Source organism: Onychostruthus taczanowskii, unplaced genomic scaffold, assembly GCF_017590055.1.
Source record: "Onychostruthus taczanowskii isolate IOZ18803 unplaced genomic scaffold, ASM1759005v1 scaffold132, whole genome shotgun sequence".
Taxonomy (NCBI): Eukaryota; Metazoa; Chordata; class Aves; order Passeriformes; family Passeridae; genus Onychostruthus; species Onychostruthus taczanowskii.
Window position 1 is genome coordinate 463,845 of NW_024498485.1, and position 72,089 is coordinate 535,933.

Here is a 72,089-nt window from a genome sequence, read left to right on the forward strand (position 1 = left end):
TACTTTTCCCACGTGAAATTCCTAGACCTTAACACTGTTTGAACTGTTCATATCTGATGAGCAGACCACAGCACAGGACCAAAGTCACAGGACTGCCTTTCCCACCCCTGCTCCAGCTCTCTCCGGTGTTTCTTGTGCTCGGATTTACATATTCAGATTTGGGATAGCAGGCTCCATCGAGATTCTGGCACACTCAAAGTCCTGCCTGACAGAAGTGACACAGCTTTGAGGTGAAATTACTTAAGCCCAACCCTAATGTTGCCAGCTACACATATTTTTGTGTATCTGTAAATCCCTCAGGGGTTTCTTCAGGCATCTCCCTTCTCCAAACATCTCACAGGTGTTTTGCTAAGACTCTCAAACCTGGGATTTCAGCACTACTTCCCCCACAGAGCTCCCCAGACTGGCAAGCATTTCTCTTTCTCTTTCCCCAAGTGCAGAATGAATCACTTTTCCCCCTTTTCCCCCTCCTTTTTTCCCAGTTACCTTGCCAGCCCTGGTCAGCTCTGTGTGACCTCTGCCTACGCTTCTCCAAATGCTAATTTAATTTGACAACGGAGCTGCTCATTCTCCATCTCCCCAGTGTGGCTCAGTTCCTGATTACAAAATCCAAGTGTTAAACAGGAGGACAACCAACACTGTGGCTGGGGTCAGAGGTGAAGGGAGAGCAGGGTTAAAACTAAACAACCTGTATTTCCACCTGAGTAAGGCCAGTGTAAAATGATGACCCTGCTTCTGTTCCCAGCAAAGAAAAAAATTGCAGAGCACAGGAGTGTCCACAAACACACAGAGCTGGGTATTAGCAGCATCCAGGAAAAGGTGAGTATACAGAAAACTCAAATTTGTCTCAGTGTTCCAACTGGCTTCTTCTCCTCTCCTCAACTCCAGTCAGCAACTTGTCCCCACACAGCCACTTGCTCACTCCCCTGAGCAGGGGAACAGGGGACAGAATCAGAAGGGTAAAAATCTGCAAAATTCACGGCTTGGGATAAAGACAGCCTCATAGGGACAGCAAAATCCATGCACACAGACAAAATAAATCCCATGGGCAGGCAGGTGTTCAGGCATCCCCAGGAAAGCTGGGCTCCATCACTTGGGAAGACAAAACCCCTGAATGTGTGTGTCCCTTGCCCCTCCTTTGTGTCCTCACCACTCCCTAAGCTGGCCATGATATCCCACAGTCTGGAATGCCCCTTGGGTCAGTTGGGATCAGCTGTCCTGGCTTCATCCCCTCCCAAATCCTTGAGCACTCTCAGCCCGTCACTGCCAGGGTGGTGAGAGGAACAGAGAAAGGCCTCTTTGTGCAAACACTGCTCAGCAGTAAATAAAACATCCCTGTATTATCAACACTGTTTACAGCACAAATCCAAACTGCATCCTCCTGTGGCCATCTCTGTCCCAGGCAAAACCAGCACACTCACCATAAAGCAAAACAGGGAGAAGAAAAGGGACAAAATTCCGGTCCCTTGCAAAATAACACTAATTGTTCCATGCAAGCTGTGATGATGGTGATGTGACAGCCACACACAGCGAGTTTATTTCAGCTGGAACAAGTAATTTGATGACAGGCTTGCAGCTTCTCCACCTACAAACCACAATCATGCAAATAACATCTTACCACTGAGACACCTAGTTATGTAAGCACAGGCCTAATCACTCACATCCAAGGCATTCAGAAGGTATTATTAGGACATGATAAGTCTTATTAGGGAATAACACAGCGTTCTAAAGACACCACAACCTTCAGCTGTGCAGTGAGGAAACAAAGCTGCAGCATCAGTGGCTTCACTTTCAAAATCCAAAATAAATATGGCAGAATTCTGCACTAGAAGCAACCCCATTAGGCACACCTATTTTTCTCACCACCCTACCTTGCAACAGGGTGTTTGTCTCCTCTAAAAACACCAGTTTGTATCTGCCACCTGACAGCATGAACACCATGTGAATCAATGCATGGCTTCAACTCCCAGCCTCATTTTGCATCAGAATGGTTAAATAACAGGTGCTGATTATCCAGCACTCCATGTTCTATCTGGTGTTGGGTGAATTTTGTGATAAGGGTGCTTAGATAAAGTGCAGTCCAATATTTAAACATTTACAAATAAAATTAATAGATTAGCAACCAGTTTTAACAAGTTTTTTAGTATGGAAAGATTATCAACCCTACTTTTTCTTTATGCTCTGGAATTTTATAGTGTCAGTGTTCTTAGTAAAGACACTTTACACATTCCTATCCTCTTGGGAGGAAAGATACATGCTTAGAAGGAACGCAATATTTAGTCTGTGAATTTTTGGTTTATGTGGACACCATTTTCTTAGTTCCACTTCTTGGATGGAAATAAATGTCTTAACCACAAACTTCTTTCCTTTTTTTTTTTTTAATTTTTTTTAATGCACCAAGTGCAATGTGACTTTTGATATAATAAAGACGTTTGGTAAATATCTAAATCATGCCAGGGGTTTAGAAAATACTTGGCCTCTTGATTCTTCCTTGACAAAAGGAAGAATCCGAGACACAATGATGTCCCAAGAGTGACGGCCAGAACTTATTTTTTAGTTTTTGTGATTCTTCCCAAGAACTGTCTTACCCCTTTCATCAGGGATCCTCCCTGTTCTCCCCACCTGCACTCTTAGCTCCCAGCTACCCTCCCCTTTAAGCAGGGCAGGACTCACGAGTGACAAAGGCCACACTTTGGTAAATCTGGAAAGCAACCAGTCCTTTCCAAACAACCCTGGAGCAAAGGAGATTCTGAACTGGGATCACAAGGCTCCCTCTTGCCAAGAGCAGTGGATCAATTTACAAGCCTCTGGCACAGCAAAGAGTTAATTTCAGCTCTCCATCCTGCTGCCCCTGCCTGGGAGCAAAATCACCCTTGTTCATGTCAAACTGAGTGCTTCAGGAATGACCATTTGCCACAGGTTTTAAGGCAACACAGGCACCCTTCAACTAGATAAAGAAAATGGCTTTTTGTGTATTCTGCCTCCTTTGTTTGTGTACCAGAGAGCCACTTACTGCAAATTCTGTGAAATGTGAAAAATACAGCTACGTACACATTTAGCAACAATTTCTTACTGCAGCTGAAAAAAAAAAATACAGCTTTCTTGACTTACAGTTGTATTTAATATATTCCAGTAGCTTCTCATCTTAACCCTGCTGCTCTTCCAAGATTGAATGTTACCAGTTTTTTTCAGCTTTCCACAGGTCGCAGCTAAGATTTTAGGACACTCATGGATCCCAAATTACATTCATGCTCAAAAGGCACAATCCCATCAGGAACAGTTGCCCAAATGGACTGCAGCATTGCTCCAACAGTGCCCTGCACTATCCTGCCCTTTGCCAAAGGGAAATTTGATATTTTAACATGGAGACAGGGGAGGCAAGAAGCATGTTTGTTAATACGAAATGCTGGCTGTTAGGCAGATAATTTCTCTCACTTCAAGCAACACAGAGATTCATAGAAATAAAAATCAAATAATTTTCCTCTCTACCTTTAAGCAGGAGGATCTCAGTGCAGTCAGACTACCCAAGAGTACTGTATCATGTCTGTGAGGTAAATGCCAAGGTACAAACTGATTTCTTTTTACTGCCCTTGTTGTTTTGTAACCTCTTCATCATCTCCCTCCTGGTTTTAGAACCAAAGCACTACACTAAAAGGTACTGGATAAGCTAAAAGAAACAAGTAATTTCTTTGCCTTTAAAGAGTCCTTATAGATAAATATTAATTTTGTTCCCAAATGCTCCATCCATCTCTTATTTATACATCCAGAGACCCACCAAAGGTTTGCTCAGTCTGACTCCCCATTTGGCCCTGTCACATCACACCATTCTTTTATCACTCTTGTAACTCTCCCAGGCATTTCCTTTCACACACACTGCCAAATTCCAGGTCCAGAGTCCTCACCTCAACCTCCCTATGGAGATCTCTATCCCAGATGTTCAGCACTTTTATTGTCCTGTTTCATATCCCACTCTGAAGGCTATTTCCTGCCCCTTCTCCTATTCTGAAATCCTGTTCTTCCAACCTCCAACAGAAGCTGGTAGTGCTGCCTTTGCAGGACGCATGCTTTCTTCAATAATGAAAAGAAATGGAAAAAAAAAAAAAAAAAAAAAAAAAGGAGATTTAGAGTAAAGACAAGGGAGTGGGGGTGGGAAGAAACAAGCTTAATTCAAAGATATAATTAAAAATTCGTGTCTGACTTTGACTAGACTTTGAACAATTCTACAGATACAGCCACACAGACATGTGGGAGACATTGCCCTTTTTTTTATCTTTGGCTGCTGCACATTTAAAGTCAAAAGCTTCACATTACAAGGACAGCAACCAACCCTTCCCCTGGGATGGCAAACAGCTGCCTGCTGGTGTATCTGGTTACTCCTGGTCTATCACATCTAAAATCTCTTATCTCAGGCAATAAGAATTCCAAGGATGTTGCTCCTTGGCCTCAGCACCACAGAGTACTCACATTTATGTGTGGAGCCATATAAAAATAGAGAGACACCTATTTTAAAAGACACTTTGCACTCCAGGTCTCTCAGGCATAACTGCATGGAGCACACACAACACAAAACCTCTCAAGGATTGTTTTTAGTGCCAGACCTTCAGCAAGTGGAGGCACACAGCAGATAATGCTTTATATCAGCTCACCAAGGAAAATGCCAAAGCAAAGGGATGACGTGGAGGGAAGACCTTCAGACTCTACCACTATTAGTTATTCCAGACTACTAACATTATTGAAGAGCATGTATTGGTCTTTATTAGTTTCACTGCAGTTTGGACAGGAAATGCCAGAGATGCTGGTGTCTTCATGAAAATGTGCTTTGATCAGAACTGGAGTGAAATTGTGTGTGCGTAACATTTATTTCTCTTGCACAGAAGGAAAGACATTGAGTCCTGACAAAAACCAAGAAGTTTCATGACTTTTTTTCTCCCCCTCACAGATCCTATATTCTATGAAGAAATACATCAATACAGAACTGGCACTTGACAATCAGAAGTCAGCAACATCAGTTGCAGTCTGCAGATACATGCATCAGCAGCAGCAGTCATGTATTCAGTGCTAACTGAAGACTTAAATTTTTCCCATACATCACTTAATCACAGGTGGAATAAGCCTGCTTTTCTGGATGGTTTAATGAAGACACTAAATTTTGTATATTGTTGCTTCAAAACCACATAGTGGTGTTTGTAGCGGTGTCAAAACAATGTTTTCAAAGGATGGTGTGTTGAACACTGTTGGCATCCCAAAACCAGGCAGGGAAGAAGAAATAAAAAGGTTACTGGCAAAGCTGTTCTCCCCACTCCCACCTTATTGTTTCCATTGAACATAGAGAGAGTATTTTCAAGTGCAGAAATTCTAGGTTAGTTTTGGGCACAGAGCTGGATTTAAGAGAAATAAGAAAAAAAGAAAAAAAAAAAGAAAAAAAAAAGAAAGATGCGGCTGCCTCCAAAACTCTATAAAACCAAATGAAACAGCCAATGAAAGCACGGGTGACAGATCTGCATGCGTTATTTGAGAACTGCACTTTGTGTCTCTGTTTGATTCATTCATGCATGTTCTTGAAGTGAAGCTCAACCCAGCACTCCAAAATCAGTCACAATCTGGCTTCAGGAGTGATTATCTCACATTCCTGCAAAGTTCTGTTAGTGTGGGGTAAGAACAGGGCATTTAATCAGTAAAATTGCTTGGGTTTTAGCTGGATTCATCAGGCAGCTCTGGACGAGGTAAATGAACCACAGCACCAAGATGCAGCTGTAGAGAGGACTTAAGAACAGACAACTACAGAATTAATATGACTTCAGAGTAACTTTTTAATCCCAATTAAAAGTGCATCATAAATAGCTTTTGTCTAAGCAGATATTCAGAAGTTTTACAACAAAGGTAAGGACTACAGTACCAAAACTTAGGAAGAAATACTTTATTTTCTCAGCTACTGTTCAGAAAGCCCTGAGGAAACTGATCCCCATATCCCTAAGAGATCTGCAGCAGAGAAGCTGAGAAGCACTCTGTGCAGACAACTCCTGGTAGTACTTGGTAGAAAACGAGGCACAACATACCTAGGCAGCTTGCTCAGGTCACACCTCCTCAACACCACATGAATTCCATGTATTCTTCCCTTTTGGCAGCTACTACAAAGAGAGACATGATTCTCCCTGGCAAGTATCCCGCTATTGGACAGGTAACAGTTTTTGCTAGCATGTAAGGTCAGACACCTGTTGTTCATCAGAAGTCACAAAAACACTGTTTCACTGCTGGAAAAAACGGGAACAGCATGACTAGTAAGGCTTCAAACACAGCAGCCATAAATCCCTCAGTCACTCAGCATACAAAGTTACAAATGAACAAAGCTACTAGCTTTTTTTTTTTCCTTTTTTTTGTTTTTTTTTGGTTTTTTTTTTTTTTACAAAGAACAAGCTCAACAGACTTTAATTCAAATACATTTATAATAGGTAAACATTTCAAAATCAAAATTGGAGGGAGTGGACTGAAACACCCAGACATTCTTGCTTTACTCTCCACCCTCCTAGAGAAGGAATGGTTATTTCTTATAGCAGTTTGATCAGTACAGAAGACTCCCACAAACTAAAAGCTTTTGTCTTAGTTAGGTATCAGCTATGTAGTAAAAGTACATTCAAGAAGTCCTTGTATCAATTTGGTGTTTTTCAAGTACCTGACAGCTGGTCCTTTTACAGATAACAAACAGCCTCTCTTGGCGTGCAGTCTTAAACCAAAATTCATCTCTCCCAGTTCACAGACAAACTGAGAATACTATTTAGATGAAGTTTACTAGCTGACTCAGGTATTAATGTTAACTTCTCTAAAATGAAAACATTATGAAATACTTATTTCCTATTTAGCAGTATCACATCTCCTATTGATAGATTTGGGTTGTGCTACTGATCACTTAGACGACATTCACCTAAGAAATTTTAAAGAATAAAATCTGAATAATTAAAATACACACTATCTGGAAAAATATCACAGATGTATAAGAATAGGAAAAAAAAAAGTAAAAGGCTTTAATACATTTCATTGTTTTGTGCAGATATTTTTACAGACTATGGCCAATCAATGAAGAAATGAAATACAAATGTTTCAGTCCTTTTAGCTCGTTTTTCAAGACACTTGACTTGTACTTTGAGCTTAAGTAGTAGCTAAGTAGTTAATCCACTGATAAACACACTCAGCAGAAAATAATTTTTTAGTTTACTTGTACCACTAAATCATTAAAATCATTAATATCATTAGTAGTACAGGAATTCAGTGCTGTACCACTAATAATATTTTTTCCTGGTTACTGTAGAGGTAAAATTGTAATCCAGGTAATTGGACTACAACAGTAGAAAAATCAAACTATCCCCATGTTGTGTTCAGGTAACGTTGCACAGAACAGCTTTAGATTAAATTTACATTTGTTTTTATTCATAGTATTGCAATGATGGGCAAAATTACCTCTAAAAGTAAACATGTATAAAAAAAAAAGATTGTTAACATTTTATGATGACTAAACAAAATAAATGATAAGTAGGTATGAAGAAATAAGATTCTCTAAAACTCTGTAACCAGAGTTTATTTTCAATAGAAAGTTTCGAGTGTCAATTTTTTTTTACATTGGAATAAATTCATAGTTTGCTTGATATCTCAAGTTTTGAACTTCTCATCCTTATAAAGTGAATAAATCCCCAAAAGTCCTTACTTAACAGAAATAGCTTGAACACTACAATCTACTCAAGAGCAACAGAACACTTACAGCTGTACTATAAAAGCTGGTTCAACAAAGTTGGGAAGGTGAAATTTGATTTGATAAAGTCTCATTACAGCAGACAAAAATGAAGCTTGCATTTTGTTTGCTGGCAGAAAAAGAATATTCAACTCACTAGAGTGCATATAACAAAACCAAACATGCAATCTATTGCTTTTAAAACTTTTACTGCAAGATAACATTAGAAGAACAGTAATTAGGTATCTATAATTTTTTTTTTTCCCAAAGAGAAAATATGTAAACAGGATAATAATTTTTTTCTGTATGTATATAGTTTCTCAGATCACTTCAGGGGGACAAAGGAGGGGGTGGTGTTTCTCAATAATCAGGACACTTTTAACTGTAATGGGTTTTCATTGGAAAAAAACAAAAAAGCCAACACTGTTCTAATTCAGCATTAGACAAAAATACTGTGTTTCTTGCACTACTTTAACACAGCTGAAGAAAAAACCCCGAATACCACCATTTTGGCATTCAGGATTACATTTGCTCAGATCTTTTAGATTTCACAAAGCTGCTATCCAGTGTTGCCATGAAATACAGACTGTAAATTCTACGTAGCACAGGCTACTTCCAATGTCAATACTAAGTGGAAAGGAACATGAAGCAGTGCATTACACTACATTTCTGGAACCAGTACAGTAAGAGTGAAAACCTAGAAAAAGTTTACCTACAGTTTACAGAAGGAACTAATTATCTGCAGAAGCTGATTTTTTGGTTGTATATATATATATATTTTTTTTTTTACACTGTGCGAATTTCTGCATCTGCTAATTTAAAACAGACATTTAAAACTTGTTGCTTTCTTTGCTTTGTTTCCTGTGTTCTCCCTTACACCCACCCCCTATAATCCATACACCAAGCATTATGAATATAAGCCCAAATATCCTAGACAATCCAGTGAACAGTTAGTGTAATGCACTGGTGTGAGGTGTGAAATAGAAAAAAAATTCTCTCAGTCTTCGTCGAAGTTCTGCTGTAGAAGAAAGTTGGCAGCCAGGTTTTCATTCTTCTCGCAAGCGAAATACGCCTGTATCACAAGTCCTTCAGGAAATCCTAGTGCCTTTAACTGAAGAAAAGAAACATATTTAGGAAGTGCATTTTGCATGTTAGGCTTCTTTGTATGTCTAGTGTCTTGAGATGTCACTTAAGCAATTACTGCCTTCTTGAAAATAACACTGATGCCTAGCTCAATGCAGATTTTAGCAAGTGAAAAATAAGGTGCTGCCTCTGCCTCTAGTAAAGAGGACCCTCACTTGAAAAAGTGATTGGATTAAGTCTAATGAACTACCATAAAAAGTTGTCACTTCTTCAGTGACACAGTAAGTCTAAAACAGACCTGGGTCACAGTATTGTCATGAAGTAATGGCACATTGCACTGCTGCAGGAAAAAAAAACCCAACTTCAAACAATGCTCATTTTAAACAATTATACAAAGCTCCAAAGCACTTTTAACAAAAAATTGCCTGGAACAAAAGCTCCCAGCCTGTGATCTTTAGTAGGCTGTCCAGCACATCACATTAAGCCATGTTTTCAATTGTTTATCTTAAAAAATTAACTACACACTGCAGCCAAGACAAGTAAGCTGAGAGCAATCTGGTTTTCAGAAGTCAAGGAATTAATTAGTGTCTGGAACACAGTGACAACAGAGCATGAGAACATCAGAGAAGAACTTATTACGGTGCCAAGGGTTTAGCCAGCACTTAGGGGCACTCAGCAAATGAATTCTTGTTTTAGGCAAAGGCAAGTACACTCCACTGTTTGGAGATTTTCTCAAAATCCTCACAGCACCTGCAAGGCATTTCATGTATGGGGTAGATCAAATAACTGTGAGAAAAACTGTGTCCTATTATCCCACACCAGCCATTCTTAGATTTTATTTCTAGCCCAAAGACAGCATGAAGGCATCAGCTGCAATACTAAGACACTTAAATTTTGAGGTTTGTCTTTCATGGAAGGAGAAAGAAGTGTATGGATCTCTGCTGGGTTTCAGAACAGGCTGTAGAGGTAATAGAGCTCTACTGCATAAAATGGCTTTAAAAGGAAATGCAACAGACTAGAGAAGATGAGAACCTGTGAAGAAATACATGGACAAATAATTTTATTAGACTTATTTTATTAATTGCCAATTTCCTCAAGATCTAGAGAACTGACACCCATATTCAAATAGGTATCTTCTAATAAGCCTTACTTAAACTTTGTTTTGCCACATGAAAAAACATTGTTTTTGCAGTACCAAAGCACTACCACAGTATGACAAAAGTCTTGCAATTTGTGCCAAGAAAAATCTCAGAGGCATTGCCATCTATGCAAAACCATTTTCAGTCAGTTATGCAGTATTTATGAATGCAATATACCATCTCAGAGTATATTTTCATGCTTACCAGTAATTTTAGAAAACTATAATTAACTAATTGTCATTGCACAGTCAAATAACTGGGTAAAGTTTTGACTTCAACTAATCCACCTGTGAGTGTTCTTACTTTCCAAGCACTTTGGAAACATTGCTCAAGCAGCCAGGTCTTTGTACCTGGAGACCTGTCATGGCATGATCTAGAACAGTACTGGCTGAGGCTTCTGCAAGAGGATTTACTTCCTGAATAACTCCTGAGGGAAACCCATTCCATCATCAATTATCACAGGATGGTCTCTGATCACTTAAAATGCTCTGCCTCTTCTCAGTAAGACAGATTTAAGATATTTCAGACCAAACTTGCTGTAATGAATTGCTATATTTAGACCCTTCTTGCTATAATGCAAGAAGAGATATTATTTGAAACAAGGTTACAACAAGCTGTGAAATGCCAAGCATGACAATACCAAATATGATGCAAGAACTACTGAGCTAAATAAAGCTGAAGTTAGGTAAGTCTTAAGCATGCACTGGAGTCAACACCCAACAGCAACAAGAATTTAAAAGAAGAAAGGCTCACCCTTTCTATAGCTTCTTTTTCCTGAGGTGTTACTTGAATGTAGTTCATATGAGCATTCCCAGCATCTCCTATTCCTCCAGTGCTGGCACCATCATCACTGCCACTTAAACCTTGGCGAGACTCTAGAACTGGCTCGTTCAACATATGAATAAAATGTTCCTGGTGCTGGCTTATTTGCTGTGATGCACAGAACAGTAAAAGAAACATGTATACTTAAGTAGCTGAAGTTTAAGCATGCCAAGAGACAAGTAAAAATATTTATTTTTCAGAGAATTAAGAAGTCAAAGGGATGCGCAAAAAGTGCACAGGAAAAAAAAGTTATTCTGACTATAACAAAATGCAATTTTTATGTTTCAATTCAACTGATCCTTCCCACTTCCTCACCCTCTCCGCATCTCTTATGAAGTCTCAAATTTGTATCCAATGTCATGGAAAATACATTCTGTACAGCAACAATTGCTGGAAAGCCAGCAATAGAATGTTCTAACTGCTAGTAACATATTATCCCAGGCAACATCAACATATGACTCTCTTGCAAAAGCTAAATCAGAATTAGTAAGCATTATTTTCTTGTTTTAAAAAGGTCCACCTGCAGTAGTTGGGGGTTTTCCCGTCCAATTTGCTGTAGCAATGCTGGCAACAGGGAAGGATTTTGCTGAATAATTTGTCTCATCTGCTGGAACTGAGGCTGATTTCGTAAAAACTCAAGTGGATGTCCTGAAAAAAAGATCAGTGAAATAACATGTTTTTTAAAAAGTTATTGAGAATCTTAATAAAATGCCTACCTACACTGCAATTGTAGATAGCAACAGGACATGAAAATGGATAATACACCACCCAATGAAGAATAAAAGAATTTGCTTTCTCACTCTAGCTTTAAGCAAACCTTCTTTATTCTAAGATTAAACAATGCATTTCCTTCTCACCTAATTTTCTGTTAAGATCCAACAGCCTTATCCTTATCTCCAACACTTTCCTCTGGATGTCTCATCTCTGGTTAATCTCAATCAGACACATCTATCTACCCATCCACTCTCTCCGCTCTTGTATCCTGAGCACCATTTCTAGACAGACCTTTCCTACCCCTTCATTAGGCTCCTTTCATGTATTTATCTATCTCCCTTTAAGGGGGAGATAAATACATGATAAATACCCTTCTCTTCAGCAGGCACCAACCAGTGTCAAAGTGCTGCACTGCTGAGTGAGGAGTCATTTATAGGTCTCTCCAGTGCAACACTTCATGGCTTAATTTCAGGTTTCTCCCTTGATATCCCAGCTTCTGTGTGGGAAATATATTAATAGAGTCATGGTGGACAGTCCCCAGTCAGTCACAGAGTAGAAAATCAGAGTTTAAGTGAGAGAAAACACCCCCCCCACCCAATCCATAGTCTTGCACTTCAGAATCCAGAACACTGAATTAAACAAATCACTGCATTTTTTGAAAACTTTGCATATGACATACAACAAGCCACTTGTCCCAAGAAAGCATCACACCTGGAATAATTTCCATGTTAACAGCTCTTACCCAATTCCCTCGGAACAGCTCACAAGCACCTGGAACTTAAAACTGACTGAAAAATAGACGGATTAAGTGCACATTGTATATCACATCTTCTCCAGTACAGCCTTTCTTACCTCCTAGTGAACTAGTAGTCGTGGATATAGTTGCTACTGCTGCTGCCACTGCTGAAGACTGAGATGCACCAGTACTTGGTGGTTGAGGGGGGTCAGCCACAGCCTGATTATCTCCAGGTATCCCCTAAAGCCACAGTTCACATCATTACCCACAGAATGCTGACAGACATGTTTCAACTGCATGCAGTATTTGGGTTTCAGAATGAAGGGGGAAAATAGAAAACTTAAATGCTTTCACTGCAAATACAAGGCAAGATCCTGTGAGTTATGCATTTATAACTGACAGAGAACAGCGTGAAAAGATTAGTTTTATTTTTTGGCAGGAAAAATGTGTGGTTTGTATAAAAAGGCAGTAAAGCATGCCCTGCATCACTTTAAAACACACTTGCTTTGAATCCTGTTTAAAGGTATTTGATATGAGTGAAAAAGTTAAACTAAATATACTGTTACACTATGTTACACTGTTGTGCAAAAGTGACATTACAGCAACAAATTGCAGTACAAAATGCTAACTAAGATTAACTTCCATACAACTGCCAAGGAACTGAGAAGAGATATGAGAACACAGCTCTGGGGACTTCTTCCCTAAATGAAAAGCTGTTATTCATTGTATCTTAAAGGTGAAAAGGTCTGTATGTCACCCAGCTTTAGCAAGTTTTAAAAAAAAAGTTAACTTGCCTTTTATTTTTTATGCGCAAGCAACTTTATATAAGAACTGACTGCTCAGAGGGCTGAAATGGACAAAGCTAAAACACAGTATTATAATAAACTAGAATGCTGGTTATACAACGATACCTCACTCTACTACTTTTCTCCTGCATGGAAATGCTTCAAGCCTCCTACCCTAAAACCTGCTTTCCTCACTGTCACTGGACTCCTGCACCAAGTCTGTCCTTTTAATCTATCTTTCTGAAGCCTGAAAACGTACTCATGGGAGAGACACAAAGAATATTACAACAAACCCTGTTGGAACAGCCCAGAGAAGTTACCCAAATGAGGGTCACCCTTTTGTTGGGGAACCACAAAACGTAAGGAACTGGGTGGGTGAAAATATTACAGAACTACAGGGTAACCAGACAATGAAGAGGTTTGTCAAGCCTACCATAAAAATCACTGGTAGGTAATGTAGATTAAAAGTCCTGCTGTAACATGATCTTCACATGGTATGTTCATCATTACACCTGAACAAAAAGGACAAATATACAGCTAATACAGAGGGCACATCCAGAAAGGGAGAATTGGACAGTGCTCCAAGCAATGCTCTTTGCCTTATCTGTTAATTAAGAAGCACATCGAAGTATAAATCACCTGATCATCAAGTGCACATTTAAGCCACTCAGGGGAATAGTTGCAAGATTTCTCTGTCACACACTTCATTACCTTCATATGGCTCAGTAAGCTCAGTACACATCCCTCCTTCTGCTGAGGGGGAGGAAGATTCCATTCATGGTATAATTCTGATGTAACTCTCCCTTATCAGTGGCTTACAGAGCACTGATTAAATACGTTTTCCATCAACTCAGTAATTTCTGGCAATCCAAGTATAATGTAACAATTTGGGGTAATCTTATGAAATTACTAGTTGATTTCACCTATTCACAGGCATACGTCATCACTGCAATCTGTGCCCAGATCAAACAACACGTGCTTGTTTAAACTTCTAAGTTTGCTCTTGAATGGAAGGACTGTGTAAACTAGTTCAAACAAATTTACTCAGAAATTATTTGTCATCTTGAACATCATCTTAACTCTTGAACACAAGCTTGAAGTACCACTCTCCAAATAACAGACTGTGTATAGCTGTAATTCAGACAATGCCAGTGAGGCGGATGGACCTTGCTCACACAGCCACACAACAGAATAAAGCATGGTATTAAACCACACACAAGCCACTCTGAATGCAAACACTGCTTGGACAGCAAAAAAGGCCACTGTTGCCTTATGGTGGATGAAACAATTGTTTACTGTTTAACGGAGCAGTACAGCGGTTTTCAGCTGACATTGCTCTCTGCAGGGCAATAATCACAACGGGTCCAGCTTCTGCACAGATTAGAGAACAAAATAGTTCCAGCTGGGAGGTACTTCCAGTGATCATCTAGTCCCACTGACTGACCAATTCATGGGTGACCAAAAATTAATGTCTGTAAAGGGCACTGTCCAAATGCCTCTGAAACACTGACAGGCACAGGACTTTGACCACCTCTCTAGGAGTTATGTTCAGTATTTGACTATACTCACACTAAAGAAATGTTCCCTAAAAATATCCAAAGAGGCTGGTTACTGAAGAGATGACAAAACTCATTCTTTACTAGAGGGCAGGAAATCCTTGGCTGAGAGAGAGATCTGAATGTAAATGCTTCCAAAGATGAGTGTGGGGCATAGAAAAATAAAGATAATCTTTTGCAACTCCTTCCACAACCACAGGATTACATCTATAATTCTCAATGATCATGCCACGAAAACTGAAGAACTTGCCATCTGAACCATGGAAAACAAGTAGACTCTTCAGGGCTCATCAGAGGAATAGCTGTGCTTTAATTACAGTTTAAGTCCTTCCCAACACCTTACCCTTGCTGTACCTTGGTTTTTGAACCTGGACAGTTACACTTATAGATCTCGATGTCTTAATCCTAATCTGAAGATTTATACAAAAGATAGTGCTGATGATAGTTTGGATGCAAGTAATGTAGAGAGGGTCAAAGAACAGTGTCCTCAACATATCAGATCAATAACAACTAAAAAGAACCTTTTTGTGATGCAGTAGGAGAGTAAGGAACATCTTCAGACCCCAGGAGATCCAGAACAGTTACTAAGATCATTTACAGCAAAAGGATTCTTCTAGAAGGACAGCAAAACGTCTGCCATGTAATATGCTCTCCAAGAGCAAGACCATTCTTCCCTACTCTGTTTCCCAGCAGGAGGAAGAGGAAGATAAAAGAAAAGGTCATTTCCAGGGAAGGATAACACTACACATAAAGGGACATCTTATACAACAGAAGGACCCACTTTATACACAAGACCTACTGAAGGACTTAGAAATTAACTGCTCAGAGCAGTCAAGGTATTTGGCAGATATGCCATGTAGCTCCATCATGGGGATACTCCATCTCTATTCTGGAGTTCCTGAACAGAAATAAGCTAGAGGAAGGGAATGCCAGAAACTGAGTGCACAAGAATTGCACACTGTGTAGGAGTGCCACACACACAGCAAGCCAAACACTTACGGGAGGCACTGAATTAATGGTGTATTTACAGAGCAGATGAACAGTAAACCCAACATTTTTACAACATGAAAAACAAATGTTTGAACTTGAGGACTTATGACAGAGAGTTGGGAGCTATTGCATTCACCCTTGCTTGGCCTAATGCTAGTTGGGAATTAAACTTTTCATATTCTTGTGCTCAAAACATTTGTTGGCAATTTAAAATCTGAAGATTACAGTCTTGGGAACATTAATGTAAATAGGAAGCATGCCAGGGAATTGAAGTTTTAACGAAGGAAAACTACTGAAGGAAAACTTCATTAACAAAATTGAAGTTTTATAACTGGAGGGTAAGGATGCCAGGTTTCTTATCAATCAATCAGAAATTCAATCCACATGTATTTTGCAAGGATTAGGTCAAGATATCTGGTTGCCAGATTTTAATAAAGTTCAGATCTGCTAAAAGGAAAAACCTCATCAGGGGAAAAATGGTGTGCCAGAGCAAAAATTAAATGTACTGGACTGATTAAGCAACAAAATCAGACAGATTCTATGTGGTTCCAATTCACCTGTCAGATTAAGGTACACAATAAGAAAAAATCCAAAAAGCCCAGGGTTTTCAGTGAAGTGAAACTACACTTCCATCTCCTCTCATGCCAATGAAGTTTGTTTAACCCTTCAAGCTTTATTTATCAAATGAAAATTGTTTCTTTTCTAAAACACTGCTGAAATGAAAACATCAGTTAAATTAGGCACAGTTCAAAAAAATCCCCTCTCAAACCTTTCTTTCTGTTTGTGAGGTATATCAAGAGCACTGTATTATCAGCAAAAACAGTGAACTGGAACCTAAGGAATGGTGATGATATAGATACAAAAGTACAACTAATCAAATAATGCTGTCACTAAGAGGTGACATTGGCAGTAAAACTATGACTGTAACTGGACATAGTTTACAGATACATCCACATTAACCAACAAAAAATGAAAGCAAAGAAGTGGTAGAGGTAGTTAGGGATTACTTCAGTGTTTTCTGTAACACACCATGTCTGTCAAAATTTTGATCTCATCTTCCCAGATGGCAAATGTCACTCTCAGAGACTGAATAATGTTCAAAATAACACCAAAATCAAAGTGAAAGGTATTAAGTGGAAAACGAAGGTGCAGGTAAGGTAAGTGCTCACCATCAGAAGGTATTCCACTGCTCTGTCAGGATTGTTGAAGCTGGCCCTCAGTGCTGCAATCACCTGCTCCCGCTCGTAGCCCATGGACATGATCTCAGTCACCATGTTCTCATAGGACTGACCGGTCACTAGAAGTCACAGGACCACCATTTTAAGAGAATAAGATAAAAATAATCACACACACACAAAAAAGTTTTAATGGGTAAATGTAATTTCCACCTGAATTGCAGTTCATTGAAAAGAGTACTTCATATTAAACATGCCATGGTTCTGTGGCTTTAATTCCAAATATATTCAGTGGTTTCACTATGAATTTGATTGGAAATAGTGATGGGTAATGAAGAAAATGTAAACTTCTACTGACAAAAGCAGTACTTGTGATACTTCTGTACTTGTAATTGAAATAATGTTCTCTCTTCAAGTTTTCATTTAAGGTCAAGGGCATCCTCACAGCTAATATTCAATTCCTGATGTAATCAAGAGAAGTCTCCTGCAGCTTACATTTGGAAATGTATTAATTTGAAATCTGCCTGTCAAATTATTAGCCATTGAGGATTTTCCAAATAAAGACTTTCTGCTATGCTGCTGTTAGACGACAATTAGTGATTAGATATTGCTATATATTGCTACATGCTGGTGATGATGATCAAAGTAATTTAATCAACTTAATATGGACCAACTCAAATCATGCACAAGACTTAGAAGTTGTATCTAGGAAAGTCACTCAAGACTTCAGTGGCAGTTCAGGAAACCAAGTTATCTCATTTAATTTTTAATCTTTATTTCACTCAATGTAACATTTGACTAGACATCCATCACATCAAATCTACCACCTCTTACAGCAAAAACAGATGAAAACTGTCCCACACCTGCAACAATCAAGATAAAAGGTACACACACTATATGTGGAACTATTTAAGGGCAACTGTTCACTAATGTCACTGTAAGGACAATTATTAGCTCTTTTCATAATCCATTTAATTTTCCTGCCTCAAATGCAGACAGTAAGTACTATAATTACAAAAAAAGTAAATTTCTATTATACATTGTAATTGGGCAAATCTTCAAGGCTATCTTCCTTGAGGGAGAAAAAGCCACAGACAAACCCAGGCATTAAAATACCATCTCCTTCCTTGGATAAAGGTATTCCTGATCTCAGTGAAATCCTACTACTGAATGACTCTGCAAGTTAGTGACAGGAAAGTTAAAACAATTAACAGTCATCATAAAAAACAACTAATTAATGATAATTTTTAAAACCCAGAGGAAACAAATACAAGAGCTACTCTGTTAAGGCAAGTAAGTTGTAATTAGAAGAAGCAAAGAAAACATGATGTTTTATTCCCTTAGGGAGAAGGTGTTTAACTCAAGCCAACATTAAAACAGACCCACTGCCTGTTTCTTAATGTCTGCTTCTAAACAATCAGTGGGTGTATGGCTTCAGGCAGTATGCTCAACAACAAACAACAAAACAGCCCTAGTCCAAGGGTACTTGTGCATTATCCATAAATAAAGGATTTAAAAGCCTTGACTAATTTGAGTATTTTTTATTTGGGCTTCAAAGTAATAGTGCAAACCTGAGTTTAAGAAATGGTAAGTTCTTCATGTCTTCATGCAGAACTACAAGATCATTCATTTCACATCTACCTGCATTTTTTGAAACATGAAATAAAAAGAAATCACCTAAACTTTGCTCTAAGGATACATACTTCTATACATATCTTCAGGGAAGCAAAAAAGCCAAGCCAATAATCATCCCAACACAATTATTTTGCTACTTCTTTTGCTCACATTCTTCCTTACACAGCATTAGTTCACTCTTACTACTCCTAAGAAACTAAGCAAGCAGACAGAACACCTATTGATGTAATTAGTTACTACTTGAACACTTCTGTATTGCTTTTTCAATATATGAAAGGTAGAGACTAGAAGATTTGATACAGGAAAAAGATGGAAGAAGACTGGCTAGCTCCACACAGGCTGCTACATAAGGCATAATTAAAAGCTAAAGGAGAAAAAACAGAATTACTGAAAATATAGGTGCATGTACTCCAGACAGTCTACTTCATAAGTTGTGCAAGAGCAAGATCAAGAATAATAATTCAGAAGTTGCACACCAGCAATGTCATGATACAGAGTCAGGCCTATCTGTCCCTAGTGCTAGTGGAAATGTTTGAGGTCAATGCTGAATTGATTCTGCTCTTTGCTTTTATCTTTCAAGCAACATTTCAAAGCTGGATTAACTCTCAAATCCAGTTCATCACACTCCCCACAATAATTTTCGTCCTATGCCCTAAAGAAATCTTAGGCTGCTCCTGTGAAAGATGTGGTTGCACAAGGATTGCAAGATGTGCAGATGTTCACGTAGCACACAAAGCCACATCACTTTTCAGCATTTAACTGAAAACAACAGCAAATCATAGAAAACAATCCCTGTTTTTAAAGTGAAGTCAATTAATTTCAGAAAATGTAATTGAGAAGCCACAGTAAGAATACACGTTGGATTCAACTTATGAAGTGAAAACATACTCCATGAATTTGTGCAAGAAAATTCCCTTCAGGACAGTTTTTAAAGAAAATGAACCACAGAGTTCATGGCTATTGCCCTTGAAAATGTATTGGCTGACAACACTCACAGTATGCTTACCCAGAAAATCACACTCAATATCTCTTATTTCCAAACATGTTAGGGACACATGGGCTTACTCTATCAGACACCAACCAAAGAACTCCCACACAAAATGGATCGTGAGATGATGATCTTGAAATATTTTGGGATTTTTTTCCCCAATTTTGAAGAGATTTGAATCAAGAACACCAGCTTCATTTAACTTGCTGATCAACACTGTTAACACAAGTGTTGGTGATGACATCATCTTGGCCATTAAGATATTATGAATGGTTAAGGAAGCACCTTTGATAACAACAATCACTTCAGCCAGTTTAGTTTTAGTGTTACTTTTTTTTTTTCTCCTGCTATCAGTCTCTATCAGCTATTTTGGATCATACAATTTAAAACAGTATGTGTACACCTAAGATCTAAACTGCATCTGGACAGACTAAACCTAGCAGCTACCACTAAGTCTTGTAAAATATTACTGCTGCTTCTAAATCACCCTGAGCCGCTTAATTACAGCACCTGCCTCCAATATATCCACATGAAAATGTAAGTGAAACTCTTTACTTGGTTTCACTCTTTGTACCAAATTGCAGCTTCATATTTAAGGACAAATGACAGAATAAAAACCCTACCTCCTCCTTATTTCTGTACCTGAATTTGTTACACTCCAAAACAACCCAAAAATTTCAGTAGGAGTAAGGAGTTGTGGGTTTGCCTAATAATTTCCCAGCTACCCAAATCAGCATAAATGATGGGCAGAGCTTCCTGTTGTCTTTATTCTGTCTATTCCACTGAGAAACAAAGATTATTTAAACTGTCAAAATAAGAGTAAGTTGACTGTAAATACATGGAGGCATTCATTTCTCAGCCCAGACAGCAGCAGATCTGGTGAATTTATCTCATCTCAATGTGTCAAAAAGCAAAGTACTTTGAAAGCTGGAACAAGTGAATAATAAAGGCAGCCATTTCACCAGCCCTGCACTCTGGCATGCAAAAGTGAAAAGCACACACATATTTACATCTAGTATTCTATTCAAGCTACTTCAAAGTGAATAGTTAGAAGAGAAATTAAAGCAAATGGGGAAAAAAAGCAGGAGTGCAAGGATCTTCCTTTTACACAATAAAAATATCTAAAGGGAAATATTCTTCAGTAAAGTAGTTCTTGAAGCTGGTTGCAAGATATTAACTTCAGGTATTAGAGAAGAGCACTTTGATTATAACTTTAACAATGACAGATACAGAAGAAAATGACAACATCTGCTAATCCGTCATGTTTCTGCTGCACCAAAATAGTGTCTACATTAAAAAAACTCTCCACTTACCAAGTGCACTTATAGCATCCTCAAAAAGATTTGATCGAGATGTATCACCTGTTGTACTGTAAGATGAAGACAAGTGCAATGGTAATTACAAAACTTTGGAAAACTTCCTTTTTAAAAAAAAAAAAAAAAAAAGAAAGAAAAAAGAAAAAAAAGCAGCAGCAGCTGTAACTCTAATAGCCCCTTTTGTTTCTAAAAAACCAACAAAGCTTTCCAAAGAGATCTCTTTTGGTCCTATAGTGAGAATAGATTTTACAAACTTACAATGCTAGCATTTTTAAACAAGGCCAACCTTCCCCCACTACCCCCCAGAAGTTTGGCTCTTGCCCATCTGCTCAGGGATTAGCCATCTGCTTGCTTGAATGCTTTAAAGGGTGGGAGAACAAGGTGGATTTTCAAAAGCACACAGCAGTCTCACTAACTGCTTCTCCACAGTCACCAGTTTGACCTCAATGAGGACCCAAGGAGGTCAGTGGCAAGCACTTATTAAAATTTCAGTATACTACTTTCCCAGGAATATAAACTGCTAACATTTGCAATTACTCCATCTCAAGTTATCAAAGCTGTTAAATTACAGGATTAAAGGCTCACCTCCATGAACAGCAAGGAACACAGAGGCACAACACTAGGCAGAGGAATACCAGTTTCAATCAGCCACAGCCAAGGGTGCCCAGTTCCCAGGGCTGCAAAATTAAAGCATCAGCTCCCTGGTCTCAGGGTGACACCCAGGGTGGGTCAGCAGGACTCCTTCAAGGGCATTACAGCCTACAGGGGGGTGCCAGAGTGGGGTTACCAGGAAAAAATGTTGGGGGGAAATCTAGAGGAAGAACCAAAGGCAGGGAAAGGACCATGCAGAAGAAAAGCACAGGTCAAGAGAGCAAAAATAGGAGAAAAAGGGCCAGTCACATGTAAGAAACACTTGCCTGGCCGTGCTCTGCTCCTCACCACCCATCTATCCTGTCTTTTTATTAAATTCTACTTAAAAAAAAATTTCGTAGTGCAGTGTGTGTTTGTCTCTGTTCTACACGCACATGTGTCTGTGGAATTCCAAGTGTTCTTACGGACAGGGAATTGTGAGATGGGGGGATCCAGACACCTGTGGATCCAGCAACTGCTGAGACCAGACACTGTGGAAGTCTGAAAGGGCTACAGCCATCCCCTGGGTGAGTCCTCTGTGTGCATGTGTGCATGTGCAATGGGAATCTGAGTATCAGGGTCTGGAGCAGGATGGCAGGGCTCAGGCAGTCCTCATGCCCTGGTACGAAAAACTTAGTGAACTCTAAGGGGCCAGCTATCAAAACAGAAATTCGTATTTTTCATTTGTGTTTTGTACATATTCAATTTGCAGTAGTGGGCTTTGCCCTAAACAGCCAGAGGGGAAGTGGATGTGGCTGATGTATCTTGCATGAGTACTGGGATTTTCCCTGCCTGAGCTGACATAAGCAGCCAGACATGTATTTATAGGTATATCCAAATTGTGTGTATATTTTGGGAATACACAGTCTTGATAATGTGATAGACTTGAGGACAGGGAGCTGCAGAAGCCTCACACTTATCAGGCTACCAGAGTCAGCAACTCCTACCAGCAAGTGAAAGATCATCAGATTGATCTGAATGTTTTCAGAAGATGCCACTAAAAATCCAACAAGGCACTTACAGAGATCTCTGTAAGATCTGTGCAAGAAATAATTTGTTCCAACAAGAATGCTTCACTAGAATCTGTCAGTAGTTAAGATTTACAATCAAAAAAAGATCAAAGACAAAGCAGGACGCCAGCTGGCCTGGCCTTGGGTCAATAAATCTTGCCTTAGTAATCTAGCTTCTAAAGCAAATCAGAAGCAAACAGTATTCACGGAAATCAAGGCAGGTGATAACTTTGATGCACATGTTAAATTATTTTGCTCCTCCCTGTCAAGTGTGTACACTGAGGGTCCCTTACTGCAGTTTTACAAAACTGCAATGTGTACCTGGAAAATACCATTTCAGTATGACAGATTGATCTTTGAACCCACTGGACAAACTCAGCAGGGAAAAACAAAAAAAAGAAAATAACCCCACTCATTAGTATATTGAACAACTAAGTTAATTTGACTGATAAATGAAACTTTATTTGCATTCCATTTCTAAGAGATACTCATTTCTCAGAACTACAAAATTAAATTGTCAATTTGCACATTTAGTGCAAGAAATTTGTGATGAGTTTTTCAAGACATTAGGCAATAGCAAGTTTTGCTTTGTTATCATCAAATCAGTATTCAATGGTGTTTAAATAACTTAAATACTTTTAACAATAACTTAAAAAATACTGTCTTGTGCACCAGTATTCCCAGAAAAAAACATACAAATAATTAAAACCCAGAGCATGAAAAATGAAGATTTGATGCTATGCAGCACTTCAGGGGCCATTAAATTCCAGTTAACAACATTTTAATCCCATGCAGTACTTCAGCAACTTAAGCAAAAAAAGGCAGCAGCATACAATAGGGATGAAACATCTAACTTCCACTTGATTTTCTCAACCGTAGAAAATTGAGGTGAAAAGTTTTCCCAGGTGCCACACTTAATTACCTGCAGATGGGCCAAGGAATATTATGGGGAAAAAAAACCAAAAGAAAACAAAAAAAAACCCCAGCCTTGTAGCTTTAAGGCATTACATGATTAAGAGCAATACCACATCCTACATTTTGGAAGAAGATGCTCTTTCCAGAAATTAAGAGACTCATACAGCAATAAGGAATCTATGATTTGAATCTGTCCAACATTATCAAAAGCACAATCAGAGGGTTATGAGCAGGACAGGACACATTCCTCTTCAGACTTCAAGAGCTTTGTGAGCAGTAGATCCCCACTGCAGGTGAATATCCTCAGTCTGAAAAGAAACTGGCAGGACAGCAACACTGAAATGCCTATCAGGAGCTCAAGTCTTGTGTCATTTAACCCTCCCCTCCACAGTTTGCTCCCAAGACCACACTTCCCACAGGAGAAGGCATAAGCAAAGAGGTGCTTCCCACAATTAGTAATATCATGCTTGAGTCAGACACCGAAATTACAGTTAAGAAAGAAGAAAAATTATATAGAATGGAGACAGTGATTTGACCTAACACTGTAATAAAAACTTAAAATCAAAACTAGAAGAAACAGAAACAGGAACCTGTTTTTGGAGGCTTATTCATACCTGTCAATTGATGATGGACTGACAGCAGCTGGTGCCTCAGGTGGTTTTTCTTCTGGCTTCTCCTCTTTCGGAGCACTCACAGGTGCAGGTTCACAAGCCACTGCATCTGGTGCTGGTGGTGGAGGGACAGGAGCTGGCACAGGGGCAGGAACAGGGATTGGTGCAGCAACTGCTGTGGGAGCTGCAGTTGTTGAGCCAACAGTGGAAGCGGCATTTGATGGCTGAGTCGCTCCAGCTGCTGCTTTGGGCTACAGGAAGACAAAAGAGTTCAGGCATGGAAGAAAGATCATAAATCCATGGCTCTCTAAGTTCTGTTATGACCATTTGTGTTTGCTACCGCTGCCTCAACATCAAGCACAACATTAAAATGTGGCAAGACATTAACTCTCTAACGCCCTTCACTGTGTTTAAACAAGCAACTGAGAGCGTAACTGAAGTACTCACACACCTGAGTGCTCACACTCTGAGGACAAAGTGAAATGCAAAGATCTAAATATTTACAGACCACAATACTCTAAGTATGAAAACAATCCTGTGTTTTACAAAAGCACATTTTCCAGAAGAAACCAAGAGAGTTGCCAGAAAACATCTGCAGAACAAGCATAAGCTTTTCTCACCACTCAGATTTGGAAAAAAATTATTAAGACAGAAAACACATTTCATTATAAATGCTGTTGGCTGGAACACAAGATGCAAAAAAATCCTTCACCTGCAACATGTTTCAGTTATGCAATCTTTGCATTCAGAGCACAATAAAATCTCAAATACTTCTGAAATAGTTCTTAGGTAAGCACTAAGGATACAGCAGAATGAAGGACCACCAAATTTACAGCAGAATATTTAGAGTGAATAATACTTGCATGCAATTGTGAAATAATCTTCATATCTCTAATGGAAACCTGAATTTTTCTTGGATGCATTATTAACCCATTATATAGGAATAGCCCCAAGGGTTGACAAAGCTGATCCCAATCATAGCCTTTCAAGAGAAATAGCTGAACTTTAACAAAACTACTTATGCAAGGTGCACCGCTTTCAGACATCGACTGCTTGAAGAAGAAAACATTTACTTCCTCCTTTGTAAGGAGAAGTAAAGCTTAAGAATGAATAGCTTCCAACATGATGGGCACAGCAAATAACATTTTAATAAGCACTCAAAGAAAAACACTGACACAGTCGGAATGCAAGGAGGGTTATTTTCTGCTGGATTCCTAAACCCTTAATGCAACAACGTCTGAGCATCAGACAAAGTTAGCAGTCTGTGCCTACATGACTGGGCATGTCTTACCCACAATAGAATCAGGAAAGGGCAATTGAGCTCCAAGACTAGCAAAAAGATTGTAAAACTGAAGATATATCCAATGTATGGGTCCTTTATTATCAGAATATACTGAAATTGGCAGTTCTTCATGGAGATCTGCCTTCAGAATCATAGAATTGTTGAGGAGACCTCTAAAATGATTGATTCTAACCCAGCACTGCCACCCACACCACTAAACAGTGTCCCTAAGTGCCACAGCCACACATTCCCTGAACACTTCCAGGAGTGGCAGTTGCACAACTACTCTGGAGTATTCTGCTATCAACAAAATGAAAAACTGGACTCTGACATCTCATCTGCACCTGTTTTCTTGTACTGAAAAATGCCCCTGTGGCAAACCACAGACTAGGAAGCTGTTCATTCAGGAAGACAGCAACAACAGCTATCTTTAACAAGCCCACATGTTTAATTATGTTTACTATTACCAGATAGAAATAAAGGGTATATCTGGGAATAAAGGGAATATATGTTTCTTTGTCAGGAGGAGGAACTCTAGCTTCAAAATTAATTTCATATTCCAAAACACAGATGAAGCCAGTTTTGTTCAGATTGCAGTGGTCTGGAATGCCTGGAAAATCAGTGGCTTGATTCCTGGAAGCAGACTGACAAGTGGTTCAGAGAAAAAATACTTCAAACACGTGTCACAGTCATTCCCTATAAATTGCACTTGCAGTCTTTCAAAACCCACAGGTTTGTTTACTGCCAGATATATCCTGTCTCTGCTGGTTTATGCTGCTGAGTTTAACAGAAGAAGCCATGAACTACAAAAAGCAGCATGGCAAGGCTGGGAGAGTTCCATAGAGAGGATTTAACAACAAACTACCTAGGTTGCCTTCCTCCTTTTAATAATTAAAGGGAAAAAATAGCAGAGAGACATGAAAGAATAAACAGTAAAATCAGTCATTAGCAATTTTTTTCTTTGATACAAACATTCAGCACAGAGCAACAGCAAAAATCAGCTTTGGCAAACCAAGACTGTGAAGCAGTATTTTTTATCTATTCACACATGCTTTTTACTGTTGACCTGAACTTGCATATGATGAAATTCCACTGGTTTTAAGGATGGGCATATACAACCACTCACCACAAGAAAAAACAGAATTAAATTAATGAGGCTTCCTACTCAAAAGAAACGATTACTCACTTTTGTCACCATGACCACCACAAAGTTCTTCTCATCTATCTTGTATTCTTTAAGAGCAGTTTCATCATTAAGGATTTTACCTGGGAAATTAAACAGGCAGAAATTAAGAAATTGTTTAACGAATTAATAATTGATCTTGGGCTTTCCTCACAAAACATGTTTTATGCAGATTTATAAATAAAGGTTAAACAACCCAACAAAAAGCAGTTTGGTCATTAAGCTTTGGCAGCAGAGCCACAATTTTCCTCATATGATGTATAGAGTAGTGGATAGCTTCAGGGCTGCTGCCCTAAGTGTTGAAGATGCTTTAAAACCATTGAAAATAAAAGCATGAAATCTGGAAAGATTCACTGGAACCTGGAAAGATCCTCAAGGAAGATACATGTAATACAAAGAAAAGGCATTAACACACAAAAAGCTTAACCAAGCAACTTATGTCTGCTTACACAGTAAGGGAAATTCCTTTCTACTTACCTTCCATTTGTTTTTCACATAAGATCATTACCTGCAATAACAAGTGTGTAACCTTGCAACTTCAACAATTAGCAAGGCTAAAACTTAGAAAAAGCTAGAACTATTCCATAACTTGCCACCCTGACAGAAGGATGAAAAAGCTATCAGACAAACCTAGAAACATCTGTTGTACTACAACTTTTGATGTTTCATAAGCAGAGGTGGTACTGTGACAAAACAGATTTGCATCACCTCTACAAAAACTTAAGAACACATTAAGCCATATACTTTTTGCCTTTTCTTAGAATAAGCTGACTTAGAGGTAGCACCACAATTCAAAAAACAAGTCTGTGCTTCAGCGAGTTCTATAGCACTGGTTTCTACTACAGAATTTTCAGGGAATATTTTACAATTTAAACTGATTAATTTCCTGAAGATGTGCCACAGGCTACTTCCATTTCACAAGCTCTCTAGTGGACTGCAACAAGGACACATCCTTATCCTGATGATTACAAGGAAATCAAGCAACACATACATTTTATGGCATTCAGAACACTGGTTCCACCAGTCTTGCAGGTCAAACATTCAAGGAAGTATTGCATGTAGTGCAGTAATAGCAATACCTGTAGCATCTGACTCAGAACCTGCAAGGGTTTACTCACAATTTTTATAGGCACTTCAGGGAAGGCTTTAATGAATGTGTATGCAAGATTATATATATACTTTATGAAAGTATATATACAGACATCTGTCTTCTCAGAACACACCACTCTCGGGGTTTCTAGAGCTCATCCTAATTCAGATGTCAACACAATGGAACTGCCTCTCTAATCAAAGTCAGCTGGGGGTATCGCTTTGCTTTACCAAACTATGAAAATCTACAGCTCATTTTAATAAAAGTAAAAATGTCATCAATGTACCCTCATATCTCTTGTCCAAGGAAAAAAAAAAAAGAAAGAAAGAGAATCCATCTTTGGATAATATTATGTTCTCAATCTTCTTTCCTATATTTCCTACTGCTTGTGAGGATTATTCAATATTGCAGATACATTCTGACTTCACAAAACACTCAAGTCATGCCACAGAATCTTAAGCAATCCTTGATTTTTGCAATGCACAGTACACAATATTAAGAGTGCCATGCAGTTACACACATTGCACAAAGCCTTCTGCCTGGTTCACATTTCTTGGCTGTGCATGAGACTTCCACCTTTATGTTCTTGACATGCACTCCCCCCACTGAAGTACCAGGGACATAAAACTTGCTACGAGATGTATTCCAGAGGAGCTGTACAAACACAGAGACTCACAACTTCTCTCCCATTAGCCTCTCTCCACTGTTAACAGTGTCTTTGGTTTATCACAAGTGAAAGAGCCAATACTTGTTACAAAGCAGTAAATGATAAAAGTCCACCAAAGTTTCTTTCAAACTCAGTTTTAGAGGAAAACCAAAACACTAGAGGGAGTACTGGAATAGCACCAAAGTTCTGACATGAAATGAGAACAAAAAAATGGATTTCTGTATTAGCTGCAGAATGAACAAGGCAAGCAAAATAAAGCTCAAATAAAGTTAATTTCATGTTTTTAACTGACATTAGCCTGCTTTTTGCTAGTACATAATGCACATTTCTAGTGACAGAGCTTAAAAGTATTGAAAGTACTTTTGTAAGGATTTGGTGGTGGGTTTCTTTTGTCAATCCAAAAGAAATAATCTGGTTTTTAATTCTCTGTGGTATATACAGCAATGCTTCAGCTACACACAGCATAAATTAAACAAGAAAAGAATTAAGCCAGAACACCAGCTTTGACCTGCTTAAATCCTGAATTCTTGTAAAAAAAGAGCCATTTCTTCTTCACCCAGCATATCCCTAAGACATCATGTTACAAGAGAAAAAGACGACAGACACACATGCATTAAAACCTGAAAAATTCTAATTCAAAATTAAGAGTTCCCTTTGACACTGAGTTAATTTTTGTGTTTGTGGCAGTTTTTATCCTGTCTGTACTTCAGTTCTTAGAATTCTTAGAAGACTTAACATTCACATCCAAGTCAAACAACAACATAAAATAAGGCAGGTTCAGATAAGTTACCTTCAGAATATCCATTACCTGCATAAATTAGTTTTTGGCCAGCTACTGGAAAGGCATCTTTCCCCCTTTCTGATTCAATCTTCTCTTTCAGTGCCTTCACCTAAAGCACAAAAACAGTCTTAAGGAAAACGAAGTTCACAGTATTAACCTAATTAAGTATACTTTAAGTTTTAAATACTGAAGAGTCGTTTCAATCATGCTTGATTATGTCAAGTTTATCAGTCTTCTGAACATGTCACTGTAACCACTTTGCAGAGGAACATGTCCCTTTCCCAAATAGTCTCCTGTGCTGAATCAAATCAGGTAATTAATTTTTCCATGAGAAGTTATTAGTATGAGTGTACAACACAGTGAAAAAGTAAATTGAGAAATGTGGGGAACAAAATTGTTTTCATCTCTTGACCCATTTGCCCTGTTCTTTCCCTGAATGCAGAGGGTACACCTACTATAAACAGAGCAGAAGGTTTTCATCATCATAACCACATTTCAGGGAATGCCTGTGTGTTTTTTTTTTTTTTTTTGTAAGATCACCATGACATCCAACCTTGAAGTCCCCATAAGCAAGGACTTGTGCAAAATGTTCAGATGCATATCTTACATAAATTGTCTTCAACTCCTCCCTCTCCACCACAATTTCTGGAGCTTCACATACATTTACTTGCTTGCACTGATGCATCACTCACACTTTCACAGCACCAATAGCTCAAGTGGCACTGCTAGTTGCTGTCATGTATAAGAATGCTCTCAGTTCTCCAGGAAGACTCTGTAATGCTACCCTGAGGAGGTAAAGCAAGATCCTGTAACAGCATTTCTGCACTGACACATCTGCAGTCATGTTTTAAGACAAACTGCCTGCACACACAGTCAATTCTTCTTGCTTTTCTGCAGATACTCCCAGTATACAGAAAACAAAGACAACCAGTCTGCTATGAGCTTATTACTACAAGCTAACACCATCTTCTAAATGTTGGGGTTTTTTAACCTGAATATTCAAAAACTATTTCATAAAACTCTGTAAGGATACAGAACACAACATATTGCTTCCCTCTATGGAATTAAACAAAAATAGGGAGCCAGCTCTTTTTCCCCCAGCAGATGAAGAAAGGATGCCTTTGATATTTTGTACCATACATGCCATCCCAGCACCTGCCAAATGCTTTGGAATTAGTCTCCAACCAGCCAGTTGCTTCCCCACAGCAAAATTAAGAGCAGGTCACTGCCACTCATAAGTCCTCAGGATAGTCAAATTTGACAGTAGTTTGCTGAAAGCATTATAATTCTCACACACTTTACAACAATCTGTCCTATCCTTGGATTTACATTTATTTTTAAAGCATATTTTCTTGAAAATTAAAAATACGAACTTGTTAATTCCTCCCCAGTTTTAAGGATGGAAGTGACTCACGCTGCTACTGAACAATCTCCTTCACCACAGATAAGCCATCAAGGATTTTTTTCCTAAACTTTAATAATAATACTGTCTAATACTTCACACAACTTCAGTTAAAGTCCTGCATGCACTAGGGCAAATCCCTTGAATCATGTAAAAAGCCTGTTATGTTTGCAAATGTCTAATTTTTAACACTCTCCTTATGTATTTTTATGCACTTGTACCAATCACTCAAAGATGATGACTCCAGACTACTTCTTTTATATCCAAGCACCAAGTTTGTCATAGATTTGTAAGAAATATTGCAATGTGACTAACGTGCATAATCTATTTTCAGGGAGAAAATTAAAGTTTGTTTCATGTCCACTGCATCAATCAAGGTACTGGCTTCAAATGTCTACTTAGTCTCCTTTATTTCCTATTGTTTTATTCCAGACAACAGTCTTTTTCCCACAAGGAACAAAACCAAGATGTGTTCTTCCAAACACAAATGTTTGAACAGCTAAAAGTCTAGGTCAGGACACACTGAACACACATGTTGATTTACTACACAATAAGTGGATCCATGAAAAGGAGTTAAGATATTTACTGCAGGAGGATCCAACAATTCATTTGCCTTTGCTGACCACCTGTGTGTAGCATTTCCCTTTGTTATTACTGTGCTGTGATTGATGTACTGCAAGCAACCTGAGGCACTGCTGTCTTCCAAAACCTCCCAAAATGGTCCCCTTTCCATAAGTCTGCAACAAAGTGGATTATGCTTTGATCCCTTTGGCAGGTGGCATTCATCTCCAGATGTAGGCAAACTTCCATTTACACCATGGAGCCAAGAGAAATGAGAAAAAAAAAAATTCTGGGAATCTGTTCCAGTGTTTCACCATCCTCACTGCAGAAAATCCCTTCCTTACATCTACTCTCAGCAGGCCTGCTAAGAAGTCTGTCTCCATATTTCTTATAAAGAACCTTCTGTTTGGCACTGGAAGGTTCTCCAAGATCTCCCCAGAGCCTTCTCTTCTCCAGCCTGAACAACCCCAGCTCTCTCAGCCTGCCTCCATAGGAGAGGTGTTCCACCTGTTGAACACCTTCATGGCCTCCTCCACACTAGCTCCAAAAGGTCCACATCCTTTGTGTGCTGAGGACCACCAAGAGCACACAGCCCCATGTTCCACAGGATTACACCTAGGAAAGCTAACTCAGCAGCCACAGGCAGTTTCAGCCTTGCTGGACATTCAGGTAGGCGGCTGTGCTTCAGCTGTGCAGGCCCCTTCCACAATCCAAAAACCCTCTCTGCATACTAGTACTGACATCATTTTTATTAATGTGGTGGTCTAGGTCAGGACAGACTAAAGACATGTACTAATTACTATGCAGTAACTGGATCCATGTGAAGCAGTTTGAAGCATTTATTGTCTCAGTGAAATAACAATGCAAGTAACACCATGAGGCTACAGAACCATGGTGGTTCTGAACATAAAAACAAACTACAGGTTTTCTCCTAGAGAACAGAGACAATCTTTGGCTAAAACTTGCCAATACAGGGGCTACCATTAACTTCTTAATTCTTGAAAGGACTGGAAATCCTGAGGAGAAAAGGCCGTTACAGTTTTCAGTGCTGGTCTCTATTCTCTGCCTGTATTCTTGCCACATACATCAATCAGTTTAAGAACAGATTATATCCTAAATTGGAACACAAATTACTTCTGCTCTCCAGCTGACAGCTTACAAAAATCTAAAAGAAATTTAAGCTTAACATAACTGAGCCAATTTACAGTTTTTTGCTATCTATGCCCGGGGACACTGCCATTTGCAAAGGGGAAGATCATTCACATAGGTCTCTCATTTGCATGGATGTTCACTCTACTGTGAACTCTTGCCATCAAAGATATCTTATGGTGACTAACAGTAATCCACCATGGGCTCTTAAGTACAAATTTAAAATTCTGTAATGTCATTCAAGTTGCCCCTTTAAAACTGAAAATACACCAAATAGTCGAGTAATTTCAAGATTACATTCAAAAGCATTTCAGAGCATTGCTTAACTGCTTTATAAAGAATAGTGATTTAGATAAGGGAGTCTGTCCTATCTCAAATGAATACAATGAACTGATTGGGTCACACCTATTCAAAGGAACAAAAGGACTTAAACCAACTCTTAACTACTAGAGCTTGAACCTGCAAGAAAATGCAGTCAGCTGCAGACTTCATCATTCTCCTATTAGAGACAGAAGTTCAAGAAACACTCAGGCTAAAATAAAAAGCGCTTGCCTATTCTGGCTTTCATCACTGCCTAGCCTAGGAGGCCAGAAACACATCATTTGCAGAGGATACAATACTAATTCTCAGAATAAAAAAACGAATATATAAGGTGAGATACATCAATTTTAGCAGTAACATTCCAGTGGCATAGAATTTCCTCTTGTAGTTCTAATTGGAGTGACTGAAGGCATAGTGAGAAATAACTGTGCCATTAATTCTGCTAAGAGAGGAAAATGCATAATGGTGCTACAACCTGTATGTCAGGTGCAATCCATTTTCATTTAGATTTAAAACATAGATGTTCCATTTTCAAAGAGGAATAAAAAACCAAAGAGAGAGAGAGAGAGAGAGAGAGAGAGAGAGAGAGAGAGAGAAACCCTTTCAATGCTTTTCAGAAAGGACAACTGCATCTTCCAGCTGGTGGAGCAGTGAAAGGCTGAAAAAAGCAACATCCTAAACTTTGCCTCTAGCAAATTAGGTTGCTGAGAACCTAACTTCAGCACAGCCATTGGTTATTAAGTGAAAATTAATTTTGGGGAAGCACACCTAGCATATTGATCCATCAAACTGAGAAACTATTCATAGATTATGATTTATTTTACTCATAAGTACAGATCCATAAACCAAACCTTCAGGCTTCCTAGCTTTATGCAACCTGATTAGGGTTCAAAATGTATTTCAGACCTCACCAAATCCCATTTTTCCTCTACCCTTATAAAATTTCACAGCACAATAAACAGAGCCTGTACTTCATGGCAATAACTTTAAGAATGAGCATCAATTCATCTACAAACACTTTACCCTAAAGATTCAGAAACAGCACACTTACAGGCCAAGATGACTTTCTTCTGTCCCCTATGAATTCAGATGTGAAACTCTCCCTTACTACTCAGAAAATGAACGCAATGTCCTCAAGAATATATTATGCCATGCAATCTGTTTAAGAAAGAGCTAGAGCTGACTGACTCCTAACTGAAAAACTGAGGTTTTCCAAAGAAATACCAGTCACCAACTGCATCCCAGACAGGCAACTAAAAATGGGTTTCATGAAATCATCATTGCTGAGTTTCCCAGTTGTTCCCTGCAGTCACTTTTTGCCAGCTAAGCAAGGAGGGCATGCTGGGTTCCATCCAGGCAAGCAGTTCCCATTGATCACACATCCTCCCCCCTTCCCTCTCACACACCAGTTTTCACTTCTCCTACCTCATATAAATGCTAACATAGAAGAGGCAAGAATCATTAGTTTATTCAGAGACTCATTTCATAAATCCTAATGAAAAGGTGAACAGTGTACTTGCATTGGTTTTAATGTAATTACATAGGCAAGACAAATCGCTGGATTTCTTGAGATGTTGGGAGAAACTGAATACAAAGCTGGAAAGGATCTCTTCTAGCACCAAGCCACAAACCCATCTTCCACACCACAATCTTCATCAGGAATCTGATGCACCCACAGACAAGATTGTTTGCTACCTCTGCCATGAGGCTGCTACAAAGTTTGCTCTGATATTGGAAGTCTTTTCCTAGATTCCACCCCAAGTTAATTCACAGACTATTAATACTGATTTGTTCTTATACTGATGTTATCATTCAAGCATGAGGAGCCCTCCCAGATCCACTGGTGCTTGCTATTGTAAAACATTTACATAATTTCACCAAAACTTGTGAGCTAAGCCAAGCTCTTTAGTTTCCTTTCATGTCAGAGTCACAGTTTCCCACAGGCTCCAGGCACTTCTTTCCAAAGGTAGAAAGTCATTGCCCTTGGGAACAGGTGGCCAGCACACCTGAAGCAGAATACCATCATTACCCTCCCCGGACATTTCAGGATCTATGATCTTCAGGGCTTCACCTTTTAATGAACCTGATTCCAATTAATCCATGTTGCTCATTTGAGAGCTGTTTACCAAAGTCTGACCCTCAATTAGGCAGACAGGTACTAATGTTGAACCTTGTGTTTTTCAATGTTATCACGCATCTGTTGATTTGTACTTAAATTCTTATCAAAGGAATTCAAGGACTGAAGAGATGGATCCCAAGATCAACTCTGAAAGACCCTCACTACCAACCTAGCTCTGCTGAAATGCTTGTCGTGGAGAATGCTGCACAGAGGGCTTTTTTTTTTAAATCTACATTATAATTCTGTACCACTCTTCATCTTTTTCTGTAGTAAGCTAATGTGTTTCTCCCAGACTTTGGGAAAAGTCATAGTTAGGCAAGGACAAAAGCTTTTACTCCAAAGGGCTTTGCTCTTTTCCTCCTCCCTAAGGGAGGGCATCGTAGTCCAAAAACTTGTTTAGAATTTATGCTTAATATTCCTGAGTTTTCTCCTCCCACTGCCCTTGCAAAAATATTTACCACATGTTACACTACTACATAGATACTGCTCAAAGTCAGGCGAGAACAACGCAGCTGTATCAGACAATAAACCTGCTAATGAAGAGACAAAATGACCAGTGCAACAGGTTTCACTACCCTTAATCAAACTCCATGATCAGCAACTGATTAATGACAAATATTGTGCCTACTACTGAAAACACGCAGAGGATAAGAAATTACTAAGCTCATAAGTCAATGTTTTACAATACTTTTACTGGTAAGAATCTATTTGGTTCCCACTACTTCTTTCTACAAATTATAAAAGCAGGTTTTTCTGGCACAAAACTCCATTTACAGTGTTCTCTTATATTGCCTTTCTAAACAGGACAGTCATATTTAGTCAGAAGGCAACAATAATGGTGGTTACATGAACAGATCACTGCCCTACTTCAGGCCTCAAAAGCATAACAGATACAGTAATTGGGAAGAACCACAGGAGAGGAAGAGCCTTGTGAATCCAGTCAGGCTTATGAGTTTAGTAAGTGCCTGGAAAAAAAAATCAACAGTTGTACTCAAATAAACAAGGCATCTAGAATTACTCCAGCATTTAAAAACAGACAGGATAGAGCATTCATAAGCTCCTTTATTTACTTGCTGTATTTACTGCTGCTGAACTTTGAAGACAAAGAAAGAAGCAGCATTCTCTGAAGAAAAATAATCTGGAATTGTCAAGGTAAAAATCCAAATTTAACCCTGACATTTACTTTCTCTGCAATTACCTCTACCTTTTCATTTCCTCTACAAAATTGAGCTCATCTCCACGCAAGTGAAATTTACAAGTCTAGTAACTGTTATGCACTGACCAGAGATCAAGAGAAATAATTTCTGATCTCAAAGCTGGCCTCCAGGCCTCCACACACTTCTGCCCTGCATTTCAAAATTGATGTATGCCCTCCTGAAAGAGGACACACTGAGGCCAGTTTTCTGATGCAAAAAGGTGACTAAAAGCAGCTTTGTACTAACACAGCAACACAAATGTCAACCTAAAGCAGAGCTTTCAGCTATCTACAGCCTGAAGAAAAGCAGCAAGATGGACAGTCCTGCCACTGAAGCCACAAAGGCTTGTTTTAGGAAGAAAGCTTACATTCTGAGTGGTGACTCTTGCATGGTCTTGTTGATTAGCACAAAAAATCCTCCTGTAGCTTTGGGCAGATGATTTTTACAGTAGGCATATTCCCCACAAACCGGTTTACAAGTATAAAAGTGATACAGTTGTTTGAGTATGAAGAAAACTGGCAAGCCATTTCAATCAATGATAAAAAGGCACTTAAAAATCCCCTTTTCCAACACTGCATGCTGACCAGCCATTTGGAGGGGTGCCTCTGACACAAAAACACAGGGGAAGACAAGGAGAGGGAGAACCAGAGTCAGTGTGTAGACAACAATCTGCGTGCTCACAGCCATGGCAAGCCCTTCCCTCTCCTTTTCCCGTTCCTTTGGTGCTCCCTGCAGGGCAGCACGCAGAGAACAGCCACCCTTACAGGCTCTAGGTGGGACATGCTGCACATCACCATGTCCTGTGAAATAAAGAGAGATTTCTTTCACTGAGTCCACCCACAGGAACCTTGACCAAAGACACAAACCTTGGTGAGAGAAAACATTGCCAGCTGTACCCTTCAGTGCTGTAAGTTTACACCCCCCTACCTTACACCTACATATAACCTTTGCTGTGTTTCAGGAATTCAGAGAAAATGTTTTTGAAAGGTTTGTCAGTAAATACAGCGATTTACACACACGGGCAGCAACAGGACTCCAGACAGCATAAGAATCATCTGCTCATATTAATTCTTTTTAATTAAAATGCACTCTCCCTTTTCACCAGCTTTCAAAGGGAACACCTTCCAGGACAGAAACCCTCACTTTCCAGTCATATCTGCAAAATAGACTTTATATATATGTATAGAAACATCTTTAAGTGTGTACAATCTCTGTATTTAACTTCTCAGTGTACTGGCCACCTTGGGAAGTTTAGATTTTGAGAGTACAGCATATAATACTGTCAAATTATCAAAAGTACAAAGCTACCTTTTCTTTGCTGACAGCTAAACTGCATAAGAACATTCTCAACAAAGTAGTTGAAAAATTATGGGCAGAGAAACAACATTTGAAAAATAGCCAACATGTAAAAACATATTCCAATACAAATAAAATAACTGTAGTTTTGTTAAGTAATTAATGCTATCTTATCCTTTCCTTTATTAATTTTTTTTTTAACAATGTGTCATCCTGCCCAAAATTCTTTGGAAATTATATTTAAAACACTGACTAGAATGTCAGGAAAATACTCCTGAACTTGTGAAAGCCTAGCCTTCTTCAGCCAAGAATCAGAACAACCTCCTTGCTTGAAAATCCTAACTCTAATCAGGAAAAAGAAAAGGACTATCCACCAAAGAAAAGCAGTAGCAAAAAGCCCCTGGAGAGTTAATGAATCAAGTATAAATTGTAACAAACCAAAATTCCAAAATACCACAGTCTGTGAAGAAAATATGACAACAATGGAAAAAAATGGAGCTACTCTTATTCTAGTGATCTCTAAAGTTACAATTTTGCAGAGTCATGTATCAAACCACAAGCAGCAAGAACAAGCCTTTCAAATTCACACATCCTTTACCTGTGCAAGCACACACACACAAAATAATAAAATCCTAAAGAGAGGCAAGAACAAAACAGAAGAGGAGAAAGATACCTGCTGTACAATGCAAAGAGCCAATTAAAAGCTGAAGACATGAAAAACATATTTAGCTTAGACGGGTACTTCTGGATTTTGAATGGAGCACTTTTCCTCTAACCATAAAATTATAAACCCCCAGGGAAATACAAAAACAATCCTCTTACTCACAGCGGCTGTAGGATTAACCTGCACTGAAACACATGTAAGAAGGAGGTTTTTAAGTGTATGTTCACAATCATTCACAAGTTACAAGCCCACCAGTCAGCTTTCACCATTTCACTCAGCAGCAGTCTCCGATTCTTCCAGAACTGTTACAAAGTTAATTCTTCTGACACAGTAGCGTTATTATCCAGAAATCTCCACATAAAGCATACACATACTAAGGACACACCAGAACGCAGCAGAAGCTCAAACTTCCACAACTGAGTGTTCTGCTGACATGGTGTTAAACAAGCTGGCTTTTCCCGGGTGTTCAAGTGCTGTGGTGCAACAGCGAAATGTGAAAGCCCATATTATGTGACACAGAGACTGCAGCCAAAAGACTGCTGACATCCTGAATATTCCTTGCACTTCTCTGCATTTTGACAATCAGGTTTTTAGGTTAACAGCGCAGAGGGAGCTGAAAACAAAGCAGGACAGACTTAACTTTTGCCTGGTGTTTCACTTTCAGAGTTAAGAATGTTTGCTGAAGATTTTTAAAACCCTGCTTTGTGTCTACATAACTACAACGGAACTGCCACATTTAGAAGCCTACAGGTTCACCTCAGACAAGAGACGCGGCTACACAGGTCTGCACCAGCGTCAAACATCACTCATTATTGCTCCTAACACAATGTTTAACAGATTTACTTTCTCACAGAGAGCCAACAAAAAGAAGCAGCAGCTTGTGCTGATGGATACATGCTTTCATTTACCCGGGTTAAGTCTAAATGCTCAAGCCCTGAGTGGCCCCACTCAGAACACCAGAATGGCCACAATGGGTAAAATCCACCCCCGTGTGGAACTTGATGGGTGCATCACAGAACTTAAGGAAAAACAGCCAGGTTTGCAAAATTTTAATTTGATAACAGGCCTTCCCCAATAATAGGGCCTGAGGCTAAATATTTTCATCTTCTTTAGTCAGTCACGGTACCATAGAGTCTTCACCCAGTGCTTTGGCACTTCAAGTAGAGTTTTCACTCACTCAAAATACTCAGTTGGCCAATGTTTTAAAACACAACCAAACCAAAATTAGTCATGCAATTGAAGCTAAGTTTAAAATTCAACTGTGTGATTTAATAGGGAAAAAAAAAAGACCAGCTGCTTGTGTAAAACCAAACTCAAACCATGACACAAGGCTAATTAGTTATTGGGAAGCATGCTGCTTCAAATTATTACTGGAGGTTGGTTTAAATATTCCTATCAACAGCTCTCAGGTACAAGCATTAAATCTTGCTACCTTGCACAGTAACATCAAGTCTCTCCAGATCAACTGGGTACTGAGAGTAAGGGGAGAAATTGCTAGGAACACAAAAGCAATTTTACAGAACCCAACTTTAGAGCAACAAGTTTCCTGTGCCTATCGCAACTAACATGATTTTTGGCCTTGTCACAGCATAGGGCAGAAATCCAAGTAAACAAGCCTTACCACTGAGAAACACACACATGGTCCAAAGACTAAAAGTAATGTTTCCCAAACTCCATGAAACACGTTTCAAGGTTTCAGGAAAGTAATCTAAGAAACCAGCACACTTCTAGCTAAAATTTGTGTATTCCAAAAAATCTGACCGAGAACTTCAAAGCACACACTTGTGAAGCACTACCTCAACATAGCATATTTCAAAGTGTTTTCTGATTTTAAGACTCAAGTTTGTAACTGAAGGCTCAAAGCTGATCTTCTCTTTACTAAGTTATATGATTTTTAGTATTTCCAACAATCATTTCTTAGTAATTTTCTAAAAAGTGTGCCACAGAAATTAAAACACGTTTTTCACCTCTACAGCTAACAATAAGATCAAGTCTTTATCCTGCCCTTTTCAAAACAAAGTTCCCCTCAAATTCTACCAGATTTCCTCTGCCTTACCACCCATTCCTGGCCAAAACCTGAATTTATGCTCATGAGGAGCTTTTTTATTTGGATCTACTGTAGCAGCTACATTTATAAACAGAGGGTGCAGTCTCATTTTCCCACAATCCAACTTGTAGTCATTGCATTCTGCTGTCTCATAAACTGGTGAGGGCTTTGACTGGCAACATTCCTTCAGTCCTCTCCTTGAATTTACTTCCCAGGACCTTAGTGAATGCAGAGAGCAAGAGAAAAAAAAAAAAGGAAAAAAAAAAAGAAAATAGTTTTTTCAGCAACAGCAAAGACTTATGTTTCAAATATTTGAAGGTTTCTGACCCCTGCTTCTCCTAGGCATTTGCCATGTCCCCCAGTCACAATGGTAACCCAAATGAGCTCTTAGTCCAACTTTCAACTGTCGTCCTTTATTTTTCTTGAGATGTAAGAGGGTGAACCAACAGACTTTACAAAAGCAGATACAATGTTCCATAGCTTCTAGAGCTTCAATGCCCACCTGTCACAGGAAAAGCTGCTGGAAAGGAAAGCTGCCAGCCTCCCCAGATCTTTCAAACTAAGGCCATGAGTGTGCCTGGACTTGGCTATCAAAACAACCATCTCTGCTCAGGCAAGTGACAAGGCAACTTCCAACCCTGCCAACTCACTTAGGGCCCTTCCTCTCATCTCAAAATACTGCATTTCCCCGAGGATTTTCCAGCAGGCTCCTGTGAGCCAGAAGAAAACATTCACCTGGAACTAAAACATCGTCTTCTCCTCGCTCACAGCATCATCAGACACATCCAAAGGCACCGGGGAGGGGGAACGAGGCTGCTGTGAACCCCATCACACACCCCAACACCCAGGTCAGCGGAGTCTCTCCTGCACTCCCTCCCCTGCTAAGTGCAGACTGATTAATCACTGCAGCTCGCCCCGGGAGGACAAACAACAAAGCCTCCCGCACTCTCCCACCTCCACAGCACACACCTGCCCGGGCACACAGCGAGGCACCTGGCAGCAAACACCAGCAAACCCTCTCCAGACCGCGCTCCTGCCTCGGCAGAAAAGCCCCACAACTCTCCCAGCGTTTGCCCTGAGGGAATCCATGGAAGGATGGGAAGGACCACTAGGTTTTCCTTCTGCTGGACCCCCCAGCCCCACCCCTCTCCCGCAATATCCCCTCTCCCAGTGCTCCCATTATAAACCAGCAGCGGCCTGGGCCCCACTGCCAACCCACGGCACCCCGCTTCCGAAAGGAAAAACCTTCGCTTCCTATAGCGCTCCTCTCCTCCCCAGGACTACGTGAGGTATTTATTCCCCCTCCCACCTCCCGGGCTGTTTCCCCTTTCCACCTCCTGGGCTATTTCCCCGGGCTATTCCCCTTTCCACCTCAGAGGTATTCCCCCTTTCCATCCCCGGAGCTATTCCCCCTCCCACCTCCGGGGCGTTCTCCTCAAAAACAAGGGGGGAAAAGTCCTTCCGCCGGAGGTCTGGCCACGGCAGCCTCTTTCCTTCGGCGATGGCAAGTCCCTCTTACCCACCAGCATCCCGAGGAAAAGGGCTCCCTCATCACCCCCGGCTGAGCTCACCCCCTCCCTGCGGCCCCGAATCCCCCAGAATCATCCCGGGGGGACACCGCACCACCCCCGCGGTCCCAATCCTTCACTGGATCTCCAGCCACCTCCACCGGAGGAGTCCGTCCCTCCCTTTCCCCGGGGGTGAGGGCACAGATCCCCGCATCCCTCTCCACGGCCGCGTCCCGGGGATGTGGGGGTGGCGGGGGTGGCGGAGGGAGCTCGGGAATGGCCGCACCGTCTCCTCGGGGTCGATGTCGATGCGGAAGGTTTGCTGCTGCAGCGTCTTCAGCGTGATCTGCATGGCGGCGGGTACGTGCCGCGCTCCGGCCGCCCTCGTCCCTTCCCCGGGAAGAGGTGGCGGGGAAGAGGCCGGGAAAGGGAGGAGGAGGAGGGAGGCGGTGTCGGGCTCGGCGGGAGGGGGGGGGGCGCGCATGCGCAGTCTGAGGGGCCCTGCAAGGCGCAGGCGCGGGCGCGCCTGAGGGCGGGGAGAGCGGGTGGAGGGGCGCGGGCAGAGACGCAGAAATACAAAAATGTATTTATATATATATATATATATAGAGAGAGAGAGAGACAGAGAGAGAAGGAAAGGAACGATTGCGGGGGAAAAGGTCTGCGAGTCCGGCCTGTGAGCGGACAGCACCGTGTCGGCAGGCCGTGGCACTGAGTGACGCGTCCAGTCGTTGATGGAGCACCTCCGGGGCAGTGACTCTGCAGTCTCCCTGGGCAGCCACTTCCAATGCCCAGTCACGCTTTCTTTGAAGAAATTTTTTTCTAATATCCAGCTAAATCTCCCGTGGTGCAACTTGAGGCCGTTCCCTCTCCTCCTGTCCCTGTTCCTGGGAGCACAGCCCGACCCCCCGGCTGTCCCCTCCTGGCAGGAGCTGTGCAGAGCCACAAGGGCCCCCCTGAGCCTCCTTTTCTCCAGGCTCAGCCCCTTCCCAACTCCGTTCCCTTCCCTGGCCACGCTCCAGCCTCTCAATGTCCTTCTTGAAATGAGTGGCACAGAATACACCACTTGTAAGTTGTTAGACGAGTTTATTAATACACACTTGTGGGTTTACAGCACCTCAGTTGCTCCAGTGCTGGTTTCGTAGAATGTAAAAGACCATCTAGTCCCAACCCCTCTGCCATGGACAGGGACACCTCCCACTAAGCCAGGTTGTTCAAGGTTGCTTTATCCAACCGTCCTTGAACACCACCAGGGGTTGGGGCATCCACAAGCTCCCCAGGCAACCTGTTCCTCACAGTAAAGAATTTCTTCCCTATGTCCAACCTAAACTGAGGATAAATAGGGGAGATTCCCCTAAAAAGGGGAGATTCCCTAACTCTCCCCCCTTTCAGTTTGTACCTATCCCTCCTTGTTCCATCACTACAGTTCCCAACAAATTGTCCCTCTCTGGCTTCCCTGTAGGCTCCTTCAGATACTGGAAACGTCTCCAGGGTGAACAACTTCCTCAAGCCGACTTCACAGAGAAGGTGCTCCTGATGAGCTTGACCTCCTCTGGACTTGCTCCAGCAGTTCCATGTCCTGCTCACATTGAGGACATTGAGCTGGGTGCAGCACTGTAGGTGAGGGTCTCACAGGAGGAGAAGAGAGGCAGAATTGCCTCCTTTGACCTGCTGCCCATGCTGCTTTGGATGCAGCCCAGGATTCATTTGGCTTTCTGGGCTGTGAGTGCACGCTGCTGGCTCATGGTGAGTTTAGTGGTTTGTAGTTCAGTGTTTGAGTAGTTGATGTGTGCCTTTGATGGGTTATTAACCTGTGTTTGCCCTGGTGCTCCTTAGGTAATATAGGAGGAGAACTGCTACAAATAAACTTTAAAGTTGAGCCAGCTGTGTTGGTAAAAGAGACCCTTTCCCCTGCACCTTGTAACCTCTTCCATCTGCAGGTGTGGGATCTCCCAGGGCATTTTCTTTGTACAAAGACTGTCTTTCTGCAGAAGGGGATACTTGTGTCAGGCTGACTTAATTGCAGTGAAACTCCAAATTTCCTAATGTTGTGTAATGGCCAGAGAATTTCTAGCCTGCCACATTGTCAGTTTAATGTTTGTAGTAAGAACCATCTTCTAGCTCATTTTTTACAGTAGCTTGGCTTCCTCACCATTTCCTCCCAGCAGCACGGCCAGCAGACGGCATTGCCAGGCAGAGGGAAAGAGGGAGACCCCTTTCCCTGCAGGAGTGAGGGAATGGGGACATGCTACACGTACACACAGGGCTGGAGGTGCTGCTTCTCCCAGAGTCCTGCTCATACTCTGACACACAGCTGCCAGACAGCCAGAGCATCCTGCAGCTTTTACAACTAAAAAGAAACCGCTGACTGTTGCTAGTAGGAATCTAGCATTCTTGACAGCACAGAATAACTTGCTTGCTCTGCAGGGAGAGCCATTTTAAAAAAATAAAAATTAAAAAAAAAAAAAGGAGAGAGAGAGAGAAAAAATGTCACTTGCTATTTTTTGCTTGGGTGGTTACAACTTAAAATATGCTGCTTGTTCACTTTCACTCTTGCCTGGTACCTAAGTCTATACTTTGAAGATAAAAGGGATTTTTTTTTGAAACTTTTCATTCAGCAGTCCAGATATGTAAGTGCTGAGCTTCACATGCAAACTAAAGTACCTCATGCTAAGGGCTTGTGTCAGTTTCACTACTCTTTTCTGCTCAGATTTTGTTAAACTACTCATTCTGACTTCTGTGTTTGCTGGTTAGTGTGTGAAGCAGTTCTGCCCAGGGCTAAGAGTTCATTTGCACAGTGGCTGTTTAGCTCTGCTTGTAGAAGCCCCAGAATAACTGGGAATTCCCAGAATTCCGGAGGCTGTGAACAGCTAAGGATGAAGGTTTTTTTCTGACCATTTATTTGAATTTTGAAATAGAATGAGGGGAAAAAAAAAGAAGCTGTGATTTTTTTTTTTCTTCTGAGTGGTTCAAGAACTTATGACAACTCACTATATTGGAAATATAATAAATAAACAGATTCTTGGTATTTCCTCTAGCTCAGTCCATTCAGCTCCATAAAATCTGGCAGGGCTTGGCTCTCCATTTCTTTCTTGCAGTTGCAGAATTGAGGGTTGGAATTTCTTCCCCACAGCACTTTCATCATTTAGTTTCATGGTGCTTCTCCTTGACAGCCAGTGCTTGGTGGGTTTTTATTTTTTCATTCTGTTTCTGAAGTATTTTGGGTAATCGCCCTGTGTACTGACTGAAGCATCACAGTTAGCTAACTTCATTTACAACAGTTTATATGCTGACTCAGTCAGCATACAGACCTCTCCTATGCAAAGAGAAAAAAACTTGGATTGATTTGAGAGAGATGTGAAATGAAGCCAAAGACTTAGAAAGATGTTTTGGTGGGAAATGCACATGATGATTACTTTTGAATTCTTGCTTCCAAGTAACTTGATTTCCCTGGTGCACTTACTCCAGCTTTGTGCTGCCATGGCTTTGCCCCTTTCAGCTCTTTTTGGTTGTCCATGATTTCCCAGGAGCTGCTCTCTGCCCATACCTGTTCACACTCCTGGGTTCAAGGACCCTGATTGTTACAGAACCTGTTGTAACTGTATCACTGTGCACGCCTCTGCCTGTTGTCACCTCAGGTTGTGTGCATGTCACCTCTCCAGCCACAAAAGAAGCCCCTGTTGCATGATACTCAGGTTTGCCTGCTTATCTTGGAAAGAATTTCTGTAGTTTTCATGGCAAACACTGAGGCAAAGACTTGAGTCATTGTTCTTGGTAAGTCAATTCAACCTGTGCACTAACATGCAGTAAGTACACACACCCTCCTTGTTACCTGGGCCATCCCACTGCCTTAGATGTCTGTGTGCAATTCAGGCTGCCTTATCATTGCCATAATTTTTACAAGTCCTGCCCAGATTCTGGGACTGATGGCAGATAAAGGATGTGAAGGTGACTCTCACCCCAGAGAACTGTTTGGGGAAGCAAGGGGTGAAATGGTGCTTGCAAGAAAGCAGCACATTGTGTTTCAGGCCTTTTGAGGTGGACTCAGCCTTTTCAAAAACAAGAGACTACTGACAGAAATGGCCTGAACAAGGCCCTGAAGGTGTAGAAAGTAACTTTTTTGTTGAACTGGGAGGAGGCATGCAGAGGGCAGTACTCCAGGCAGATGCTTGTAAGTCTGGATAACAGAAGTGATGGAAAGGAGAGGCAAGCTTTTGAGCTGCTGATGGTGGTTAGGAAGAGTTGTTACACAGGTAGATGTGTAGCAAAGCTCCAGAAGGGCAGCACAGCCTGGAGGGGCTTGGGTTCAAATGCAGCACATGCTGGTAATGGAGAGGTGAGGGAAGTTAGCACTATTATTGACAGGCAGAGACATGACCTTACCCTTAATGAAAGGCAGCATTTCACACTTACTTCACAATAAGTGAGCTATCCCTGAAAAATGCTTCAAAAGCAGTCTTTTCCCTCTGGATGTGGACGAGAAATAGAAATGAATTAATGTGAGGGGTCCTAGGCTGTAGTGTTTATTTGGCATTAGGGTGAGATTTTCCATTGAGTTGACTGGTCTCTGCTGTTCCACACTTCTCCATGCAGACCTCCCACTGGCTTTCCTGTATCACAGATTAGTTGAGAACACCAGTGGACCTTTTCTGAAGGCTGAACCAGCTGCAGGCACGTCTCTGGAACAGGTGAACCTCTACTTACATTTCAGTTTGCAGTAACTCGTTCATTCACCCTCAATTTTATTCCGCAGGCACTCTGGAGCTCCATCTGCCTCCTGTTGGCAGCATTGTTTCTTTTGGTACAGAAATAATTTGGGGGTTTACTTGTGCTGCTACCACTCTTCCTCAATCATCCTTATTTATTGTGCAGGACTAATACTGAAGCAGGTTTACACTGTTTGTCACTGTAGTAAAGTCAGCTGTTCAAGTTAATTAGCTAATTAGACAGTGAGGTATTAGGCAGTGACCATGGAGGCAGTGGTTACATGCAGCAAGGCGGTTGTAACCACTTCAGCCACTACCAGCTGCAGGAAGAAGAGGATCTCGATCTTGCTTTTCTTTGGATTTATTTGTAATCTCTCATGTCTGCATGCCTCATCATCTGAAAAAATAAAAAAAGGCCAACAAAAGGGGCTAGATCCTTCAGACTTGGAGGCATCTCACTTTGAAACAGTGGTGCTGCCTTGGGTGAAATCGTTGGGTGCATCTTCAGCAGCACTCAGAAGCATGGAAATTTGCATTAGAGCTCCTATTAGCCCTTGGACACCATGAATGTTAGCACTGGAGTCTTCAGAGAAGAACCTACAGTTCAATTTTATTGCACACACTGATGGAAAGTTATTATGAGATCAAAATGAAGCCCAGTGGTTACTGATAAAAGGGACTACAATTTCTTTTATGCAGGGTTCATGCTTGAGAGCAATTTTTATTTTTTATTTTGAGAGCAATTGCTTTTCTGTTGTTAGTATTTTAGCCTGATTGACACTCAAACAGCTGCCAAGAATACTTGGAATTCGCTATAAAATAACAGCGTGGCAAGTGCATTAGACTATCAGCTTGACGGGCTTATATATTTATTATGCTAATTATGTGGGTGTAGCAATTGTATTAGGAATATCTAGATATTTTCATCAGTAAAATCAGTACCAAGTATGGGGAAACCCGCAAAACCTTTCTCAGCTGACTCTAATCTGCAAATTTTCCTTAAACATATAATAGAAGTTCTCATTCAGCTGCAAAACTTTTTACTTTATTTCCTCTATACAGAGATTTGGGAGCAGTAGCTATAGTAGGTGAATGAACTTCTTAATTTGAAATCACTATTAATTTATTTTATACCATTTATTAAGGGATAAGGTGGTGGGGGGGAGCATCTCAGTTCAGGATGTGTCTGCAAGGCATGCTGCCTTCAGGAGCTACTCCTATGGCATAGTCCATAGCACTGGGCTTGCAGTTGGAATCTAACCCCTTTATGTATCTGTTTGTTTGTTTGTTTGTTTGTATGCTCCCTTGCCATCAAGTCAGTGTCATTCTGCAACTGCAGGAAATGAGGTTTGCCAAGAAATGCCAAATGGGACTTGAAGTTGAGTACCAGGCTGCATAGTGCTTCTTGCCCCAAGCATTTCAGGGAAGAGGTCATCTTCCAGACTTGTAACAGCCATGGCTACTGACTCTGGAAGCTTATCCCAGCAGTGTCAGTGCCCTGAACATACTCTTGACTGGCATTGGAATCAAACTCTTTAAATCTCTGTGTGCAGAAAAGACTCAGGAGAGGGTGGTATTGAATTCTTGTATGCTTCAAGAGAGTTTATCTGGGAATGAAAAAATATTTTTACCCATGTAAAGTTTCCTTATTTAATCACTGCTTTCTTTGGAGTGCCAGACAGCTAAAGGGGAAGGGAATAAAAATGATTGGGATTTGACAAATGCCTCTGAAGACAGTTATCTGATGTCTGTGTCTGTTAGCAGGAGGGGCTGCTGTTGTCTAGTGGGGGGTTTACAGTGTTTCAGAGAGCAGACTCTTTGCCAACTACTCTAATATTTAGGCTTTGTTTGAGCTTCTGTCCTGTCTGTGTCCCTGCCTGTCCTGTAATAACAAGGACAAACGGGAGCCGGAAACTGTACATTGTCCTCCTGCAGAGCTGCTGTGGAAAGGCCAGACATCTGAATATTCTAAAGCAAGGCTAATAATTGTATGAGCCATTAGAATGGCAAATGCTGCAGCCAGCCAGGGCAGGCCATTTCTATTGACAGTTGTCACAGGGTGAGTCTTCCCAGCTTCAGAACAGGACTGAGCATTTCCAGAGTGGATTGCTGAGTGCTCTATAAAAAGCTTCTAGGAAAATGATGTCAAGAATCATCAGCAATAAATCTGGAACATCAATTCCAAGAATAATATTTATCTGAAAAATAGCGAATCAAATCCTGCAGGTCTAACTGGGCCTACTATGAGTAAATTAGATCCATTTATTTTTGTATGAGTCATTAATCATATTGCAGTCGTCACTGTGGTTATCGGAAAGTATTTTAATTTAATCAAAATGCAGTTAAAGCTCATATAAACAAATTTGGCCTAAGCTGAACAGCCACACACACAGACCAGTCCTTTCCAGTGTGGTGTGAGGAGCTAAACGCCAAAACAGGTCTTCCTACAGAGACCTGACTATGGATTTTTACATTACTTGATTTTGAGCATGCACTTTCCAACATGTTGCTTTCTGTACTGACTACCAGATAAAAGAGAACAATACACTGTGCTCTGAAGCTTTTGTCACAGTGTTCGTAGCTTGTACAGGCCATCTGCTGTGGAGTAATGTTGCTGCTACAGTACATTGCTTTCCTAGCATATGTGTAACCTGACAGCTGGGGAGTGTGAGCCCTCTGGATTCAACAGGAATTCACTTGGATGTGTAGTTATTCTGTCTACATAAAGCCTTGGGTAAAACAATACCAACTCCTAGGTCACAGACCACAAAAACATTGTAGCTAGCACAGATATGGGTAGCTTCTACCCCAAACTTTTACTTGGAGGAGAAGAATGGATTCCAGAATTAATTCAGACCCTGGTGCTCAAAGCTTTGTCCAGCCAGACTTTGAAAACCTCCAAAAATCCCACAGCCTCCTCTGGCTTGTACTGTAGTGCATAATTATTCTCATTTTTTCCCCTTCTAACCATATGCTGAACATCTCTAGGTTTTGCTGATGTCACTGTCCTTTGCCCTCCTGCCAGAGAGTGTTCTTTACTGGGAATACCTTGGCCCCATCCACTTGATCTCATCCCCACAGGCACAAGGGTATGCTGTGAGCTGCTCCAAACCATTCTCTGTTCCATGTTGAACCAGCCCCAGCCCCTCAGAACCTCCTCTCAGGGTGATTATTTCAGTTCCATATCTCCAGTGGCCTGCCCTGAGCCCTTCTGGTTTGTCAGTTCTGCTGGGGACCCCAAAGAGGACACAGTGCCCCAATGAAACCTGGTGGGTGCTGAGCAGAGGGGATCACCCTGACGCCCCTCCCTGCACCCTGGATAGGAGAGAAAATATGTGCAAGTCTATGGGGCCCAATGAAATAGATCCCAGAGTCCTGAGGGAATTGGCTGATGTTGCCAAGCCACTCTCCATCACATTTGAAAAGTGATGGCAGTTAAGGGAATTCCCTTGTGCCTGGAGAAAAGGAAACATCACTCCTATTTTTAAAACTGGGAAAAAGGGAGCTACAGACAGTGCACCTCACCTCTGTACCTGGGAAAATCATGGACCAGATCCTTTTGAAGCAATGTTAGGGCACATGGAAGACAAGGAGGTGTTCTAAGATATCCAGCATGGCTTCACTAAGGGAAAATTGTCCCTGCCCATCTGGTGGCTCTCTGTGTTGGAGTGACTGCAATGGTCAGCAAGGAAAGACTGACCAGTGTCATCCACCTGGATTTCTGTGAGGCTTTTGGAGAGACCTGGGTTTGAAGGGTGTGGAATTGAGTGGAGGAGGAGTTGGCTGGATGGACACAGCCAGGGAGTTGTGGTCAGTAGTCAATGGTTCCATGTCCAGCTGGAGGCTGATGATGAGTGGTCTCCCTCAGGGCTTTATTCTGGGACTAGGAGTCTTCAATACCTTCCTAAATGACACAGACAGGGAGAGCAGCTCCTTAACAGGTTTGCAGCTGACACCAAGCTGCAGGTACAGTGACATACCTGAAGGATGGGGCCAGCCAGGGCCACCTGGATAAGCCCAAGAATGAGGCCCAAAAAACCCAATAATATTCAACAAGTCCAAGTGCCAGGTACTGTACCTGGGGCAATCCCAGATATGAGCACAGACTGGCAGAAGAATTCATTGAGAGAAGGACTTTGGAGTTCTGGTGGAATATTAAGGTAGACATGAGATAGTGGTGTGGGCTGGCAGCCTAGAAGGCTGCACCAAAAGCAATGGGGGCAACATGTCAAGGGAAGTGATTTTTCCTCTCTACCCTGCCCTTGTGAGACTCCACCTGGAGAGCTGCATCCAGCTCTGGATATCCCAGCACAAGAAAGATGTGGACTTCTTAGAGCTGGCCCGGCGGAGGCCACAAAGATGCTCAGAAGGCTGGGGCATCTGTGCTAAGGAGAGACAGGCTGAGGGAGTTGAGGTTGTTCAGCCTGGAGAAGTGAAGGGAAACCTTAGAGCACTTTCCAGTACTAAAGGGGCTGCAAGAGACCTGGAGAGAGATTTTTTTAACAAGGGCATGTAGTGATAAAACAAGGGGGAATAGCTTTAAACTGAAAGAGGGCAGATATTTGGAGGAAAATCTTAATTCAGGTGATAGTGAGGCCCTGACACAGACTTGACCAGAGAAGCTGTGAGTGCTCTATGTGGAAGTGTTCAAGGCCAGGCTATATAGGGCCCAGAGCTACCTGATCTAGTGGAAGGCATCCCTGCTCTTGGGGATGGAGGGGAGGGATGGAACTAGATTATCTTAGGGGTCTATTCCAACCCAAACCTTTTGAAGATTCTATGAAAATCACCTTGTGGGAGGAATTAGGGGAGCCCAGTGGTCTGGCCAGAAGTGCTGAGATGTGGGAAAAGCCTGTGGAACTTTGCACTGCAGCCTCCCAGGGAGAAACGAGGTGCTACTCAATGAACGCTCTTCCCTCACATGCCTGGAGTCCACTGCCCCAGACAGAGTGACCTGATGGAGCCCTGGGAATCACAGGATAATTAGGTGCCTTCTAGGTGCACATAAAATCATCAGGGACCCCTTCCAGGCTCAAAAATGGCCTGAGAGTGGCCTCACATTGTCATCAGCCACCTCACTCAACCCCCTCCAGACAAAAATCCCAACCAGGTCAATGGAATTGTATAAGACAAGATTTTCTAGGAGACCCCTGAGCTGAATGTCCTCTACTCCTGGAATTCCTCTACTTCTTCATCCCTGCCTTTGGGCTAAAACACCTGGGAACAGTGTCAGTGGAAACTGAGAGGAAGAGAGCACCAAGTACCTCATTTCCTCATTTTTGCCTGCATTTGCTGTCAATGTACTGCTCAACCCATTTGTCATCATTTCTTTACCTGATTTACTTCTTACCTAGCAGCAGAAGCACTTCTTGAACCCTGGCTTAGCTTTGGTTCTTCTGATCACACCTCTGCACACCTCAGCAGGAATAGTAATATAATCTCTGTCATAACCTCTTCTAATTCCTACTATGCTTGTAATTTATTTTTTTTTTTGCATTGCTCTGCCATGAATTCTCTTTTTAGCCAAGCCAGCCTCCTAAAATATCTGTTGTGTTTTATCCTTGAGCATCAGCAAGGACTTTTTTTTTTTTTTTTTGAGCTCCTTTGCCCTTCAAACCCTACAAGAGCTGGCTCCCATAAGAGCTGCCTCACACCTACCCCTTTCCTGAGTAATCCACAGCTTTCTGTAATGAGGTTCTTCCTACTCCCTTCCTACCTTCCCTACCTTCCTACTCCCCACCCTGGCCCAGGATCTTGAACTTCCCTGGGTCTGGATCATTACAGTTATGCATCTGATCAGTTCTTCCTTATTTTTAAGTAGCACATCCAGACCAGCATAATCCCAGTTGGTACAGCTAACATCTGTGTTATCCCTGACATCCTCTAGAAATCTCCCTAATGGCCTTTCCCTTGCTGAATGTTCCAGGGATAATGAATCCCTCCAGGAGAACTAATTCTAGGGACCAGAAACTCAACCACAGCAGGAGCACTGTAGTTCTGTCTCCCACACTGTGCTCTATCTCAAATGTAGAATGCAGGAATATGCGACACGACCAGCTTATCAAATATGAGTCCCTGTTTCCTAGAAATATCTTAAAGCATAATAAAATCAGGGATTTTGTTGTAGGCTTTGTGTTGTTGTTTTGTTCAGGGTATTTTACTCCATATGATCTCTCCTAATTAATTATGATGAGTCAGAAACTGCTTCTCCTGTAACTGAATGTCTTCCTATCTCCTGTATAATGTGTTTGTGATCAGTTTAAACCTCTTTAGTCTTGGGCCAGCACGACCACTTAGGTTTTCAGCATTCATTTGTATTCATGTACAGTAATTGTACTACTCTCAGCTTGCATTTTATGAGACTAAATATGCCAAACTTCTATAATTTTGCCTTCTTTCTCATGAATATTTTAGTTGTCATTCTCTGCAATTGTTCTGAATTGATACAATCTTTCTTGAACTTGAGCTGGAGCCTATGCAGCATCTCACTTATGTGGTTTGTGCTTCTGGATCTTGCTTTGCACCTGCCCTGTGGAACTGCTTGAGTTTTTCACAGCTCTGTCTTCTTAGTGACATGTCAATACATTTAGGACACAGTTACACACACTTTCTTGTCTCTTTCAGCAGTTTTCAACCACTGATCTCACAGAAATTCTTACTATTGTTGCCAAACAAGGGTCTGGAGTCTATGCTGCTTACATTTGTACACTTTCTTCCAGTTTTCAGAGGCACATCTTTTTCCACATGGACAGTGTCTGTAAACTTTGAGCCAATGCACCTCAGTTTCTGCAAGGTGTTTCCACATTTTGCAACACTGTCATTAAAGGAAACTACAGTGAGTCCCCAGAGAATTTCTCAAAAATCTTACTCCTGAAATAAGGTCCTCTCTCTGCACCTGCTTTTCCTACTCTTCCTGGAGTCAACTCCTTACCTGCTGTACCTTGATGGCACTGATCACATTCATGCCAGTATGCTAATTATTTCTCAGATGACCTTGAGTTATGTGGATAATGTTTTGTCTGTGCAAAGGTCATCAGCAGAATATCCAGTATTTTTGATGGCTCTTGGTACTCAAGACTATTTTTATGTTTTGGATTGCTTCAGATGATGTGGGCTGAATGATGCTGTTGTGCCTAGAGACTCCTAACACCCAAGTGAATACACACACACACATATCCCTGTTCTGTACTTCTCTTTTACGTTGTCAATGTCATTTTTTAGGAAGGCATCCACAGATATTTGCACACAACTGCCACAGCAAGTGCTTGAATGCTAATGGGGCAGCAGGCTCACAGGGAAGCACTGCCTTGCTTCATTAGGTGGCTGAGAAGCTTTAAGAGAGATCTGCACAGATTCTTAGTTGGCTGCAGTACACATTCCAGTTGAGCACTACTTACCAGCCAAATTTCAAGGTTCAGCAAACAATTGAGCTGGGGCAGACGGAATAATTACAGACTTGTGAAAGGCTGAAATGTAAAACAGATGAACAGATTGTTCCGTCTACCTGTCAACCTTGGTGGGGGAAAAAAGTTCAGCTTCTAGGTAGCGGCAGTCTCTTAGCTCAGAGGGGCCTTCCATCTCTCCCAAAGCCCAGAATCATGCTTTAGACTGCATTGCACACAGCAGTCTCACATCTTTAGATAGTTTGTTTTGTGTTCTGACACCCAGCTTATCATCATGTGCCCAGGCTGCACACACCAGGTCCCTGCAAAATACCACGTCCAAGGGTTCCCAAGCAGAGTCTCTCAAGTCCTCCTGGACATTTAATATTTAGTGTTGGACCCCTACTGAACCTCTCAAGTAAAGCCTTTTCTAGTGCTAATTGAGCCACCTTTAACTGATATGCCCTTCTCCTTTGCAGCTCTTCTGTCTCTGTCTGCACTATAGTGAGGGATTGCAGTACACAAGAGGGTAACAGGTTTGGCTCCAGTTTCCCATGGTTACCAGTGAAATCAAATATGAATAAAACAGAGGGCTGATTTCCTTGGGACTTAGTAGCTTTTTTTTTTTTTTTTTTTTCTCTCTCTACTCCCAACTGGCTAAAATTCTTTTCTTCTTTTCTTTTTCTGCAGTTTCCAACTGCAAGTTTAAGAAGTGGTTCAGAGGAGTGGGTAGGGTGCCTGACTGGGGGTAAAGAGGCCTGCCTGCTAATCCTGCCCAAAGTAAATGATCAGCTAATGGTTTTGATTTTAGCTGTATGTGGCTCAATCCTCTCTCATCGGGCAGACTCTGCAAAGTGCAATGACTTGAAAATTAGCTTCACAATATTTTTTTTTAATTAAAATGAAAGAGGAAATTAAATTACTGCCAGTGAGAACGAGAAGTAACAGTCATTCACTAATTGTGTGTCAGAAAACAGGTTCAGTGAAGGGGAAAATCAAACTTGATCGGTATTGCTGGATTTGTCTTCATACTTTCTTGGCTAAATGGTGTTTTCTGAGATCAAGGAGAGAACCATACAACAGCAATTATGTTTCAGGATTTATACAAAGTTCTCTTGCATGTCAGGTTACAAATATTGGTCGTTACAGTGGCACTTCATTTCTGCTACAATTGTCACATACAAATAAGATTATTGGAAGTGCAAGAGGCTTGAAAAGGAAAGTTTGCTTGAGGTGAAAACTTTAAAACAACTAAGCATGAAGTCGTTCAAATTGGGTATAAAGGGCAAACATCAGGCAGACTTTAACCAAGCTTCAGTGAGACCTAGTGGAGAGGTCATGTTGTCCAAGTTAACTGGCACTGAGGAGAGAAATTAAAGTTAGAGTTATTAGGATTATAAATTTATCAGTTATAAATTTTTCTTTCTCCTGAGCATTGCTGTTGCATGGCTGCTGTAAGAAAGAAGACTGAAAGGACCCTGCTTCCGTAGAAGTGCACACTTTAAAAAGGAGCAGAAGAGAAGTAATGGGGAAAACAGAAAGAACCTGGCAGTGGAGCAACAATAGTATGTATTCAATAGCACTTCATATTGAGAGGCAAAAGACCCAAATAACCACAACCCTCAGCAGTGTGCTGCTTCTTATAAGGGATGGGGCTTTCATGTTTCCAGCTGAAGCACAAGAGACAGGCAGCTCCTGTGAATTACATGCTTATCCATGTACAAATGCCACCCAATGCACTCAGGGTGGATTAAACCTCTTCTACCTGCTCAGAACAGGACAGAGGACCTGGAAATCCAAGTGATTAGCCCCAGCTATTCAGCACAGCAGCCATGCACGATTGCTGCAGCTGGTTGCCATGGTTCAGGCTGTTCTGGGATCTCATCAGAGACTTCCAGCTTTGCTGAAGACACTCTTAGTATCCTGCTGGAGAAAAAAAAGACAGGGCAAAGGACCCTCCAAAAGAGCAGAAAGCTCCACAGCCAAGACTGCAGTGGAGATTACTTGGCTTAGCATGAAGATTCAAGGAATACAATTGTAAAAGCTCACCCCTATAGTAAAAATCTAATTGTAATATGGTAAGTGCTGTTTTTTCCAATATGCACATATTGACTGTATTGGGTAGGGAAAAATAGTTAGCTCATGCCTCAATATGCACTCCTCAAGTGTCTGATTGCTGCTTCAGGTAGGAAGTTCCCAAATCTTACTGCTCACTTGCTGCACTGCCTCATTTTTCTCTGCCAAGTGGCGTTGCCATTTGCCCTCTGAAGTGGGAGTGTCACAGAAACCTTACTGCTTTGTGAATGTCACAGAATTTGTCAGTGTAACAGTCCAAACTTGCCTAGCTGAAATCTGGAGTCATGTAAAATAGACTAGAAATCTCACTTTTGTGGGCCTTCAAAGGAGATAAAGTCCTTTGGAATCTTTTATCCCTGGAGTTTTATTTGTCAGTCTCCTGCCATTTACAACTAAGATGTAAATCTTAGACCATCTGTACTTGCAGTTTTGTTGTAGCTTCTCATGTCTCTTATCTTTGAAGTGTAAGTCTTGTTTACAGAAAAGACTTCTGTCCTAACTTTAGGACCCAAGCAGACAGGTTACTGTCTTGAAAGGAATCTTGCTGGAGAAACTTTTTCAAAAGCTGTGAAGTTGGTGTCCACTTCCCTCTTTCTTGAAATATTTATTCCCTCCTTGCATGGAATTGAGGTGTCAGTTTACATCCTTCTTTTATCCCTTCTTCTTCTTCTTCTTCTTCTTTTTTTTTTTTTTTTTTTTTTTTTTTTTTTTTTTTTTTTTTTTTTTTCTTTTTTTTTTTTTTTCTCCTCCATTCCCTGGAAAGCTGCCCAGTCCCAAGAAGCTTTTGGGGGTGTTGGTTTTGTTTTTTGTTTTTTCCAATTCTGCAGTCACTTTGTTAGGAATCGGCAGTTGAGAGGCCAGCCCGTGGTCAGTTTTCCATGTGGGAATGGAAGAGTGCTGTGTGGATGTCGGGATCACTGCACTGCACTCTTTTTACCCGGACAGCAGATGGCATCGAAGCTCCAGAAACATCACCACTCTCTCGGACCCTGACCAGGTTCTTTTTGGCTTGGACATCTTGGTGCAAACATTATTATTTTAATAGGCTTCAATTTGGCCTGCTGTTAACTTAAAAGAACCTTTTGATAGTAGTGTATGTACCCATTTTTAAAATTTGGTGATCTTTCTCCTGAAGCTTAATTTACTTTTCTCTTTCAGGGTACTTAGAGGAAATTTAAGATTTTCTCTTATAATGGTTTTAAGTGAGGATTCATTTTATATCTCATTTTAAGTCTGATTTCTCAGGTTCATTTTTTAGAATAGTATTTGTTCTCCAGAAGTTTGGTTATTATGAATGCTGACTTGGATAAAAGAACAGATGCTAATAAAGTGTGTTAAAGTAATATTATTTCTAAATTGTATTGCTTCCTGATGTTAGACTTCACAGTTTATGTATGGCATTCAATAACTTATGAATACTCTGTGCAAAACGGCTGCTTGCATGTCTTTAAAAAATAAAAACTAATACAAAAAGGCCATTGTGAATATATAAGATCTAAGAATTCAGTTGCAAAGTTGACTCTGATTTCTATACTTTGTTAGAAGAAAGGAATTTGTAATTATCTCTTCAGTTCTTATGAAAAGTAAAGTGTAAGCCATTTGCTCTTTCATTTCCAGAATGGCAAAAGTCAGCTGAATGTCTGTGTCTAATCCCACACTAGTCTTCATGGAAAGTGTCTTGTGCCAGTTTCTTTCCTAGGAAACACTTTTTTTAGGTGCAAACAGAACAAGAAAAAAAAAATTTCCTGTTGTTCTTCTTTTTAACAAACCACTTCAACACTGCTAACAAAAGGAATATTAAATTACACATGATGGGGGAGTCCAAATAATTCTCTTAGTTCAACAGAACTTATGTATGGTAGAATATTTTTCTTCAGAAATCCAGAAAATCGTCCTTAGGGGGGGAAAAATGTTGAGCCATTTATCTGATTAAAATATTTATGGATTAAATAATTGTAGCTCATCCCTCATAATTTGTGGTACTCAAATATCTTTCTGTGTCTCCCTGATATGAACAATAAAACAGATAAGAAAAGTTTTAAAAGTGAAGTCCATTTGGCTTTAAATAAGATAGGAACCTAACCTTTTCTGGCAATGGGATTTCTTCTGACTTTCAGAACCATAGATTGGTCAAGATGTATGGAGACATTGGACGAGTAATTTTTTGCCTGTTCCCAGTTTATCCATTGTAAATTCAGTTACTGGTGTTGGGAAAACAACATCTGGATCAACAACTTTTTACATCCCTCAGTGGTATGGATTCTGTGATAAAGGTATTTGTTAAGGATTTCTTGAAGTGTTACTTAGGTTTTGGGTAGTAGATTTTTTAGATTATGCAGGACATTCAAGTGTCTTATGGATTATTTTCCATATCATTAAAAATTACAGCTCATATTAATTCTAATTCTACTATTATTGACTCTACTCTTAAAAACCATGCTAATTCTTTATCCTTAATTCTGTTTCACTGAGGTTATCCATGCTGGTTAATGATAATTTTATTTCAGATATGTAATATGACAGAATTTATCACATTCTTAGTAAATAAATAATATGTTGGTTGTTAATAAGATTAATTTAATGCATATCTGCATGGTTGCATACATGCATAACATTCCCAAGAAGACAAATAATATTCCTTCTTGAATGATGCTCCAAAATATTTCATTTAATTTTATTTATTTAATCACTTAACAGACATAATTTAATTACTACTACACCACTGCGGTAAACGAAAGTAACAACTGTAAAAAACATAATGTGAAGTGATGCTTGTTAAATATTGAATAAGTACTGAGGACTGCCAGGTTAAGTGGTCATGTGGCTGACTCCGTATTCTGCTACCAGAATTCAAAGTTTTGCTCTCAGAACAAAATGCAGATGTGAAAAAGAAGGAATGGAAGGCGGGGGCAATCTGTCTGTACCAGTTTTTGCTTCAGGCTGCTGGGCAAAGTCTCACTTGCATTCACTGCCAGTGGCCAGTGATCTGTGTGAGACCTTGGAGCTCCAAGTGCTGTGTGACCCTGGCTGGGCAGCTCCCAAGCTCACCACTCCCTGCTTTTCCAGGACACAGGTTCCACCAGCTGACAATGGCCAGACAGCTCCATCCTGTTGGAACCCAGGGCACAGGGAATGTTTCTCTGCCTGTCCCGAGAAGTCCTGATCCCCAGGAGAACACTGTTTTTAACCTTCATCCATGGAGAAATCTTCCAAGACTTTGGGATGAATTGGGATCTACGAGTGTGTGAAATAGCAGTATAGTTTATCACAGGGTGAAAGACTTAGAGTTTTGGGGTTTTAGTATGGAGGTAGATAGAAGACAAGATGGAGGATTTTGGGTGTTATCTCCTTCTTGTTCTTCATCTACTCCATTTTCTGCAGTGTTTGTAGCACAGAGTGATTGGTGATTAAAAGAGCGAGCTGCAATGCAAATGTTACATGAACAGACAAATAATCAGCTATTAGTAGAAAAGTAGAAATAAAATTTGTTCCCTATACCCTAAATTCCAACACCATCTGAACCCCTAGTGCTGCTGCAGTGCAACTGACAAAGAGTTGTCTATTGTTCTAGCAGAATTCCTGCTCAGATCATCTCCAAAGAGGTTCAGTTTTTTAGGAAATTGAGGGTGGTAATACCCAGATTGCCAGTTCTGCTGGCAGGGGAAAAAATGGGTTTGTGAGCACATTTTGTCTGCAGTCTCTTTCTCTGCCATCATCAAAGTCAGTGGAACAGTAGGGAGGGTCAAACAGAGGTGAGGATCACTTGAACTGGTGTCCTCAGCTTCTTTCTTTGTCATGGAGGCAGTGAGCAGGACTGTGCTTAGGAGGAAAGGTTCCGTCAGCTGTCATTGTCTCTGTGCCCACTGCAGACAGTAAATGTCAATTAAAATGCCTTCTCTGTTCCTTCAGCAGGTAGCTCAGGTTCTGTTAATTCTATCAGGTTCTAACAATTCTATTCCTCCCTGATTACCTGTGAAAAGGATCTTTTTCTTCTGCATGCTTTGAAGCCTCAGGTGCTCACCTGCAGCCATAAATTTGCCTTATGCCTGTCTTACATATAATCAGCTTTCAGAAGCTCCTCTCTGATTCTTCCTTTCTCAGTCTCAACTTATTAGAGAAATCATGTATAGACTCACAGCAAGTCCTGCATGGGCAGGACAGGCTCTCTTCTCATGCCTTTATGCAAGAAAACCACCCCTTTGTCAAAAGCAGCTTCATCTGATTATCAGCAGCTCATTCAAATGGCACATGCAAGCTGCTGTCCATCCTCCAGCTAACTCAGTATTTGCTGGGAAAACAGCACAGTGCTGCACCAGCCACCCACCTTTCTGTGCCCCTTGAAGGGCAAAGGAGCTCAGGAGTACTGGAATATTTTCAGTTTCGAGGCATAAAATTGGCCTACACTCTTCATCAGGAAAAGGAATGGTCACAATAGGAAAACATCCTGTAAACAGCGAGTTACTGAAGGAGCTCCAATGCAAAAGAGAGATACAAGGGAGATGGAAAAGGTGAGAATAGCACAAAGAAATATAGAAATAGTGCTCCTGCATGCAGTGATATAGTTAGCAAAGGGAAAATTCAGCCGGAGCTCAAATTGGCAGATGATGTCAAACACAGCAAATAAAAGACTGTTATTGCTCTGTTACAGAGTGGAAGCACGATGAAGCTGCAGGTGTGCTGCTGAATGGAGATGGAAGGTTAATTAAAAATGCCCACAGAAAAGACAGAAGTACTCAGTGCCCTCTTCACGTCAGTCATCATGGATGATCAGCTCCCAGGTCTCTATGCTGAGAAGCAATGACAAAAAAATGTATCAGAGAGTTCATTTAAGGACCATCTCCACAAACTGGACATCTATAGATACTTTCCCCAGTTTCAGGGGGAAAAAATCACCATGAGAGTAATTAGTCATGGGAGTAATTAGTCATGGGAGCCGGGAAAGTGGTGGACTTTTCTTGATGAAAGTATTAAAGAGACAGTTTGACAGAGAATGGAGAACTTAATCTAAGGCATTTATTTCCATGTAAGTTTGAAGTCCTGTTGAAATCTGGACCTTTATGTCATTTTTATGATCACCTCTGGTTTCTGAAGAAGGATTACAATGAATGAAAGAAGTAAGTAGTCTGATTACAAAACCATTGTACGTAGCTCATCCCTTAAACTTTATTTCTCTTTTTCTTGCATGTCTGACAGTCCTGTCCCCCTGCACTAAAGATCACAGAAGCAGCTGCACAGATAGAGGTTTTAGTCCCCAAAACACTGAATTTTTTATTCTGAATTATTTGCTCATAATGTTTGAGCTTTGGCTTCTGTCATTAGCTCTTAACTTCTATTTAAGGGTCAGTGGAAAAGCACTTTTTCTTAATGAAAAAGTTTTGTTGTAATTTCTGGTATTTGCAGCTACTCACCAGGTCATGCCTTACAGAGCAAGATGTGATAACTTCTTCACAGCTCCCACTTGGATAATTTCCACTTTTTTGCTCTGTTGCTTCAGTACACCCTGCTCTGCTTTTTGGAAAGCTTTTGTGCTACCACACAGAAAGAAGGAGGCACAACTTTGTACCTCCATTCCAGGAAAATTCTGTCCTCAAAACTATCCCTCAAAGATTTTGGCAGATCTGATTTTTGAGGTCTTAGTGAGGAACATCTGAATTTCCACTCTGCACCAGAACAATATCCAGCTGACTACTATGTTTTTCCAGGAGTGAATATTGTTTACTCCCCTAAGGTGTCCTGGAGCCTTTAAGGGCCTCACCAGACAGCAGTTGTGTGATTACCTCCCAAAGAGGAAGAGGCTGTGCTGTCACAAACCTGCAAATACTCACCCACATATTGCCTTTTGAGTTCCAATGGGCTGAGTCAACATTGCTGTGACTTCAGGCTCTGTCTCTTGGACACTCCACAGCCTTGGTATCTGGGATTTCACAGGCCAGCCTCCCAGCCCTGGTGCTGACATCCAGAGTGCTCTGGCTAATTCCTTCCCTAAGCTGCAAGTCCAAGAGCTCTCTGAGCTTGCCACATGGTTTTCCCGGGATGCGTATGATTGCCAGCAAGCCTAATTACTTTTTGGCTGACGCAAGACATTCAGAGGGGAGAAAAATATCATCAAAAAAAGAAGAAAGGGCACACTGTACTCATTAGCCTGCCTCTGTGCCCCTACAGCCATGCAACCTTAAGGTTTGGATTAGAAGCTTTTAAAGAGCCCACTCTTTTTGTCTCCCTTTTTCCTCCTGAAAGTAGTCTTTTCCTCTCCTTCCAGCAGATGTTTTTCTGCTCTCAGTCGTTCCTCATTTTTTGGCATGACTGAAGAGAGAACACTTCCTGGGTTGTCATTAGTCTCCTTGTCAAGAGCCTCACAGATCAGGCCTGTCAGATGTGCAAAATCTATCACCACCTCATCCACAGTTTACTTGTTACCCTGCCGAGTTTCAGATTGGAATAATTAGTTTGCCTTGAGCCATTGCCAATTATTTTGCTGCCATATGATTAAATGGACTGTAACTGAATAGCTGGTCACCAAGATTTAATGACTCTCCACTGTTATATCTAGCCAAGTTAAAGGTTGTTTTTTTTTTTTCTTTCTGTCACCTCCGAGAGGACTTCAGCTGAATCTGAAGGCAAAAGGTCACAGGCATGCACAACAATGAGAATAGAATTTGCAATGTAGAATAGAATAACATAGAAGGTCCCTAGTATCAGACAGAGTTTATAAGCAGGGTGATTAACAGGTTGTTTTGTATGCACACAGAGACAGACACAAATAAGAAAAGTGCAAAATGGACTTACTTATAAGAGCTATATCTTTTTTTCCTGATTAAGAAAACTCTATTCTTTAGTATGCAACCCAGCTGGATCAAAGCATACTTTTAAATAGAAAGTTATATGCTTAAGAAAATGGATTCTTCATCTTTGACTAAGATTCTCGCAATAAATTAGTGTTTGTTTCCCCAAACTGATCTCCTGGAACATTTGTTCTCTTGTTGTAAAATGCCACCTCATAAGAAAAAAAAAGGCATAGTCTGTTTTTAATGTGTCTATGCCAAGTTTTGATTACTATTATGTAACTCAGCTCTTGAAACTGTAAATGTATTAAAATGAAAGAATTTTGTTTGAGTCTTGGACTGAAACATTGTGGGCAATTAATCTACAGTCTGGACCAGCACATTTGAGCACATCAGCAAAAAGATGTTGATAGTTCTGTGTCTTGCTCAGAAAAGAAATCACCATGTCCCTGTAATACAATCTGTTAAGCAAAACTTTCAGCAAATGTGGGTTTGTGGGTGATCAGCAAAAGCACTGATGTGATTTTTGTAGTTGGATATAGATGTGTAGATCTGATCTATTAATTCGATCACGTACATGCAAAGCAGTGCCACCTACATCCCTTGGTATTGCAAACAGCCAAGCAATGATTCATCAGACCAACGTCCTCTTGATGAGAAAACTGAATCATTGAAGCCCTTCTGTGCTCAGATCAATGAAGAAAAAGATACTGCCGTTCATTCACATTCTTCTGCAACTGCAATATGCAGGTACCTCCCCAAACACAATAGGCTTTTCCTTGTCCTGGAATGTTCCTGCTGCTCAGCACCACCACCTCCACCACAGGGAGTGAGCTGGCAGCTGTGTCTCCACAGGAGACCTTTGGCTGCCTTTCACCCTGAACCCCTCTTCTTCAGCTCCTCTTTTCCAGCCAGGACAAAATGCTGAGTGCCTCTGTGCCCTGGAGAAGGCCAGCTGGCACAGTCTGGTGGCACACATTGCTTCAGTGAGGGAAGAGGCCACTTCTTCCTGTCTACCCAGCCATGGGGGAGATACTGACACTTCTGCCAGGAGCATCTGCCTGGGCTGCACCACATCTCTGTTCTGGTCACCACAGGGAAAGAAATAATCCCTGAGCAGAAGAAGCAGTGTGAGAGCCTTTGGGTGCAAGGCATGGGCTAGCAGTGAAGCAGGCAGGCATCCTCAGGGACTGGGGGGTTTTAGCCACAGAAATGTTGTGTCTTTGCTTTCAAACAATGTTCTGGCTGTCTGGAGGCTTGGGACAAGTTGGAAGAAGAGGCAGGGACAAGCAGGATATGCAGGAGGAGTAGCCTGTCCCAACAACCTTGTGAGCTGGCCATGACAAGATCTGGGGCTGGAGCAAAACCCAGGAACCCAACAGGGACAGATTTCTCAGATAATTGCATTGTGAAATTCCTGGACCAGTGAGGTAAGCCCAAGACATGCATTTTCAGATTAATGCTGATTTTTGTTGGTTCATAAGTAACTTTGACAGGATTGTTCCTGGACTTCAGACTTTAATCAAAGCTTCAGGGTAAGACACTAAAAAGAAAAAGAGTATTTATCAAAAATAACTCCTCACAGTCAAAGCATATATACTAAAAAATCCCCAAATCTGGTTTAACCACCGTTGAATCCTACTGCTGTTAAAGAGAAGAAGTGCATGCAAGGGAATGTTAAAATAAGATACAATAAGTGCATTTACAAATAAGTTGTACAGTAGACAAAAGAAACCCCAATTACTAGTGTCTTTGTCTGCATGGAACCTTCAATATCCAGTGGAATAAGGTTTTGCATTTGCATAGATACTATTACTGTTTCTGTCTTCACTATCAATCCACAGATTTTCACAGATTTTCACAGTTCTTATGGGGAAACTAATTGCCAAGTTTGGATGACATTTGCAAGCCATTTTGGAGGTCATACAAACTGTTTTCACAGAAGCTAAATCCCAACTAGACCTTAACTAACCTTAAGCAAGTCCACTACACCTGCAGGTACTGCTGTGTATGAGCACTAATTAATTTTTGCTAATTAAAATTATTCAGAGGCAGGTACAGCTATCTCTGGCTTTAGTGTAATCACTAGGTAAGCCTGGGTGGAAATCAGAAACCCTTGTTTTGCATCTTCAGAAGTTGATTGTGGGCACATCCATCTGTGCAAAAGAAATATGATTCTCTCCTGCAGACAGCAGATAAATATCATGTCAGCTCTCCTCCGCTGCTGAATCCCTGGATGATCCTGTTATCTTTCTTTCATTGTTATTCTCCCCGGCAGCAGGAGCCCTTCAGCAGTCCTTACTCTGTGCCCGGAGTGGGAGGTGGGGTGTGAGGCACTCAGCCACAGCACCCCCAGGCATATCCTCATCTCCGTTTCACCAGGGACCAGCACTGGGAACCTGAGCACAACACTTCATTTGTGGTCTGCTGGCTTCTTCTCCACATTTTTTGTTTCTCTTGTCTATTCAGCCTGTAATCTTTTCAAAGGCTGGGACTGTCTCTGACTGTCTAGACACACAGGACCTATTACAATGGGACATTGATTTCTGATGGGGTCTCCATCTGCTTACTGTATTGCAAATGATTAGTGCTAACTTTAAAAGAGCTACATTTCAGCATCAGGGTTCAGCAGTAATAAGGACATTTGGACTTTATTGCAAAGGTAAATAATGCCTCTACTAATGTACTAATGAACAGAGAAATAATCTGTTTCAAAATCACAGGAGTTTGTAGGTTAAAGGTGGATTTTGTGGTTTTCATGCTTGGCCAATGATGTATGCTCTTGCTTTCTTTCTCTGCTATCTGCTGAAGCCAACTGAAATGTCTGACAAGTGGCTTAGTTTTTCTGTGCAGGATCTGTAATATATACTGCTATTTCTTCTTGTTGTTGTTCTTATCACTACAGCCTCTGAATGTCTCAAAACAGCTCAAGATTTTATTTGTAATACATAAATGTTATTGTACCCATTTTACAGTGTGAAATATAGGGGCATGAAGTGATACGTAGACATGTAAAAATTATCTTCCAAGGAAGAAAAATCCAGATGCCCTGTCTAATTCTTTAATCATGGGTCTAGCTTTTGTACAGTACAGTATTTTATTGGAAAGCCTCAAGGAAATCTCTCCTTGACACATGAAAAATAATAAGTGTGATTCCTGCCAAGATTTTTTCTTTTGAGTCGACAAAACCGTTGCCATGTCAAAACAGTTCTCAGAATTGCATCTTTTGTCTGACTTTCACATCCTTTTCCTCTGCTTATGTAGGCAAGCAAGAAGATTCTGGGAAGCTGCAGCTTCCTTTAGAAATATTCCTTTCTTCCTCAAAGATGTGACCACCTAAGGGAGCAGAGGGGAGGCGCAGGACAGGGAGGATGTTTGGCACGGGGTGGATGAGCAGCAAGAGACATCCCTCTGTCCCTTTATAGGATAACAGCTGCAACACTGCCACAGGCCCAGGGAAGACAGAAATAATGTGTTTGTGGCCCATTGTTCAGCCTTGGCAAGTGACCCTGGAGAGTCAGTGTTAGCAGCTATTGATACCAAGAGCAACGGTCTCTTCCTGCTTTTGTAAGAGCACACTTTGGATTACCCAGGGTGCTCTGCAATCCTGCTTTTGAAACATGCCCAGCTCACCAGGCATCCCAACCTAATGGGAAAAAAATAATAATTAAAAAAAAAAAAAAAAAAAAAAAAATTAAAAAAAAAAAAAGCAGCAAAGGCTGCTATGCAGAGCAGCATTTGAATAGACAGCAGCCAATTTGCCAGTACAACAATTCTGCTTTGAGCTGATTCCTAGATATGAATATCCCTTTCAGGGAGAGCTTCCCAAATGAGGGAAATCCAGAAGCTGGCTTTTGAGAGTGAAATTCCCTGGGAATTCAGCATACAGCTTTGCCTGGCAGTGTTCCCACTGAAGAACCAACAAAAAGCAACTGGCTCTAATCCTTCTCCTTATGTATTTTGGCAGCTTTCTTCCATTTAAAAGGAAAATAAAAATAAAAGTCCATCTTGCTCCCACACTGGAAGAAGTCCAAAATACACACATTGGGAGTACAGGAACTGGCATTTAAGGTCCTCCTGACACTTTTTATGCTGGGTCTTTGATCACACAGAAAAAGGCAGTTTATTTTTGCCTTTTATGGTCTGAAAACAAAAAGTTGCTCTTGGAAGCTGTCTGCAATACAATTTGCTGTTCAGCCTTCTTGATAAAACTGTTCCAAATAGTGCCATAAAACAACAAACACCCCAATAATCCTGGTTAGGCCTCCCGTGTATCTCTTCTGAACCATGAATTTTGTGAAGATTAAAATAAATGTGAGACCAAAACTGCACCTTTGTTTTGTTTTGTTTTGTCATTTGTATGACCATTTTCTTTTTAAAAGCAGCAAATGTTTGGGAGCTCAAGACCACTAAGACACAAACACACAGCTTTTAGTGTCACAAGCCTTAATGCTTTTTAGATAAGATGAGGTCTGAGATAAAGTTGTGGGGAAGATACAGTGTGAGATGATGGCAAAAAGCCATTTGTGTCACTTCTGCTGCCCTTCAGGCATGCTGTCCTCAGACAGGCATATCAGAAAGTCTGATCCAGGATTTTTATAAACTCTGCTGCTCTGTCCAGGTCTGCTCCAAGTGATGTGTTTTCTCTGTCAAGCATTTAGTCATGCAGGGTATTAGCTCCTAGTATTTGTAGAGAACTTCTGTTCACTATGACACTTTGACCTTTATATGGGAACAAAAACAAGACATTGCAGTTGTCCAAGTGATTTATAATAAAGATGTTATGAATTGGCATTTAAAATAGGTATTGTTCTCATGTAGCAAGCATCAGGCCTTGTATTTCATCAGATAACACATATTAATTTGGCTGTTAGGGAAAAGTCATACCACATGAAATACTCTTGTTTATCCCAGGAGTGGTTTCAGAAACAGTTTGGAGAGGGCAGAATTCCCAAACTGAATATAAAAAACTATCTGCTTTTATTCAGACAGACCTAGAAGGGCAAATATGGTCAGCTTAAAATGTCAGCTCCTCAGATGTTGTGATGTCCAAGAAGCAATGGAAAATCTGATTTGCACCAACAGAGTGCCTAGCAAGTGCCTAATTTGAATACTCTGGAATTTAACAAATTCTTACTAAAAACTCTGAAGAGAAAGGTGCACATTGCTACGTATACTAGGCAAGAATCAGCAGAATGAAATTCAGTGCTCCTTTTAAATGGAAACTGATAGCATATGAGGCATGAGATCTTGTCTAGCAGATTTTAATACTCAGACAGGAAAGGCTAAACTGGATAGATAAAGCATGGTTGTTTCTATCAGCATCTCTGACTGAGTGGTGATGGTTTTCCATGCTGGTGCATCCTCACCAGTGGAGATGGAGTTCATCAAGGTGTTCAAAAGGCAGAAGAGGCTCCCATTTTGACATTATGCTGTTTTTTGGGGCATAATTTTTGTTTAGATGAAGGACATTAGGGCAGATGAAAAAAATCAAGCTGTAACTGGCAGAGGTTACTGGTGTGAATTACAAGATGACAACAAAGGCTGTCTGTAGGGTACAGCAGAGGCCTCAGTTCATGCCTCCACATACCTTGGCTGACAGCAGAATTTCAAACCTGTCATGGAGATCTCACCAGGGGATAATTCTGCTCTTTCATTTTCCTGATCATAGAAGCAAATATGTGTGTGCTGAGAGCTGCAAGCAGTGGGGACTGCTCTGGGAGATGCCTGCATGGCAGAGTGCAGTGCAAAAATGAGTCTGACCTCAGCAGCGTCCCACTCTGATCGAACAGAGAAGGACAAGCAAAGCCTGCAGGCTGCACAAAGGTGAGGAATAGCATGGGACACACAACAGCCTTGCAGGTAAGCTTTGGATGACAGAGCTGTTGGGGTGAACCATTGAGGGGACACTACTTTCACAGAGCACTGTGCTATCAGTACAGTGAAGAGTGGCCAAGAAAGGATTGCCCCAGAATTTCCACCTGGAATTCTTGAAGTGTCCTTAATTTGCTCTGTATGCACAGGTTTCCTTTGTGGTTTCCTCTTCCCCAGCAACAGCAAGGACATCAATCTGTTGGAGCCAGTCCAGAGGAGACCACCAGGATGAGCAGAGGGATGGAGCAGCTCCACTGTGAGGAAAGACTGAGAGAATTGTTCTTGTTCAGCCTTGGGAACAGGAGGCTTCAGGGTGACCTAATTGCCCCTTCCAGTGCCTGAAGGAGCCAACAAGAAAGATGGAGAAACTATTTATGAGGGCTGGGAGTGACAGGACAAGGGAGAATGGCTTCAAACTGAAAGAGAGTAAGTTGTTTTGATGGCAATTCTAACCCCAAACTTGCCAACTTCTTTGACTGCTATGTAGTTTCTTTCTACAAGAAAATATTTTTAATAAAACAGCACAGGGGAAAAGGTGTCTTCTGATATTTGATCCCATCCTGCCCCATTTGGATTGTGCTGGCTTTCATACTCTGCAGCAGCTGGAAACACAGTGAAATTTTGGGTTCACCGTACAGCAAGTGCAGGTCTAACTGCACAGCACAGCTCTTTCAATGACTGACTGACCAAACCCTGGTTTCACTTCTGCAGTGCAGATCTGGCAGTTGCATCTGCCTGACAAATTGTGACTGCAGATTTAGCTGGATAGGTTGTGGGGTATTTCTTTCTAACCACACATCAGTGGTAAGGAAATAATATTTCACAATACTTGTCAAAGTAACACATTCAGCAGAACTTTTCGCAGGCATCAGAAACTGTCTGTTTAGGGCAAAAGGGTTCTTGAGCAGTAGACAGTGGTGAAGACTAGCTGGTTTTTTACAAGTACAAGTACAAAACAACTATAAGGGTTATCAGCTGGGTCTCCAGGGCATCAGTACACTGCTTGACTCTCAGTATCCAGGCAATCCAACCATTTCTTCTCTGGTTCTCTGCACTGTTCTTGCCTGACACTTCTCTCTTATTCAGAATCTGTTTGTCTGGATCTGACTGGTTCCCCCCTTCATCCTTTCTGGGCAGGTGCTGTGGTGCTGCTCACTTTCCTTCTCCTGCTACCAAAGGTTTTCTCTTCTGTGGAAAGGGGCAGCAGGAAGGGGCATGAGCTTTTGTCTCAGCCAGCACTGTTCACTGCCCAGCATCTTTGCTGACAGACAAAAATAAAACCCTGAGCAAGAAGAGAGCAGCAGAGGTGCAGAGACATGATCTCATCTCCTCCTCCCATAATGCAGGTGATAGCCTCCTGCAGAGGAATCAGATTGTGGCCCATCCAGTCATGAAGAAATTCTCAGAGAGACAAAAGGCCTAAAAAAGTTAACGCAACAATGCCTGCTTCATCTACCAGAACTCCCAAGTTAGGGAATCAAGATAAATTTCCATTTACTCCCATGGTGTAGCAGCTACCACTTCCCAAAGGGTCACAAGTAGTCATGATCTGTGTTGATGGCCTGTTTGGATGTTTTTATCTGGAGTAAACCAAAGGCAGTACGAAGTACCCTGTGCCAGGAAAAAAGTGAGAAATTTCACTTACTGCAGAATGCCGTGGAAAGAGCACATTTAAGGACAGCTGGAGCAGAGTACACCTGTGACATACAGTGTACGGCAATAACTTTGTGCTACTTTTGGCTGGAAAACAGATAATTTCCATCCAACAGGAGTGTGACCGTGCTCTGGATCCGTGCTGGAAGCAGTGCTGATATCACAGGGATGTGTTGGTTGTGGAAGCTCAGATTTTGCCCATCCAGGCTTTGCTGCTCCTCACAAGGAGCTGGTCCTCTTTCTCTGCTTTAGTAAGAGCTTCACTCTTTCCCCACCTCACACAAGAGAACCTGTGCTTCGCACCCTGGTAATTGTGATGTCTTGAATTCAGAACTGAATCCTCCAGGACTCAGAATTCTGGAGTCTTGACCCCTTAGTCATGAAACTATGGGTGTTCGTGAATCAGGATGGGATCTTTTTCCTGTCCCCCCTGCTTCCTGCTTGTTTACTTTTTCCACAAAATGCTGTTCAGTTCTTAAGCTGAAGTAAGAATTGATTGTCTGCCGTGTCTGATAGAGTCACACAGTGTGGAAATGCCTGGATGTGTCTTATTTGACTGCTGTAGATTTTGTGGGAGTTTTATTCTCAGCTAACTCTGCTGCAGAGGAGGAGCAGAGCACTGGACACTGCTGCTTGATGGGAGGTGGCAGCTTCCAGCTGAGGAGTGACACCTTCCATCTGTTCCTACAGCCATTGCAGCTTGGCTGCTCAAAACCTTCTGATGAAATCCACACCCTGGAAAGCATGTTAGAAAAAATACACTACATTTTTTTTGTCCCACCTCCCACTTAAATCAGGCTTCCATTTGCCTTTGCTGCTAACAACTGGCTGGACTTTCCCACTGGAGAGGTAAAGCAGAGGCCCTCTCTAAGCCATTTGCACCTTTGTAGGCACTGGTGGCTGGAAAAAATGTCCTGGGATACATTTACACCCCTAGGTCCAAGATGTTCTAATGTGCTGGATGTCCTGGGTGTATTTTTGGTAGGAGACTCATTCATAAGATGTCCTGTGCTCCAAGATAATTAATCCTCACCCCTCACCCTGAACCTCCTCCTGAGATCTAGCTGTTCTCTTGTGGCTGTAAAAAGGAAGCAGCTGAGTGGAGCAATTTTGGGCAAAGGACCTTTTGTGGGGTTCCATGAAACTTTTTAAAGTCAGGCCATCATGATGTTGTCTTCACTTTTTTAATGATAACTTCAGCTTTGTGTGCTTGTAGACCTGCCCTTTTTGGGGATTGCAGCCTGGGTGGATAGCAGTGAACTCCTCAATAACTCTCCTTGCAGTTTAGCTGGGGTGTTTAGAATTCCAATGATTCTTTCCTTCCCATGAACCCAATGTGACTAACTGGGAAAGAGCCTTTCTGTATGTGTCAGAGTGGCCACAGAGCCACCAGCTGAGGCCAGGGGCCAGTGGCCACACCAGTATCTGCTAAGAGACATCTCTGGCACAGACCTTTACAGGAGAAGCAGTTTGCCCAAAGCCATGGAGATGAGGCCACCTCAGCCCTGCAGGCCATGCTGCCACTGTCAGGACACCTCCCTGAATTCCAGATGTGAATCCTCCAAACTCCCCTCTGTCATTTTTGCTGCACAGCAGCTCCAGGGCCTGGCCTCATGTTCGTTTCCTGTGGAAATTCCTGAAAGTCTTCCGAGAGGTTAGCAAAATGTTGTCTTGCAGGTCTGCCAGCATACCAGGTAGGGAAAATGTTAGGAGATCAAACAGCCTTCCTGCTGGCAGCTGCTTCTGAGAGCAGCCTGTAGAACCCAGTGCTGGTGACTCTGAACACAGCCCCTGGTCTTGCCTTGGTCTCAGTCCAATGCCAGAATCACCACCTACTCTAACTAAAACCCAGAATGAGCTGTGCAGAGCACCCCTACATCTTCAGGGTGCTAATCAGGCTGCACAGAAATTGACAACATTTTAGAAGGACACCTTCCCCTGCTTTTCCTTGCCCCTTGAAATTAGATTAGTAATTCCCCTCAGGATTTTAGAATGCGAAGACTTGGATCAGTTCTAGCACTCACACATCGTAATATATTTTATGCCCTTATTTAGGGCCAAGCACTGATCTGTGTGCTCAGTTTTCAGACATACTGCCTGTTCCTTGGCACAGCCTCTCTGTTTCACAAGTGCTCAGGCAGAGCAGCCTGTCAGCCAGAGCCTGGCACTCCTGTAGGCAGCAGGATGGAGAGGGGACACAAATGTTCTTTTGGGATCACCAGTGCTGCAGGTTGCTCAGCAGAGCCAGCTTGCAGGGGAAGGAGCAAATGAGCAAGAGCCAGAATAGAGGCAAGAGCTGCTTTTTTTTTTTTTTTTTTTTTTTTTTTTTTTTTTTTTAATCCTGGGCTGGAGCTGGGGAAAAGCAAAGTCACAACTCTAACAATCTGCTCTAGGCAGGGTAACTCAGAGTTGCTTCCCACTACGGGCCATTATCAAAACCTTCCTACACATGCATGTAATTAACACTGATTGGTCCTGAAGAATCATTAATTTTGGTGGGCCGTCCACATGCAAGCCAAATCCTT

At 41.2% G+C, this 72,089-nt stretch overlaps 1 protein-coding gene across 1 annotated transcript; it reads right to left on the reverse strand.

The window, feature by feature from the left end:
* Positions 1-5,790: 5,790 nt before the first annotated feature.
* RAD23B (RAD23 homolog B, nucleotide excision repair protein) lies at positions 5,791-41,553 on the reverse strand. Its single transcript, XM_041396900.1, has 10 exons — positions 41,378-41,553; positions 28,856-28,937; positions 26,294-26,373; positions 23,829-24,076; positions 20,657-20,712; positions 16,715-16,842; positions 12,331-12,454; positions 11,285-11,412; positions 10,696-10,872; positions 5,791-8,831 (listed from the first exon to the last, which is right to left on the reverse strand). The coding sequence occupies exons 1-10, from the start codon at positions 41,441-41,443 to the stop codon at positions 8,718-8,720; spliced, it is 1,203 nt and encodes a 400-aa protein (XP_041252834.1). The 5' UTR covers positions 41,444-41,553; the 3' UTR covers positions 5,791-8,717.
* Between the last annotated feature and the right edge of the window lie 30,536 nt (positions 41,554-72,089).

Excerpts from the sequence above, each read along its gene's own strand:
- RAD23B (XM_041396900.1), bottom strand. The coding sequence starts at position 41,443 with ATGCAGATCACGCTGAAGACGCTGCAGCAGCAAACCTTCCGCATCGAC. Across the intron at positions 28,938-41,377 it reads ACATCGACCCCGAGGAGACG|GTGAAGGCACTGAAAGAGAA; the intron begins GTGCGGCCATTC and ends TTTGTGCTTTAG. Across the intron at positions 8,832-10,695 it reads AAAAAGAAGCTATAGAAAGG|TTAAAGGCACTAGGATTTCC; the intron begins GTGAGCCTTTCT and ends TCTTTTCTTCAG.